This window comes from Neolamprologus multifasciatus, chromosome 14 (assembly GCF_963576455.1).
Source record: "Neolamprologus multifasciatus chromosome 14, fNeoMul1.2, whole genome shotgun sequence".
In the NCBI taxonomy this organism is placed as follows: Eukaryota; Metazoa; Chordata; class Actinopteri; order Cichliformes; family Cichlidae; genus Neolamprologus; species Neolamprologus multifasciatus.
The window spans coordinates 16867064-16933148 of record NC_140452.1 but is presented as its reverse complement, the minus strand read 5'-3'; the positions used below and the strand labels follow the sequence as shown (position 1 = coordinate 16933148).

The 66085-nt window shown below is 41.0% G+C and overlaps 2 protein-coding genes and 2 long non-coding RNA genes across 7 annotated transcripts in view; 3 read left to right on the top strand and 1 right to left on the bottom strand.

Moving 5' to 3' along the window:
- The window catches only part of LOC146503828 (uncharacterized), a 3814-nt gene extending 3225 nt beyond the window's left edge, over nucleotides 1–589 (top strand). The window contains exons 1-2 of the mRNA XM_085184799.1: nucleotides 1–112; nucleotides 522–589. The exon at nucleotides 1–112 is cut by the window's left edge and continues 3225 nt beyond it. The gene's annotated coding sequence lies outside the window, so the exon portion shown is untranslated. The remainder of the gene's footprint in view (nucleotides 113–521) is intronic.
- A 7871-nt stretch (nucleotides 590–8460) lies between these two features.
- pak4 (p21 protein (Cdc42/Rac)-activated kinase 4) lies at nucleotides 8461–55716 on the bottom strand. 4 transcript variants are annotated; one of them, XM_085184803.1, is made up of 12 exons: nucleotides 55507–55716; nucleotides 36623–36690; nucleotides 25434–25661; nucleotides 25049–25254; nucleotides 23549–23753; nucleotides 22750–22983; nucleotides 22066–22524; nucleotides 21037–21170; nucleotides 19417–19543; nucleotides 11949–12074; nucleotides 11728–11862; nucleotides 8461–10512 (listed from the first exon to the last, which is right to left on the bottom strand). In XM_085184803.1, exons 3-12 carry the CDS (start codon nucleotides 25632–25634, stop codon nucleotides 10357–10359), a joined length of 1983 nt encoding a protein of 660 aa, XP_085040929.1. In that variant the 5' UTR covers nucleotides 25635–25661; nucleotides 36623–36690; nucleotides 55507–55716; the 3' UTR covers nucleotides 8461–10356. The 4 variants fall into 4 exon arrangements, with proteins under 4 accessions (XP_085040929.1, XP_085040927.1, XP_085040928.1 ...); XM_085184801.1 differs by lacking the exon at nucleotides 55507–55716 and adding an exon at nucleotides 38109–38666; XM_085184802.1 differs by lacking the exon at nucleotides 36623–36690 and having other exon boundaries at nucleotides 55507–55712.
- On the top strand, nucleotides 38367–40039 carry LOC146503827 (uncharacterized). Its single transcript, XR_014877958.1, has 2 exons — nucleotides 38367–38482; nucleotides 38605–40039. It is a non-coding gene; the product is annotated as an uncharacterized LOC146503827 (long non-coding RNA).
- On the top strand, nucleotides 40418–48925 carry LOC146503826 (uncharacterized). The gene is made up of 3 exons (XR_014877957.1): nucleotides 40418–41805; nucleotides 41945–47532; nucleotides 47709–48925. It is a non-coding gene; the product is annotated as an uncharacterized LOC146503826 (long non-coding RNA).
- Nucleotides 55717–66085: the final 10369 nt, after the last annotated feature.

Below are 66085 nucleotides of genomic sequence, written 5' to 3'. Positions count from 1 at the left end.
CTACTCGGGAAGGGGAGATTGTTTTCCGTGTTAGTTCTGTTTACCTCGTAAGCTGTGTTCCTGGTTGCCATCCTTCACGGTGATGCTCCGAGTGTTAAGTTCATGACTGGAAGTAAGTTTCCTTAAATATGTTTATTTTCCGATTCTGATGTTGGCCGCGGCTTTAGTTACATTCTACCGCGTTGTAGCACCGCATTTTTCATCTCGCGACTAGAGGCATGTGCCGCTGGCCGCCGCCATTATGTAGTAATTTTATTCGGCCACACGATGGCGCCAAAGTCCCTTTGTTTACAGTTAGAGTGGATGTTTCGGCTATGTATGACATTCTCACTGTGTTTATTGTGTCCTTTCTGTGTTTGGAGCAAGAGATGTAAGATTGGCATAGTTCAAATCATATATGTTGTGTTATGTGTATATTCAGATGGACGTGTTGGTTTATTTCATTTAATTCTTTGTGTTTATCTTAGTGAAGCTTTGCTGTATATATTTATATACTCATGGCAACTTGTTTGTTACTACAGACTGCTGGCAACACTGAGCATCTAGGTGGCAATAAAACAGCTGGCGGTGACAATCCAGCAAAGTGGAAGCCTGTTGTCCTCCTTCCTGTATCCTGACCGATACACCATCTTGTTAGCTGCTGAACCTAAAAGAACTAGCCCTCACCACGTACTCCTCAACACACGGACAGTTAAAATAACAGAGGCTCTGACTCATTTTATTGCTCTGGATGACCAGCCAATGCCGGTCGTGGAAAACATAGGATTGCACCGTCTTCTCAGCATACTCGAGCTGCGATATGAAATTCCCAGCCGCCCACACATCAGGGAGATAATGGTGCCAAAACTTTCTAAAGAGGTAAAGACAAGCAGTGTGTGCAATGTCAGTCCTTGGTTTAACGGCACAGTGAACTGATGATCCACGGGCAGATGGGGAGTTCGTTCGTCAATGCCAAATACTTTCGTTATTTTGTTTGTTTGTTTATAATATGGACATTCTGCAATAATTTAAAAGTTTATTTTATTCTCAAACCTAATTTGTATTTATTTTATTCCAAACAGAAGTGTTTATTTATTATTCTGAAAGCTCGAGACAGTGCCAATAGTTCAGTGATATTTTGTTAAATTACAATGTGGAGACTCTGCAATAATTTAAGAGAAGTGCTTATTTTTCACTTGAAATTTTTTTGTGGTCATTTTTATTAAGATATTATTTATTATCGGCAGAGAATAAAATAAAACCTGTCTTCCAATTCATTGCATTTGTGTGTGTGTGTGTGGTAGAAGTATCGGTTTTTGTACTCGGTATCGGCAAGTACTCAGATCCAAGTATCGGTATCGTATCGGTTTGAAAAAATTGGTATCGTTGCATCCCTAGTTAATGCATATCTTCCTTGTGTGGACTTCCCCTTTAGTTGCAAGCTAAAGTCACTTGCAGGCACGTGCTTTGGCACCAGCACCTTTCCCTTTTTTACTTTGTTTTTTTAAATTTGTGTGTGCATGTGGACTCCTGCCTGTGCCCTTCAACAATAACATTCAATTATTAATCACATTTTTGCTAAATCTGGCTTGCATCAGTCACATTAACCAATGCCCCAAATATCTCAAAATGCTGATTTTACAGCAGCAGAATTATTACATCTCTACAGTTTAAACATCTAATAAGCATTCTGCCTGCACAGAGTGGATAGTCAAATCATCATCATAAATACATTATTTTGTCAATAAATACATTTTTATATTTATGATTTTATTTTATTTTTAAATTCTTATTACTTTATTATTATCGCACTACAAATAAATAATAAGGGAAGAATTCTGGATCACGGTTCTAAGCGCTGTCACCAATCTTTTCATTTCATCATTATCTCCTAACACCTGTTTAATCAGCTACCATCTCTCCTGTGGACTTTTTAATGTCTACATCATGTCTAGATCAACACAGGCCTGCCCTCCAGCACGATCAGCAGCAACATTGTACCCATCAGGTAAAACATAGGCTACGTTTGCTTTGCATTGTCCCCCACCTGAAGACAGTGATATAGTATGATGTGATTCTGGGTTGTTGTTCTTCAGCTTGGTTTTAACTTTGAGCACCCGCCCCTTCAAACATCTTTGCACAGCCATGGCCACTTGTAACATATGTTTACAAACTATAAACCTATAGTTAAGCCTGGAGTCTGAGAGCAAAGAGCTGCGTTAGGATAATGAGATCCTATCAGGCCTTTAAGATGCGAGGAGGAGTAGTTCAAACTCAAGTGGAGTGAAGGACGACTCAGAAACAGACGCGTACGTTTGTTATTGTTTAACTGCCACCACAGAGGTTTGGCATGAGAATGAGGAGCCAGCTTGACACACTAATTTAAATGTTCCAATTCAGTTTACAGGTAACATATGTTTAGAAATGAGAATGTAACAAAAATTTTTTACTGTCATGTTTGCTTATTTAGGTCATCCAGACCTCAGACGTGGCCAGAAGAGCCGCAAGCTGCTGTCATAGAGGAAGGGTTAAGCTGCACTGAGCCACATACCAAACAAAGCATGAAGATGCCATCTTTAAAATTTAACCTCTCACCTGAATTCTGGTCCGTGTCTCTGTAATAATAACCTCTGATCTGTAACTGGGCCAAGCTCTTTGAGCCGTGTTTGTTTTCCACCATGTAAACACATTTATGCACGACCAACATTTCAAACACACCAGGCACATGAAGAAAGGAAATAAGAAACACACAGACTCTGGATCTTTTACAAAAACTGTATTTGCAAAAAAGTAAAATTTGCAGAGTAAAATCTATGTTTTTACAACACCAGTGACATTTACAAAAACGGTGCAGGTAGTTGCTCGCATGTCTGACAAAACAACACATCAACAAAATCAGATATTCAACAAGTCAGTGGAAATCTGAACAGGCCGTTTGTTGTATTCCAGTCAGTTACTCGTTCGCTGTGGAAACCAGAGGAAGGTTCTGCAGGAGTTTTCCCAAGAAGCAGGAAAACTTTTAAAAATGATGCCTCAAAGAAAGGCACTGAACCCTGAACCCTGTTAACAAAATGATCCACGGGACGCTTCTGACAGATCTGTAGGAAAATTGAAAGTTAGCAGCCCTGCTTCCCGGAAAAAAATCCTTTTGGACCGGACCTCTTCCCTGGCCCCATCAATCAATCAGATGTCTGTGAGGAATGTCAGTGAGAGCTGTCACTTTAAGCATGTTTAAATGATGAAGACCCCTCAGATATGTGAAATGAGAAAAGGATAAAGCATCATGGAAGTGTCCTTCTCCCCCATCACCAGCGATCATAGCGTCAGAGTCAGTTAGTTGTCTGTCAAGTAGTGGCTGTAAATGTTAAGGCATGAAATCGCGACGTGTCTGCACACACAGCAGTACAATCTGGTCCACGGACACGTAGTTACGGCTACTTAAGCAACGTCTGGCGCACCAGATGAACAAGATTCACATTGATAAAGGACAGCTGATCAAACGGGGGTGATACAAAAAACAGAGTGTCTTTACAACATGACAAAAAACTGTCACCAGACTAAAAGGGACTCGATCTGACCCGGGATCAGGGCCGCTGTTTGGGACAATTAAAAAAACAAAAGAAACTCCACACACAACAGAAAGAAAAACTTAAAAACAGCTATGAACAGACTCCTGCGCACTAACATCCAAAAACATATTTAATTTACTTGCAATATTTCATATTAGACCTTCATCGTGGACATGTTTCTGTTCGACTCACGAACCAGACGTTTCTACTGCAAGAAAAACACGTGAAACATTTGCAAAACAAAGTTAAAAATTCAGAGACTGAAGCCGTTGGTCTCGTGCGTGCCAGTTTCTCTGTGCATCGCAGTTTTGAGGGCAGTGAAGTGACCGATAAAACCGGAAAGCACAAACTAAAGTAAATCTAGGTTAAGGTGTCAGTGAGCCACAAAATTCAAACCTCTCACAGGTGACCTGAACACGTTCTGCTCCCGGCAGCGCTCCCCGACAGCTGCCGTCTCTCACGGCTGGACACAGACTTCTTGTTGAGCTGAAGAATATCTTTTGGTTGTGTTAAACAAACACGTTTCTCAGTGTTGGGAGAATCTTGTTTTTGCATCAATTCATTTAATCAATATTTTTAAATTAATATTTACATTTAATCTTCTTCACTACAGTTTGATGCTGATGTCGCCTCCTGCACTCGCTGGAATGAGTGCACGTGTGGAGCAGCGACTCATCCATCATCTCAAAACAAGAGGAAACGATTCTGACTGCTGCTTTTGTTTTTCAGTTTTTTATCATTGATGAAAGTGTGTGAAAGGCACGATGAAGCGTGGAGGACAGGCAGGTGAGACATTTTACACAGAAAAACAGATTGGAGGAGTTAAGGAGAAGGAGAAATGAGGGCAGAAGCTACGACCGTGTACAGCTTTTGTGGTTCAGCGGATCCACGCTTGGTCACGGGGTTTTGGCTGAACAGGTGAACGAGGCTCTCCTGCTGGGGAAGCCTCCTGGATGTCCTCCCCTGTCTCTATGTGGAAGATGATAGCCTACACTGTTCTTCCAGAGAAACCCTAGGAGGCATTGGAAGAGCAAGCAAACAGCCAGGGTTTAAACCCATGACCTTCTGATGTGGTAAAAGCTGAGCCGGCCCGGTGTCTGATCCACAGAGACCCCAAAGAACTGCTGCCATACGTGCAGTCCTACTCTAATTCGATATAAAAGGTTCTATTTCCACTGGCTATCTGAAAAAAAGCCTCCTGCCCAGACAGAGCTGCCCAGTATGAGGGACGAGGTTTAAGTGGTTTTAATGGTGTGGCTGATGTGGCTTCAAAACAAACAATTAAGAGTTGGACTCTCATTCTGCTTTTCCAGTGCCCCCAGTATGATCCAGTCATTTTAACCAGCAAACACAGCCGATAAAAACCCAACAAGAATCAGCAGCATTAGCAGGAGGCCAGTCTTTGTGTTAATCAGTGTGAAAACGTGCAGTTTAAAGCTGAATTTAGAGGCTGATGTGGGATCGATAATCAAAACCGAGACACAAAACAAAGAACAGCGAAGTTCAGAGTGTTTTAATCACTAAATAAAGATTGTCATCCAGTCCGACATTTCATTCGCCTTTTGCGCTCGGTGACTCACTACCAGCCTGCTCCACTTTTCACCAGAGAACATCCAGATGATAATTTACAGCCTGGGAAGCTGCCAAGAAGACAAAGTACAAAACGCCTGCGAGACGTTTCAACTGAGCGGATGCTTCTGAAGAGGAAGAAAAAAAAAAAAAAAGAGCGGCAGGGACGAGGTTTACAATTAACCTATGTTCATCCTGTGGTGGCACAAAAACATGCAGATTGAAACCCGGGCATGGAAAGTATCGTAACGCACGTTTTCATGGGGTGGAAATTATTCTTTATCCGCCTCCACTTTTATGAAAAACTGCAGGAAGGCATGGGTAGATCAGTGCTGAGCTCCTCAAGCTAAAAATTCAACACGTTATTACATGATCAGAGGTTAAAGCGGCTGAAAGAAAGCTTTTCCCCGAGGTTAAGTTGCCGCCTAACGGAGTCTGCATCTTCAATGTAACCACAGAAGAAAAACCGTGAAACTGTGCGGGGTGATGCTGCTCTCACTGAGAAATCCTTCAGCCTGCATCATGAAAGCAGGGTCTGTTCTGCTTTCCTTATATACTACCACATCTGTGCTGTCAGGGCAGTGGATATTAAACCTGCAGAAATTCCAGGTTTTAGCCTGTGCCAAAGAAAACCAGGGTGTCATTAACACAGGCGTACTGTTTTTGTTTATGAAATGGTCTTAAGTAAGCTGAAATAACACATTTCTACCAGTGAAGGTAACACAGACCCTGCTGACATGTTCTCACGTGCGTAAACGCTCGTTTTAAGACTGGAAAAATCCCTGAAAACAAGGCCAAAGTTTCAAATATCGAGCAGCTGCTTCCAAACATGTTTTGGCCTCCAACCAAAGGAAAATCACCAGGGTTGTGTAAGCTGTTGTGTTTGTTTTTTTTTTTTAAAGCTGGGGTTTGTTAAAGATTGCTCCCTGACCCAAACCACAGAGACCAGTTACACTGGACCTCATTAAGGAGTTGCACACGTCAGCATCAGTGCGGAGGCTCTACTGGTCTGCCGCCTGGACACCAGGAGCAGGTTGTCTTCTTTTATTTTTGTTATTGGCAAACAGAATAAAGGCTCGCTGATGTCACATCTGATAAAAACCACAGAAGCAATCCAGTGTCAAAAACAAAGCTTTACACCTGCGTTCTTCTAAATGTCCAAAAGGGGGCAGCTACTCTGGCTGTATAGAGGTCTTTTTTTGTAAATATTTCATTTTTTAGAGTCAGATGCCGATTATCCAGTTTATGCACAGTCAGACACATCTTTTATATACAGTCTATCGCTAAAAAAAGGGAAGGCGTGTATAATTTAAAACTATTTTTTCACTGAGCAGTCAAATAGTCATCCAAACTGTCACATCTGTTCCCCGTTTCTCACCCTATTAAAGTGGGACAGCCTCGAACACTGAGCTGGATCGTGAATGAAATGAATGGGTCAAAAATTATTCTTAATCAGATGTTAGTTGGGTTAAAGAGGGTGGAGCTAAAACAGCTCTTCTCAGATGGAGGATGAACTGCACCCTGTGTTATTTTGGACTTGCAAAATACTCCAGCAGTCCTGCGCAGCTGGAAAAGAGGGTGTCATTTTAACCATCTTCAAACCGCAGCTAGCTGTGCTTTGCAGAAATGATAAACAATGTTAGGAAACAATGAGCTTGAACTAAAACCTACTTCCTGCTTCGACGTGCTTCTACTCTGTGCTCTTTGTAAAAAGCTTCAAATATGTCAGTTAGACAGCTGCTGTGTCAGCATGGTTAACAATATATTTATGTCAAGTACAGTAAACGTGCTAAAGGCCACCCAATCATACACCTCCAGGAGTGTTTCCAAAAAGCAGAAGGCACCTGTAAGTGTGCTACATGTTTCTCTGTGTCCATCGATTGGAAGTATTCTTGGTTGGCAGTTTATAAAAAGCCACCTGACCGAGTTCTGGTCGGATGTGGAGGCTGAACTGGAAGACAAAGAAGGAATGGAAACAGGCCGAGATAGGAATGTGTCTGCAGGTTGTTTGTCTCCCTGCAGGGCGCTGGATCACAGCAGAAACAGCTTTCCTTCCATTGTTCTAAGAACGACTTCTCACAGTCACACACTGCACAGATCTCAGACGGGTAGTTAAGTCTGAAAATGTCAGCCTGACCCCCTCAGAATCAGCTGACTGCTTTTTTACACCAACTTCAGTTTATGGAATGAAGCTGTGCAACATTTTACCTTCATACTTTCAGAGTTACAGCCTCTAATGGAGGCTTGCTCTTCATTAAAAGTGCAAAGTTTTGTACTCTTGGTCTGCGACGAAAAAGTTTTCACAGCATGAAGGCAAAATTATGCACGGTTTCATGAAATATACTAAAGTTATTGTACATGAAGAAAAATCAGCTGATTCTGAGCAGGTCAGGCGGGAAGAATGGAAGTTTTCATGGAATGACTTCTGTTTTCTGATCTTAGGATTGCCAGGGCAGAAGCCCCCCCCCCCCCCCCCCCCCCCCCCCCCAAACTGAACTATTATAAGTAGTTTTCATTTATTAGTTTATATCTTTATTTATTTAAAAATTCTTCATTTAAAATCAGTTTCCTGAGTGGTCTGCATGTTTCACTTTGCTGTAATGTGGTTGTGCAGACAGCCCAATCGTCGGGTTACTTTGATATTTCACTGAAACTAAAGAGATCTCGATTTTTTTTTTCCTATTTAGGTTTTAGTTTATTTTTACCAAACTGTGATACTGTCAGCCGATTTCAGCCGCCTAAGGAGGAATTTGGGACTTGAGTCGTTATCATTTGGTAACCGTTATGATTTCTATGAGCTGCAAGAAAATTAAAAGAGGAAGGGCAGGCCGAAAAAAAAAAAAATCACATTTCCATATTCTTCTTCTACCCATCAGAGCTCTTTACCCTTTTAGATTGTTTCGGTGCAAGTTGTGCAGGTTTGGACAACATGGATCTAGAAAATTGTGGAACTAAATAGTCCTGAAAGCACGATAAGCTCAACAAAAGTGCCCTTATACAAAAACCAAGAATTTTCATGCAGGAACTATTTTCTCTCAACCAAACCACATCTGAAAGCGTATCATTCTCCAGGAGGAAGCGTAAGCGGCCCGTGTCGAGAGGCTAATAGTCGTGCACCAGCAGAGCTTGCAGGTCCACATTTACATATTGAAACTTGTACTGTTACGAGGGAGTGGTGCCAAAAAATATGGTAAACTCTGTGCTGTTGTTGGTCCAGCAGCTGACTGTTTTTAGGTGACAGAAGTCAAAATACACACCCTCTCTCTTTCTTCTCTGTCGCTAAACCGAGTGTTAAAAAGAATAAAAACTACTCTAATAAAAACTTTCCACTTTAGTTAATTTCTTTTGGTTGCATTTCTTCCTCTTTGCGATGAACTTTATTGCTGTTCTCTTCTTTTGCTGTGCCAGATTATCAACCAATCAGCATCTGACCCAACCCTGTTGGCTTTTTAGAGGGCCGCAAACACTCCAAAGCATGAGTGCTGGTTGAATTTGCACAGTTCCTCTCTCTGTGCAGCCAAAGAGCTGAATAAACAGACGCTGCACCACAACATTAATGTCCTCCCTCTCGGCTGAGCTGTAACGATAGCAGGCCACATGCTTCTATTCACTGGAAAAAAAACAGTTCCCCCATGAAACAAACTGTTCGTTTGAGTAACCGGGTAAAATGATGGCAAGCTCTGCAGCACTTTAATAACCATTTAGTTGAATTATATTAAAGCAAAGGCTGACATCTCCAAAACTGCACAACTCGCACCAAAATGATCCAGATGCATAAGTAGCAAAACAGTCCAGAGGAAAAATGAACAAGCCTGATTTTGGTAACCTGTCCCTTAAAGGGTAAATCTGTGCCTCAGGTCTCGTGCTTCCTTTAGTTTTTAAACATCTCTACATTATTAGCAGCTGGAAGCAGATTTTCACACGAGTGTTAAATCTCCAACAGACACACTCTCTGCTGGAGCGTGAGCAGCACAGCTCATTGACAACGAAGCTGCTTTTCTTAATCATGGCTGAAACTTCTGTTTGTGAGGTGGAGTAGTGTTAACATCGTCCTATAAATAAAAGCCTCTGCGTGACAGAGACCAGGTATTATCTTATTTCAGAGTGGACTCAAAGTGGCAATCAAACACGAAACGAGCAGAGGAACAATGTCAGCAGCTGGAAACTTTGGACAAAGACGTGAAAGGACCACAGAATAAAAACAGCTCAGTGACGGGCCAACGAGCAGCAAGTCAGGCTCGTTTTCTAGTTTGTCGAGTGAGCGTTGAGTGTTTAAACCCTACTGTTCTAAAAACACGAGTGAAAATCAACCAAACCCAGGGGGTGACTCAGACACTCAGACGCAGGTTTAAGGGGCTGTGTGTGCTGTATGTGGTCTTTCTCTACAAAACAAAATAAAACTGGGAGTGCAGCTTCTATCTCTCATCAACAGTGCTTAAGAAAATAAATCATCACATCTCACTCTAAAATAAACCAGGAAACACTTTACAACAACAATAAAACAATCACAAAACAGAGATAGTATAACATCACAAGTGATATAGCTCTCTATGTTCATTGTACTTCAGGAGAAAAGAAGAAGAAAATTCATCTGAAACCACGACTCCAGTGTTTACTTTTTCACTTAGTGTACGTTTGCTTGTTTACGACAGGAAATTAGTGTTTTTAAGGCTACAGAATAAAGTCGGAGCCACAAGATTTCCTCTCTCAGTAGTAAGTTCTGGCTGTGATGAGGACAGTCTCCGAATGCAGGAAAAAAAACGAAAGAAAGAAAATCGGCTTACAGATTGTCCAATAGTGATGTTAAAAATCAGCCAATGGGCTCTCGGCTCCTTCAAAGCATCAGACTGGTGTGCAAAACCTCACCTTCACACCTCAAATCCAGGTAAGGGCCACAGATAGGAGAAAAAAAAGATCCACAGTTCTTAATCTTTCCAATTGAGGCTCTTCAGGAAAAATTGTTTACAGGAGGCTCCTCTGCTGCTCACACACACATGTATGAAACACACACACACACACACACACACACACACACACACACACACACACACACTCCACCTTATTGCCTCTGTTTGCTTTTGGGAATTCACTCTCGCAGTTCAGTGACTCACAGAGGATACTCCTGCACACCCTGTTTTCACGTCTCCTGTCTGTGACCTCTGAGGGTCACTCCTGTGTGTGCAGGAGTATCCTGTAACACCATCTCCAGAGTCCAGGCGTCTTAGTGGCGCGTATTATCTCACTTCATCCTGTTCTGCCGCATCAAAGGCACGATGCAGGACGGCGGCCCCCCCTTCGACAGGAACGGGTGCTTGAGAAGCTCGCTGGCGGTGGCCCTCTGAGCCGGGTCTCGCACTAACATCCGGTCCAGGAAGCTTTTGAGCAGAGGGGAGACCTGGGAGAAAAGAGACATCCAGGTGTTACTGATGCTAGAGTTAAGACTTTAATTGCTTGATGCCAAAACTTCCAGCTGTTAATCTAACTACCAAAAAGATGCTTCATTTAACCACATTGGTTAGTTACTCACAGTTTACTTGTTTTGTTAAAACATGAATAAAAGTTGAAGCTTGTACTTTATGTTTACCGATTGTGTTTAGATGCCGATGAAGTTACAAGCCCCAAACGCAGGAAAAACACTGTTACAAGCCAAAGACTCAAATATTTTAGTTCAAAAACAGTCTCAAACTGTTTTTATGTCCCTGAGAGCAGACATGCCTGACACGGTCATCTCAGGCACATGGAAGCTGCACAGAAGCTTTACCACCCAGCAGGAGCTGAAACAGCTTTTTTCAGACCGTGTGCACCGAGGGGTCCAGAATAAATAAAAGTAGTATTATTTTGAATTGTGAATCATGTAGAGTTACTCTGGGAGAGTCCAGGATTAAAAATATCAAGATGGGATTGAGAGTCTTAGCTCCCTTTGAACACTGCTTTTAATCTGAAAGCGTACTGCCCTGATGGATGTGATACTCTTTAGCTCGTTTTGATGCATTCTCAATCATCCAGGTAGGTAAATCTCCAGATGTTGCTTCTGTTCCTCTGGTGAGTAGTGTTTTCAGTGGGAGAAACGTTTCATCACTCATCCATGTAACTTGGACTGACTGAAGAAGTCACTTGGATGAGTGACGAAACGTTTCTCCCACTGAAAACGCTATGTCCAGACGAACAGAAACAACTTTTGGGGACTCTTTAGTTCAGGTGGCATCAGCACCAGGACCTGAGCCAGGCCACAGATAACTTCTGTCATTGTTGCTTGATGACACAAAGTAGAAATCAAAGTTGCAGATTACTGAACACTCCTTTCGCCTTGCATGTCATTTCGCTCATGCAACATTAAAATAAGGACAAATTATAATCACACCTGTGCTAGCAGTCGCCATAAACACCACCACTCCATTCTTCCTCTTGTGGAAGCAGAAGTTCTGCTTTCATGTAAAACTAAAATACATTTCTGTGCTTTTGATTGTGTTTCTGTCACTGAGGGGAAACTGCAACACTAAATTCTGCCAACTCAACTGTGTTTCATACAAAGGCTGGTTTTATTAAAAGCTGATCTGTCTGGTTTATTTCTGGTGTTTTCAGCTTATTGCCCTTTCTTCTGTTGCTCTACCTTGTGCAGATTCTTCAGTTTGGGTGGCAGGTTGTCTCGAATCATTTTCATGGCTTTGAGTGGCGGCTCATTGAAGTACGGTGGCTCCCCATCCACCATCTCTATGACCATGATACCCAGAGACCAGATATCCACCTGGACACAGAGAGGAGAGACCACCAGTGAGGGGTGGAGACAAAAATACAGGTTTATCCTGACAGACAACACAGCCAGAGTGTTACCTCTGGTCCGTAAGGTAATCTGGATATGAGCTCTGGTGCCATCCAGTATGGAGTTCCAACCAGAGACTTCCTTCTCTGCACTTCCTTAGACACCTGTGCACAGAAACCAAAGTCGGACAGCTTCACCTGCAGATGGAGAGGAAGGAGGAGAAGAAGACAAGAAGAAACAGGAACATTATTGTTAACATCAAACATTTTTCCGCAGCTTTTCTCAAACAGACTTTACTTGAGCGAGCAGCTCGTGCTCATTTTGAGTCTCATTTGTGGACAGTCCCCATAGCTCTTATGGGGACTGTCCACAAATGACTGTTGTTGCTAAACAGTTAGTTCCAGCACTTCCTGTGTCATGTTTCCCCACCTAGTGGCTTGATATCATTCACTCACCCTACAGTCAGAGTGTAAACTGTATATAAAAGATGAATGAAGTCTGATGTTCTCCACACAATCTGACCAGAGAAGGGATGATACTGAGCCAATGATGATACCCTGGTTCATCCCTCATGTTCACTCAGTTCAATAAAAACGAACAAATAAGAGTTTACAGAGACAGAGAGCTGAGGCATGTATTCCCCAAAGCCTCTATAGAGTCAAGATGATCCCAGCTGGGCACCTTTCATACCTGGAAGTTACAAACATCTTTTACGGTTCAGCTATGGGTCAGATAGACGCCAAAGGCTAAGACTGCAGCTACCTTCAGATTAATATGGTGGAGTTAGTGGACTGAATTTGGAAGTGACTTTAAGCTCAGCTGATCTGAAGTTCCCCAAGTGTGTGTGTGCAATTATTCATTCATTTGTTTAGATAAGTGTGGGTGTACTTTCCTGCCTGCATGATGCACTCATATACAATCTGATTCTGTGTAAAACACCATTTGGATACTAGATAATAGACTCCTGGTAGCAGAGCCAGAATGGTTATCGGTTTACTGTTTCAGCCGCATAAAAATAAATATTCACACAGTTTATCTGATGAACCACACATGACCTCATGTCAGTCAGGCATCGCTGCCATCCACACCTCTTTCTGAGAAAGTTTTTGCATGGCTGCATACTCAGACACTGAGCCTTGTGCTGAGTGTCTGCCACAGTGCTGGCTGCTGGGTTCAGATTACTCATAAAGAGAAATGAAATGGCCTGTTAGGAGAAGTGGTTCACACTGCACATGTGTGAACACCACCATACACAGACATGAACACGATGGTCACTGAGCTCCACGTCCAGCAGACGATACAGCACATCCCAGAACAAAAACCCACTGCCTGACCTTACTTTAGGAGGATGAAACCATCACACGCTCAGCACGCAGGTGCATTCAGACACAACAAACACTCTCGCCCCTCTGCCGAGAAACGCTTCTTGCTTGGCTGATTCTGCTTCCCCTGCCAGGCCAAACCACAAGCAGCAAGTAAAACCCAGCCCAGCACCAAAACACCACAGCTGCCAACAGGAAGCGCTCCGTGAGAGAACGAGACCACCCAGAGAACTTCAAACTACGGTTTTTCAAATAAGCAGACCGCTACTTCCCCCAGAGCCTGCATGCTCATCAGTGCTTCATGTTTTATTGTAACTCGTTTAGGTTCATTCAGAGTGCTAACAGATGACACAGATGACTTGATTTTTATTATTTACTGAAACTTTAACTACTAATACAGATACTGGAAATAAAATGACTGCATAGCTAATCACTAGGATGGAGCATGACATCCTCTGCTTACAACGGGGAAACAATTTATTCTGGGAAATGTACTCCTTAGACATGCCACTTTAGACTCATGTTAACCTGAGCCATGTTTTTAACTATGAGGCTAGTTTACAGGCAATAAAACTGTGAGAATTTATTTATTTTTGGTTATACTCTTAAACGTGTTTCCTCTAAGAAGGTTGTGGGGGTTTATACTGTTTATTATTACACTGATAAAGAAAAATATTCTTAAAAAATCATGTAGAAGACCTGCCACCCTTCATACATTTGCAGTCTTTAGACATGTATGGAAGTTATGCTTTCAGTTTTAGTGCTGTATGGGTGAGTATTTTAAATAGTTGAGTTTCAACAGCATTCAGTATTTAGACTAATAAGATTTGTCAGATGGTGATGATGAGTTGTGTGGGTGTTAAAATTTTTGCATTCAAGTGATGTAAATTTCCTCATCAGACACTGAGCACAAGGCTGCATGCAAACATCTGCGTGTCCACCAGTATTTTGGGACCATGAGGACTTCTCCAACAGAACTACAGCGAATCAACATGAACCCTACAGATGGACTCCAAGTCTACTTGGAAAAAAGGAGAATAGGAATGACTCATCTGTGGTGTCCATCTGTGTCAGTAAGCAAATATAATCCCTCCCTTAGAGCCTTTTTCCTCCAAAGATGAAATTTAAATAATATTGATAATAATAATAATAATAATAATAATAAACTAACACTTTGTGTTTGTAGAATCTGCAGTGTTTGAAAAACTAGCCAACACATCATACAATAAATAAATTAAACAATCTGAAGGTAATTAGAGCTACCAAAACACTACTGGAGACATTACAATAGAAACATTTCTGCCATGTTAACTCTCGTTTACTCATTTTATTCTACTGCAGCAAACTGTGGACACAGAGTCTCACAGGAAGATTAAACAGAGCTGGCGGGTGCTTTATCTGTCTCACGACAGAGTAGACAAAGCGCTTTGGTGTCACTGCAGACAAACGCTTGGTCATGCATAGATCGATCTGGAGGCCGAGGGGATGGCGAAACCGCAGCTCATAAAGACATCAACCCACAAGCATTCATCAGATGTGATCAAGCGCAAAGTGGTTTATGCAGAAGCATCAAATGTGTGACTTGCACAGCAAGTGCGCTCTCAGAAGAGGCTCAGCAAAGACCTCCGTCTGTGTATAATATATACGCACTACACTGTATAAGCAGGTTTCCTCTCATTGGAATTGAGTCTAATTATTAAACATGAATTAAGAAGTGGTGGGCCAACTCGGCCCTGCAGGGCTGAAGAGTTACAGTGAAACGTGTGGTCTTGATTGCAGCTTTAACAGCTGTTACAGACAGCCTAGCATCCGTGATCTGAATGTGCACTTTCTGACTAAAGAGGTGTGAATTCAGATCAAAGATGATTATGAGGTCATGAAAAAAAGGAAATGTGGCAAACTGCTGAGCTCCAGTTTAATAATTTAATGTATAATAAGGCAAATGGTTGCTCTGTGCTGATGAGCTATTAACTGAGATGTGAACAGGATTACAAACAAAACCACCAAACGACGATGATCACAATGCCAGGAGAAACTGCAGGTGTAATGACGCCAGAAATACACGGCAGCCGCTTCTCTACAGGAACAGCACAAAAAACTTTTCTAATGAGGAACTGATTTCATCGTACACAATATAGAGCCTCGTCTTCTATGAAGAAATGTGTGTGGATTTCTGCAGAATTTTGTTTTTCATGATGTGATGAGAGAGCTACAACACACACGGTGAACATATTCAGCATCACAGTTACATCAACTTATCCTATGTGAGAAAATTTTGGCAGCAGTGATATTAAAACATTAAGTCAGCAAAACCTGCAGAGTTCTTCAGTTTTAGAGGCACAGTTCGTGTGTGTGTGTGTGCACACTATGACACACCAGAGCATGAGTTCCTTTTTTTATTGGTTTAACTGTGGTTTCATTTTCTGTAGAAAGTAGAAACTTGCTTGTCACCAGGCAGGAAGCGATTGGGCATCTGTCTCAGATGCAGCAGTGGTTAAGAGGCATCTGGTTCCTTTTTCTAGCTGCCATTTTATTTTAACTCATGCAAAAAGTGGGCTTGGTTTTGTCAGTGGCTGCAGTGCATCCTGCAGAGTTTGTGCACCTCGAGAGACAAAATTTAAGTAGAAGAGATAAAGCTGCACCACTACGGGCGCATGCCCTAGTCCTTTCTCACAACGTGATGCGCTACAGCAGAAAAAAACTCTGATAATGTTATTAATATTAGTGGTTAGTGCATTCTGCTTAAGTAATGGTTTACTGGGAAACCCCCACCCTCACATTTAAATAGAAAAGAGTCATACTTCAACTATACTCACTGTATAACTAGCTAATAATTAATAATTTTAAAATTAAAACAAACAATAAAAAGATAGGAGAGACAGCCTTTTTGTTAAAGGGGATGAAATTATTACATAAAAGTGATTTACATGGATATGAAAACAGGCCTGGGTTGAAATTTCTTCTCTTCCCTTGTTTGAAGTGTTTGAAAACTCCTCGTATTTGACATTTCAGGCTCATCTCTACATCTGCCTGTTCTGCCCTTTCTCTATATCTAGTACAGTTTCAACGTGGCAGGTATACTGGTGCAGGCTGGATTAAAGACAAGTTTGACAGTATTTGGATGAATGTTTTCTTATATTTTACCAAAACACTTTTTCTCCGTTTGAGTGACTGCTGCCTGCTCCACTCCGTGTGCAGTACATACGTGGGCATGTTTATTTGGCTAGCTTTGACATCAATGCTTTTTCACATCTCTTAATCATGAAGTTTAACCATCATGAGTAAGTACCAAACGCCTTCACCTCAACGTCAAGCATAAGCCCAAACTCTTAAAAGTCTTAATCCTTAAAGAGACCTATGGAGAGGTGAGCCGGCCACAAAGCTCTACCTCATCAATTGACAGTCTCACGCTTAACGTGTTTTATTTAGTTCAAAATGGTTTCCTGTGACAGATTAATCCGACACGCAACATGCAAATGAGTAAACAAAAAAACTCCCCCCAAAAAACTGCAGCCCACAAGTTGCCCATTATGTACAACCCCATACTGACCAGACACATTTACACAAGCACATTCAGCAGCTGTGAGCTCTTTTCTGAATAGTAAAAAAAACAACAACCCTGGGTTACACTTGCTAAACTGAGAGTGCACCACATTATTAAAAAAAAAACACTGTGCAAACTCCAGTAAGGGAACTGAGGGTGGGGCTGGAGAGCTCAGTGATCATAGGACCAGAGAAACAACTCCCCTGTCATAGAAGGCTCTGTCACTGTGACCCACATAGTTGAGTGGAGGACAAGTTTTAATTCAAGCTGTCCCAGCCCCAACAACGCTCAGGAGGTCAGCGAATTCTGTCTATCGACGAGCTCTCCCGCCCTCTGCAAGCACCGCCGAGGCATACGAGGGTCTGAGGGGAAACGAATCTCCTTTGGTGATACTTCAACGGTCATGTGCAAGTCTATATTTAGACATGCACAACACTGCGATTTATGATATTTGTGCTCTTCTTCGTATGACTAATAGAAGACGCTTGGTGATAAAAGGTCTGTTACAGTCTTTTGCTAAAAAAGTGCTTTCTCAGCAACTATGTTGTGGTCTGACAAAACCGCAAGTGTGAGGCCATTGTTTTAAAAACAGAACTATATGATTCACCTTCCTGTGAAACTTTGACCGATCAGCTGGCTGGGGTTTCTCTTGTGTTGCTCCAACATTTAAAAAAAAAAACTGTTTGGTTCTACGGAAAAAACTTTACTTGTCAGATTATTAACATATAACACGTCAGACATTCATACATAATTTAAAGCAGTTCTTCATTGTTTAGGTTTTAATTCCCTCAAAATTATTTTGAAAGGTGAGTTCCTGGTCCCCATCTTTAAGAAGGGGGACCGGAGGGTGTGTTCCAACTACAGGGGGATCACACTCCTCAGCCTCCCCGGGAAAGTCTATGCCAGGGTGCTGGAAAGGAGAGTTCGTCCGCTAGTCGAACCTCGGATGCAGGAGGAACAATGCGGTTTTCGTCCTGGTCGCGGAACACTGGACCAGCTCTTTATCCTCTCGAGGATACTTGAGGGTGCATGGGAGTTTGCCCAACCAGTCTACATGTGTTTTGTGGACTTGGAGAAGGCATTCGACCGTGTCCCTCGGGGTGTCCTGTGGGAGGTGTTGCGGGAGTATGGGGTGTCTGGCCCATTGCTACGGGCCATTCGATCCCTATACAACCGTTGCAAGAGCTTGGTTCGCATTGCCGGCAATAAGTCGGACTCGTTCCCGGTGGGTGATGGGCTCCGCCAGGGCTGCCCTTTGTCACCGGTTCTGTTCATAATTTTTATGGACAGGATTTCTAGGCGCAGCCAAGTGGCGGAGGGCTTTCGCTTTGGTGGCCTCAGAATCTCATCTCTGATCTTTGCGGATGATGTGGTTCTGTTGGCTTCATCGGGTGAGGGCCTCCAGATCGCACTGGAGCGGTTCGCAGCCGAGTGTGAAGCAGCGGGAATGAGGATCAGCACCTCCAAATCTGAGGCCATGGTTCTCAGCCGGAAAAGGGTGGAGTGCCCACTCCGGGTCGGGGATGAGTTCCTGCCCCAAGTGGAGGAGTTCAAGTATCTCGGGGTCTTGTTCGCGAGTGATGGGAGAAGGGAGCCGGAGATCGACAGACGGATTGGGGCTGCAGCTGCAGTAATGCAGACGCTGCACCGGTCCGTCGTGGTGAAGAGGGAGCTGAGTGTAAAAGCGAAGCTCTCAATTTACTGGTCGATCTACGTCCCTACCCTCACCTATGGCCACGAGCTGTGGGTAGTGACCGAAAGGACGAGATCGCGGATACAAGCGGCGGAAATGAGCTTCCTCCGAAGGGTGGCTGGCCTCTCCCTTAGAGATAGGGTGAGAAGTTCGGCCATCCGGGAGGGGCTCAGAGTAGAGCCGCTGCTGCTCCACATCGAAAGGAGCCAGTTGAGGTGGTTTGGGCATCTGACAAGGATGCCCCCTGGGCGCCTCCTGGGTGAGGTGTTCCAGGCATGTCCCACCGGGAGGAGGCCCCGGGGCAGACCCAGGACACGCTGGAGAGATTATATCTCTCGGCTGGCCTGGGAACGCCTTGGTGTCCCCCCGGACGAGCTGGAGGAGGTGGCTGGGGAGAGGGAGGTCTGGGCCTCTTTGCTTAGGCTGCTGCCCCCGCGACCCGGCCCCAGATAAAGCGGATGAAGATGGATGGATGGATGGAGTTCCTGCAAACCAGCTAACAATTGCCAATTGCGACCCCACCGGCAGGATGACCAAGTGGCATTTAGCTGCTCTCTTATTCAGTGACTCAAACCCCACATTCCTTCAGAAGATAGTTTTTGTTCTGCTCTGGAAATCCACTGTGAGCTGAGGGTCGCTCTAACCAGAAACCAGAGCATTTAGAGAACCAGTTCACACGCTGATGTGCGGAGCTCACTGAGGCTGCAGAGCTGGGCGTAAAGTTCTTTTCATGAGAGAAACTGACATGAAAGTGAGCTGATTATTGCTGATATTTATTGTCACAAAGCGTATACAGTACTATGACTTTGTCTTTTTGCATTTACAGATGCACATGTCAGAGCAATGGCAGAGAAATACAACTTAATTCTGTGGAAAATGCTGACAAAATCTGAACGCTTGTTCCTTCCAGAGAAGTTTTATTGAGTGTTACGCTGCAAAACAGGAACTTAAACTGATTCTTACAGAAGTGTAGTACATACCCGTCCGTCATGAGTGAGGAGGATGGAGTCACTCTTGATGTCTCTATGGATCACACCCTGTGTGTGAAGGACAGACAACGCCTTCAGGACGGACAGACACACTGTGGCGATCTGCTCCTCATTCATCCTGCAGACGAATAGAGACACCAGTTTTTGTGATTCAGTTCACAGTCAGGAGTGAAAAGTTCTTGAGCTACAATAATACGCATCACACAGGGTGTCTACATGTAAACACAAGTGCAATTTAAGACTTCAAGACCTCTTTTAGTACAACCTTAAGAGATATTAAAACCAAAACACAGTCAGTTCCAAATAACATGAAATTAAATTACCTGATTAAATTTAAGAAAACTGTGAAAATTAGCAAACAAATCATTGTTTACTTAAACAACATCACATTTTCTGACCTACAACAATCAGCACAGTTTGTTAGCATTTTCACAAGCGGGGCTTAAACCCTATTCACTATTCTCTGGTCATATGTTAATAAATTTGAATGTTCCTACTTCTGTAAACTAACGAGCAAATTGGCTTCCTCTTCATCGTCATCATTTCTATCAGTGTACTGCAAGTTTCCAGGCCTAAAATAACCACCTGCCTGGGCAAGATTTCAGTGACTTTGGTTTCATTAGCTCATGCAGCTTATCGGTCTTTTACTGTTAAACATTTCCGTATATAAAAACAGCAAGATGGGGGTGGTGAAACTAGCACATCCATCATGATGTATTACCTAACTGTTTTCAGAGGGACAGAAATTATTTACGTGACATGACTAAAATATACCATCACACCAATCCAAATTTACTTTATGACATTTATAGAAAAAAAAGCTCCTATGTGTGTTTTAGACTTAGATGATTCAGTCTGCCAAACACTCTCACTCCTGTTGCGTGGAAAACAATGTAAAATGACACACACATAGATGTAATGCAGTATGTTTCTGTGCTGAATAGATAGGAGACAGCGCCCCCTTATGGCGGAAATCATATCTGGTGAACACACAGCTTAATAAGGGGCAGACCTAAATGGCTTAAAGCATATGAAAAAGGAATATAATGGGTACAATGCCTAAAGTATTTTGGTTTCTTTCAACTAGCAAACATTGCAAAAAAACAAATCTATACAGTAAAAAATTTGGAACTAAATTTCTCCTCCTTAAATTCCAGCATTCAGTCCTCATTAGCTTGAACACTGGAGCTAAGCTAACAGAAACTAGCTGACATCACCTTTTTTCTTGCTTGACTTCACCGGCTTACAGCTTAAGTTTGTATTCATTTTGAGACTTTATTAAATCACTCATAAACCCTTGAACGGCCTCGCTACTGGTCATACAGCAAAAATGGAGATCAACATGTGCACACATGCTTGCATCAGTGCCAGATATTTACATAGGCTCTACGTTTATTCACTGCATATGCATAAATTAAGGTTTAGTGTGTGTATATATTGGTAACTAATATCACTATTGCAGCTGGGAGAACTCAGTAAACCCTGAAATGGCTCAGTGATTAAGAAAATGAATAGACAGGTGGATTTTTACTCTTATTATTGTTATTATTAAAGCCATTTAATACTGCGAGGTGCTGCATAAATGACTGATGTATAAAGTTTCTGTCTCACCTTGTGTGTGTCACGATGTCAGTGAGCGCTCCTCCCTCCATGAACTCCATGACGACCCAGAGCTCATCTCCCACCAGGTAGCTGTTATACATCTCCACCACGTTCTCATGGTGATAGTCCCGCATGATCACCACCTGCAGTTACCACACAGAGAGGAAGGATCATCACATTACTTTGATCGCACTGAAGCCCTGCCTCGTCACTCACGAAGGGAGTCCACTGTTTAAAATCCAAGGCGGAAATCTGCAACTGAGGTGAAGATGAGATTGAGCGTGAACCCCACAACGCTTCAGGCGGCAGCGCAGGCTCGTGAGACGTATCTAAAGGCGACTTCTTACTCACTGTATTGGTTTTATCTTGACTCGAGTGTGGGGAGAGATTTCACGCATTTCCTACCACTCTGATGTATTAACATAAAAATCTATGTTTGGAAAAATGCCCTGGTGTCAGGAAAGCATCAAATATTATTTTTAGATTTGAGACTATTAAAAAAAAAACATCTGTATGAACAGAGAAAGATCTCCTCTCCTCTTTGGTTCAGCCAGCTTTCTGAATGCCTCTGAAATACAAACGCAACATTTGGATTGACAATGTTTTACCGTGCCGATTAAACTGGGTTAAATTTAGATTGTTTATTGTGTTAAAAACGTATCAAACTTCATAAATTTTAAATATACAAAAACATAATTGAATCTGACTGAGGATGCATTTTGGTTTTATTTAGATTTAACACAGTGTCCTAACTTCTCTGGGTTTATACGTTTACCATAGACCCTTTTCAAAATAAAAGCCACCTAAAACCTCATACACTGCCTTGTGTAAATTTTCAAAAGTCTATAAATTACAGATCTCCAGAGATCAGTGACCTCACAGCTGGTTAAGGCAATGGCCATCAGTGCAGTAAAAAGTGCAGAGTAAATGAGCCAACTGGAATAACCAAACGCTCTACATTCCCTACTTCTGTGTACTTTTTGCCATAATCTGGAATGTTAACTCTGACCTTTTTAAGTTACCAAACAGATCTTTTACCTCGTTGAAGAGGAGTTCTCTGCGCTGTTGTTTCCTCAGGTCCATCTTCTTCACAGCAACCAGTTTTCCTGTGGTTTTCATCGTAGCGATACACACAATCCCTGTGGAGCCCTCACCAATCTTAATGTAGTGATCCAAGTAGGTCCGTGGATCGCCCGGATCGACCACCATCTGCAGTGCCGCCCTGAACTGCTCATGGGAAACTCTCTGGGGTTCCCTCTGTGGTGAGCGGCCCTGAGGAGGAGCACCCAATGCAGCGGGCCCAGAGAGTACAGGGGGTCGTGGGGCTGGAACGTTGGGGTGAGGGGTGTGCGGGAGCTGGGAGGACTCGGGGGCCAGGATGGGGTGGGAAGAGTGATGAGGGTGTGGGTGGCTTATAGGGGGTTTGGAGCCAGAGGAACCTCGGACGGAGCCGCTAGAGGGGCCGTTCTGAGGTGAGGACTCATGGTGTCGACCCACCTGGAAAAGAGAGCCAAACTTAAGCACAAACTTAAATCTAAATGAAGCTTTTCTGTCACAACATCTTCCAACATCTCGTGAGGTGCACGAGTGTCAGGATTAGTATGGAGCTATGGTAACCGTCACAAAGAAAGCAGCTAAATCTGATCTGGAGATCTGCCACCAGGCTCAGTTTAGACACGTCTGTGATTTTATCACTGGTTCCCTGAGGGTTCCCACCCCTACCTGTCCTGTGGGACTGCGTCCGCCATCGCTCTCTGTCCGCGGGTATGTGTTAAACGGCCGTGTGGCTTGTTGAGCAGTTTTCATCACTCCCTCAGACATTGGCAGATTTGGGGTGCGTATATTGGGTCCTGAGAGAGGCCTCTTGTCTCTGGGAGACTGAGGACTGCTGTCCCGTGCCACATAGCTAGACTTTGGCCTGTGGTCACCAGGCTGATCCCGCTGAGCCCCATGATCCTGAGGAGAGGGAAAAATCCAGAGAAAGTAAATTAATGGGAAGTACTCACGGAGAGACCGACGGAGAGGAGGTGCTTGTACTGCCTGTTACGCTTTTATTTTCTGTAATATTTAATATAAATGGTGAATGGAATTGCACTTACACAGTGCTTTTCTACTCTGAGCACTTAAAGCACTTTGTGCTACAAGCCTCATTCACCCACTCACACACATTCATACAGCGTTTAATTCTGTGGCTAAGCAACTTCTATAAGAATCACTATTTTGTGAGAGTATGTGGACTAAAGGAGCAAGGGGTCAAACTGAACCACAACCGACCTTTTGTTATAATGTTCATGTCAAACATGCCCAAATTTCCAATCATGATATCAGTGTGAAGCAAAAGGCTTCAGATTACTCTCAGTTTCAACATTTTTTTCCCCCTACTTTTGGATAAATGTGATGACGCCTTCTGTTTGTGGGGGGAGTCAATCAGAAGGAAACTGGGCAAGAACTGAGCATCAAACAGCCTTAAAAATAATAATAATACAGCTGTGAATGTGAATCCAGGTTCTTCTGTGTCTACCTGGTCTCTGTCCCGAGGCTGTCTGTCTCTGTGAGGGGGAGGAGGGGGGCCTTGTCTGTCCCTCTGGGCTCTGTTGGGCTCTTGACCGCGGGGCTGCTGTTGGGGGCGGCCATGGATCACCTCATCTGTCTGAGGAGGACGGACTCCGCGCTGACCTTGGTGGCGGGGGTCACCTCCGCTCTGCTGGTCTTGTCTGAGTCTGTCTCTGAAAATCACATCGACACAAATGTAAATACAGAACAGATTTATAATAACTTTATTTTATTTCATTAATTTGCATTTCTCCTTTATTTTGCATTTTATTTATTTTCAAGTTGTTTCCAGTTGAGTTTTTATTGTTTGAAAATGTTGAGTTTTAGTATTTTTACTTATTACAGTTTATTATAGAGGGTGTTTGTCTGTTCAAAATAGACTTTATGATATAAACATAGCTTGCAGTGAAGACAGATGACTCACAGTCATGTTGACATGCCAAATCTGAATGAACAAAAGGACTGAAGCCTCATTAGGCAGGTTGTGTAAAGAAGAACGAAAGCAAAGACATTTCCTGTACAGTTTTCTTTCTGTTTAATTATTTTTTTGTAAACGGAGGTCATTTCAGTTAAGTGAAAAAACTATAAAGGGGTGTGGTATACATTTTAGTCATCCCACCAAAAAAGATGGAAAAGCAATTATCTGAAAGAAGATCTTGCACTTAAATAAAATGCAAAAATAAAATAACACAAAATAAACAAACACAGACAATATCTTTAGTTTTACTTTGCTGCAGATGTTTATTGAGACTGGGATGTCTACATGACTGCGCTGACAACCTGAAAAAATGCCACGTAATAAAACAAAACAAAAGCTAAACAAACAGAGTAATCAAAAACTGAAACTTAACACAAAACTACTTAAAATATAAAAGAACATTTATGGTAAGTACACAATATCATTTCAGTATAGTTTAGATTTCATGACAATTTACTAAGTTTCTTCACTCCTACTTGTAGACTTAGACTTATAGTTTTCTTAAACTAATCTAATTAAATAATCCAATACTCATGAGTAAGCTTTCTTTAGCTGGTCCTGAAAACATTTGGTGTGTAGGGAGTAATGGTGCCTTCCAGAGGAAGTCAGAATTGGAACACGCCCTTATCTCAGCCTCATCAACCCGAGTTAACATCCAAAATGGTGGCAGTGAACGTAAACAGTATTAAAATATGTAAAACTTGTAATCTGTACTGCCACTGTTGTGCATTTGTGACTCACTAAATAAGCTATGGATAGTCCAGAGATTAGGATGCATTATGAACGCGCTGCAGTGGTGTTTTGTTTTATGCTGTATTGGTAGTAATGGACGAATTGCTCTACCTTGCTAAGAAGCAAAACAAACCCTGCTTTTCCGTTTTTTCGACTTTACGAGAACGCACTCAACAGTTCCGACATCCAACTTCCGGTGAATCTGGAACGAGGCAAATGTGCACGATTATCACTCCACGCTGTAGTTCATCGTCTCACCTGTCTTGTCTGTCTGAGTAGTGTCTGTGTTGAGGATCTCCGTTCTCCTGCCCTCCACCTCCTCCTGAAGAGCTCGAGTCCCTGCGAGGGTGCGTTGGAGGACTCCCTCGCCGCAGGGAGTTGGAGCGAGTCACGGACATGGTGTCGAACTCATCCAGCAGCCATGTTAGAGACTCTGTTCCCATCCTGCTGCCGCGTACGATGGTCTGGAGATTTTAAAAAAAGAAAAAAGGATGCATTACAATCTGTAAAGTTAGCAGGTTACAGGGCTGGCAGCGTGTTTGTTTTGTATAAAAATGACTGAAAACTACAATCACGAGAATATTTTAGATCGTCTATCACTAAAGAATCAGTATGATAAACTCAATCTCTGATTTTCGCTCACCTTTCGCGGTTCTACAGTAGTGATGATGGTCGCGTCGATAAAGGGTTTGGGCCTCTGCGCCGTGTCTTCGATGAGTGACTGCCATTGCCGCGGCAGCCCGACAAACTTCTGCTCCTGCTCGTCAAAGTCCGTGTGCACACGGTGCTCAAAGTTGGACGGAGCTGAGATCTGGATACGAGACTTCTTCTTTTTGGCAAACATGATGGCAGCTGTGGCCGAGCATCAGACCTGTGTGGAGGAAGGTGGAAAGGGATGAAGGCTAACAGAAAGTAACAGTAAGGAGAAAATGAAAATGTAAAACTCCCAAGTAAAATATGTAAAACACATCACACATGCATGCTCACAGGCAGCGACGCTCGAAAACAACTGCTGTCAAGCTTTGAAAGTCACATCTCATTTAAGGGTTTTAGAGGCAGTGGATGAAGTCTTCTCAATGAATCACTTTCTAAAAAGTCTCAATTTTCTTGTCATGGTTTTAAAATGACTCAGGTTTAATTTGCATCATATGTTTGATTAAGCTCCTTTTGTCATCTGTTCTGTTGATTTTACCTGTTCTTTAAACACTCAGTTACACCATTTGTTTATTTTAAGTTGGTTTTTTTTTTTCCATTTATCATATTTAAAGCGCTTCTCTCTCTCCCCCCCATGTGGCTCTCTGTTTTATGATGAACTTGATGAAGTCCACAAACTGAAACTGGTCAGTCAAATAAAGGTGTTCTACACAGTAAGAATTGCTGGAGCTTCAAGGTCGGCAGAAGTAAACTCAAATATCAAACAGTTTCAAGAAATCTGTAGGTGATAACCGGGTGTTTCCTACCAAACATTACTATTAAGACAAAGCAAAAGTACTTTCAGTCAACTCTGAGAGCCCTCGTGCTTTTTTTCTTAGCAGATATTTTTATTGGTAAAAAAGTATTTAAATCTTTGCTTTGCTTGTCAGTGTAAATTTGTGTGTTTTTGGAGAGACAGACTCAATTCGTTTTTAAAAACATGATTAGGCTGAAACAAACATACTAAACGAGTCGTCTTTCGTTGTACTGCTTTGGCCTCTTGCAGACGTTAATCGAGAGTCAAATGATTCAAAATCCAGTTTCTTTTTAACCATTAATCAAATGTGATTTGGGGGTGGCTGTAGCTCAGGTGGCAGAGCAGGTCAGCCACTAATCAGAAGGTTGGTGGTTTGATCCCAGGCTGCATGCCAAATATCCTTGGGCAGATACAATCCCCATGTTTGCCTACTGGTGGTGGTCAGAGGGCCCGGTGGCGCCAGTGTCGCCTCTGTCAGTGTGCCCCAGGGCAGCTGTGGCTACAATGTAGCTTGCCATTGCCAGTGTGTGAATGAATGAGTGAATGACTGAATGTAGTGTAAAGGACTTTGGGGTCCTTAGGGACTGAGTAAAATACAGGCCATTTACCATTTTTGGCCAGTTTTGGCAGCACTCGCGGCGTGTCATGTACATACTCTGCAGTGATTCATTAACAGCTCACATTTTGCCAGATAAAACAGACGAATACATGATTCTGCACTTATCACTTAAAAATAATTGTGATTTCAACTTATCACCGTGTGCAAGTGGGAGGATGTCTCAGAACTTTTCCCATGCCCTTTATCTCATCCTGCAACATTTTCCTTCGAGGACTGATATTAGATGGCTATAAGACGACGGAATAAAGAAGTGGTTTTAATATTTTCGATATTTAACTTGTTGGAAGGACTGTGAGGCCCCACTCAGGATTGACACTCGCTTTTTACTTCAGCTGAGGGTTCTGCCATCCTGCTCCCAGAAAAAGCCTCCACATATCCCTGATACTTGACAACATGAGCACAGGCCCACGTGAGGCTCAACTGATCGTGCAAGTGGAAAAAAAGCCATGTAATAAACTGGCAATCTGTCCCGCCAATGATGTTTTCTCACGTTTGACAGATGTCCACACTTAGCTAGTGACCTTAATAAAATCACCTGCTGTTGTGGTTGACTGAAACAAAAACCAGCATACTGTATGTTAGAAAACAGCAGTCTGGATCCAGTATGAAAAGAGACACTCCCTGTAGTCAAGCAGGGGAATCAGGTAAAGCAGGTGACTGACAGGTGAGGTGGAGCGGCGGGCTCATTACATACCTGTATTTGATGTACTTAATGAAGCGGTGCAAAAAATGTTAAAATCACAGTAAATGTTTTCTGAACTACACAGATGTGCTGAATCAAATCAATTTATACCCACTCCAAATATCACAATCTAAAAGGCTAAATCTTATTTTCTTCTGTGTGATTTTTGTTTCTACGAACAACATTCAGCATCAGTCGTTGTGATTTGCTGCAAACAATCCTCTGCTTGCATATAAAGACAGAAGGTAGAGCCTGATGGGTCCCTCTCAGCACTGGCATTACTCCTCACTGTCTTTTTGCAGTTCTGGTTATTCATTATTAGTCGTGTTAATTATTAGTTTAGTTGAAAAGTTTAAGTGATAGGGAAAAGTCTGAATCCAACAACATCATTGTGTGGCAGGTTTGTGTACCATCACCACTCTGAGAGTCTATGACTAAGAAAAAATTCAGTTGTAGTATATTTATAGTAAGACAGTAAAATCTTTCACGGCTTCATTGCACAAGAGGGATTCTGAGGATGTAATGACTCAGCTGGCTTGTTAAAAACAGCTGCTTTCTACAAAATACTGTGCTCATTCGCTCCATTTGCTCATGAAAAGAACAAAAAACAGGAGAAAGTTGAAACAAAGTAATGAAAAAGATGCTGGGATGTAAGGATGGGGGGGATAGAGGGCGTGATGAGGCAATTCAGAGGACGATCTGGGCGGGTCACAAGTTAACAGGGCATGAGTCATGTTGCTGAGCTCACAGGCTGCTGCGGTAATAAAGTCTTTCACAGCAGGAGCGTTTGAAGTGAAGTGAGACCCGCCTAGAAACACACTGAGAAATGAGAGGTTCAGAGCCAACGACGCAGCACAGACAGAGAACACCAGTACACAAAAATAAATCAGGATCAACGTCGGCAAAGAAAAAACTAACTGTACCTACAAAGTACTCTAAGCATTTTAATGAGCACACAAAATTAAAATATAAATAATCAAGAACTAAAGGAAAACCCAAGGACTAAAAAAAGTATTCCAGTCAAATCTTAAAACCTCACTCGATTTGCCAGATGTGCGAAAGCAGCCGATGAATGGCGCAGGCAAATGTTAAATGATGGATCAAAGTAGAAATGGTCATGATCTTCAAATGTTCAATCATTAGTTGATTGAACATTTATTTCTTGTTGACGGTTCCCTGTGTGCCAGGGATGATCGGGTGCTGTAAACACAGGAGGTTCAAGTATCTCAGCATCATATTCACAACTGATGGGAAGATGGAGTGTGAGAAACCGGTGCAGCTTCCTCTTGGTCCTGTTGTTACTACAATATTTTATTAATAAATACCTTTCATTTTACCTACTTACGAAAATAAATTTTAACCCCAGCTTGATGTTTCCTTACACCCTAGGGAAAGACTCACAGTCAATTCCAAAGTTTATTAATTCAACATTAACACTGGATCAGAAGTCAGTACCATCCTGCAACATAATCAAAACCAAGGTATTGGTATCACATTTCAACTGGAAAAAGTTGGATCAGTGTATCCCGAGTCATGAGCTCCAGTTAGTTACCCAAAAAAAAGTCTGCTGGGTTAATCCTCAGAGATCAGGTGAGGAGCTCACAGTAGAGACACTGCTCCTTTGTGTCAGAAGAAACAAGCTAAGGAGGTCCCGGGGAGGTCTAACTAGGAGAGACCCGGAGGTAAATCCCAAACTTGCTGAAGAGATTATATATCATCTGGACTGGAAGCACAGCTATAAAGGAACTGGAAACTATTGCTATTGTCCCCCCCCCCCCCCCCCCCCCCCCCCCCCCTTCGACACCCGCAGAATAACCTCTAGGATATTTGTCAAGAACAGCATGACACTAGCTACCAGAGGTCAGACAAGTGAAGCAGGAAACAAGAGAAACATGAAAGACAAGAGATGATTACAAAGTATGCAATTCATGACAAATATAAACTTCAATGAATTTGAGTGGGAACTCCGAGCAAGCTTGCCTCCACCAGTGTGTGAATGTGAGAGTGAATGAATAGTGGAATTGTAAAGCGCTTTGAGGGCCCCGAAAAGCGCTATATAAATGCAATATAAATTTATATAAATTCTGGAATGAGTTAGAAGAAGAAATAAAGGTCACTAGTGATATAAACTAGTTTAAAATAAAACTCAAAAAAGAAATTTTAAATAAGTATAAGAATGAAGAAAATGCAATTAACCCAAGACAGCAGTCAAACTGATGTTTATTTTCTTCTGCAAATTAGCAAATCTAAATATAGTTTAGTTGAACATGAGAAAATATTTTTCTTGTTATGTTATGTTCTAAGTTGAAGGCATTGTATACGTTTTTGTTGTTCAAATTTAGATGATGAGGATGTAAACCTGAGGGGGTAGGGCTAAATAAGTATATACTTCTGCCTACTCCTTTTCAAACAACTGCATGGAATGATTTTATGAAACGTTGGTGAACGTATATGTTTGAAATAAAAAAAGAACTGAACTGAACTGAAATGCAATCCATTATTATTATTATTATTATTATTATTATTATTAAGTCACAAGTCTACGACAAGTTCTTAAAGCCGACAGCTCCTGACATGTGGTGCATATGAGAACAGCGTAGATAGCGGTTGAGTAAACGAGCGTCATGTGTTTTGCCTCCCTTGCACTCTATCCAGGAAGCTTCCCCTTTAAACAAACCAAGTATTTCCAGTAATATGAACATGTCTGAAAAAGGCTATTTCCTCTTGATAGGATAAAAAATCGAATGAAATGAATGGTAGACAGATCAGCTGTGATTTATATATGCAAAGCTGTTCTCTCAGTTTTCTCAACAGGATTATCAAAGGCAGATTCCATTGGAAAAGAGATGAACTAAGATGAAAACAGAAAGAGATACAGACTCATTAACAGTTCATACTGTAAATAAGAACAAAGCTTTAGAGAAAAGTAAAAAAAATTATTTAAATTAAACTCTGTTCTGTATTTCTATGAAATCATTTTCAGTGCTCGGTGAAATTTCACAAACAATCAAATAATTTAAGTTTTTCTATATTTAGTCAATATTTCCTTGCTTTAAATTCAAGTATTTTTCCTTCATCATCTCTTATATCAACAACCATTGAAGTTACAGGACAGCTATAAAAATGTAAACTGTAAAGAGAGATCTATTTTCAAAGCTCATTAACCTATTTTTTTATTCTCTTCTACGAATTTTAGTGACATCTGTACAAGAAGCGCTTGTTATGTTCATGTCTCTGTATGAATGACTGGAGAAGGTCAGGAGGAATTAGATTAGAAGTCTGTCGCTATCACCATTTCCAAACGCTGATTCAGTTCCTAAAAGTAAACAAATACAAAATGGTCCAAATTTCTTCAGCTCCAATAAAATGATCTTAAGGAGTTAGTGATGTTTGACTAGCTAACTACAGAGCTGTGGTTAGGCTAATATCAACACATCAGAACAGGAAAGTGGGATGAGGGTTAAACTGTTCTCAATAAAAGTTCCTGTTGAGGGTCCCTGATGGACAAATGCTGTCATTAATATGTTGCTGTGTGGTTTGTTTTACTCGGAAGCTTATTGTCCACACTGAAAATTGTGAGACCTACTACGCATGAATATTAATCACAAAACTTTTGAGGGGCCGAGTAAACAGTTTTTGGGAGCTCGCCTCTGTTCAAATAACACAACATGAAGAACTGCAGAACCTTAAAAAGACGAGAAACGGGGTCAACAAGTCAGTATTTCGCAAGCAGACAGGGAAAGCTAACACTGGTGCTAATGCTAATAATGCTATAAAAAAAAAACCCAAAAAAAACAACAGCATCTGGAAGTCATGTGTGACAACAGCCACTCTTATTGCTTTAGGTTTAGTGAGCAAAGCTGAAGCATGCAGACTTTTTTTGACCAGATCAAAAATTTAGCTTCACACTTGAACACATATTCAGTTTCTTTCCCTGGAATCCCCACATAGCTCCCAACTCTGGATTTAATTCCCATTAGCAGAACAGACTCGCAACTGACTTGTAACAGCACAGTTACAACATGGATGATAAATGCCTCTTTCCAGTTATAATGAGTCTGGTGACAACAGGGAGAGGAGAATAAATCACCACAGAGGCCTATCATTAGTGTTTGGGCTGAGACAACAAAACAGTCAGTCAATGCATCTGAACTGAAAGGAACTGAAAGAAAGCACTGCCTAAAGGAAGGATAAAAAGTTATGACAAAAGACTGAGGAGGATTACTACACTACAGTAACACAAACCTTATACTCCTACATTTAAATACAAACAGTTATCTGACGGATTAAGTTGTAATATACAACAAAGCACAGGGGCCTGTTACATACAGGAAATCAGTACAAAAAAAAACAAACACATGTGAGGGCTGATAATGACATTGAGCATCTCATATTTGTGGCGGTCTGGCCTTGAATCAAAGAGCCCTGCGGCTTCCAAATCCTCTGCTTTTTCTTCCTCTTGCATTTGGAAATATGCGGAGCTCTGAGCCAAATGGCTGTGGGTAAAAAACAAGATTTTACTGCGGCCTTCAAGAGCCAAGAAATGATAAGATTCATAAGTAACAAAGGCCGAGTGGCAAACAGTAAACAGATTATGGAGCTCTGACCTCAGAGATCCCGTTTGATTTGAGAGCAAACCTTCTTCTCTCACAGGTTACTTCACTGTTGCATGAACAAACCTATGTGTACGGGCGCAAAGACAAAGTTTACATGAAAGGACAAGTGAGTCCAGGCATGCAGTTCAATCAGGAGATTATAACTGCACGAGCCTGTCAGGACAAAATAACAACAGAGATGAGTCAGTAACTCATTCATCCCAGCACACAACACAGAATGAGCGTGTTAAAAACGGTCCATTCAAGTGCACTAAACTGAAGAATAACTGGGTACATTTTTGTTTATCAAACAGCCAAAATTGATGGAAAAACACTACTACTGTTATGTAAGGGGATACAGGCTCACTGCCTTAACCCACACTTTCTGTTATATATGATCAGTGAACAGCTGATTTGACTGGATCTGAACTTAAACTAAATTACAAGACAGACAGCTGACAGCCTGCCAACACCTTAGCTATGCGCTGCCAAAATCAGACCAAAGGAGAAAACTCCAAAGACGAAGGTGAAACCATGAAAGATTGTTCCTCATGTTCACCTTTTGAAATCTTTAACCTCCTCTTGACAGATTTTGTTGAAGGAAGGATCTCCTCCTGTCACAGAGACACGATCTGAATTAAACTGCAAGTTTCAGCTTTAAGGAAGGGGTCAAAACAACAACAACAAGAAGTACATAAATACAATTAATGAAAAAAGACTGTTTATCCTTTTTTCATGAATGCTGGAAGACAAAGTCATGTGACAATTAAAATTTTTTGTTATACTATTCATAAAAGGTCTCAAACTATTGGCACAAAAATAAATATGCTTGTTAGTAAAAAAAAAAAACCCATTTTGCTGAAGTTATATTTTTCTTTGCATATTTCTTTAACATCTGGGCCTATAAAAGCCCACTGATCTCAAAACAAACACATACATTAATGTGTTTGGAGACCAACCCCGGCACCACTCTTCTAGCTTTTACTGTTAAAAAAAAGTTGAAATAGAGAATACAGAAAATATATAAAAGATATGAACTTCAACCAGAGGTTAACATAACTAAGTGACTGAATGCTCTGCATAATTTAGCAGCCAAGCATTTTTTTTTTTTTCCAGAATTGAGTAAACGTTTTAACTGAGCTTTGTTTGAAAAGCAATTTCATTGTATGCAAGTAAAATCTGCCAACAAGTTTGTTCATAGGGCTGTTTGATATAACGATATATATCGGATGACGATATAAAAACGTCTATCGTTTCATTTTACGCTATCGTTTGTTTCGTGGTGTCGCAAAATAAACGTTTACGGCAATATTTTTTCGTCGTTTTGATGGTCACTGTAGTGGCTATATTAATTTCTTAAAGTTCTCTCTTTCTGTTATATTTAATATAACCACACTACAGACGGACAAGCGCCTGTTTTTATGCGTTGTCGTTAGCAACAACGACGGCAAAACCATTGCGTGTCCGCTGGTTTAGTTTCCACATAAACCTTTCACAATAAAGTTCAAGATCCTTTTGAGACTTTTCAAAATAAACTGAATCACGTGAAAGAGTATGCAGGGTGTTTACAGATGAGAAGCCAAAAAGAGCAGTCAGGTGCTAAAAAAAATTAACCTTAGACTCAAACGTTAGAACAGGCTTTTCCCCGCAGCATGCCGTGTAATAAATGCTTACAAAGAAAACGGCGGCCGTTACAACTTATGTCTGAAAATGTGTAGTTTCATGCATCGGTTAAAACACTCGACTCCAGGTACACGACCCCCAGCTGGAAACACTTCACGCAAGTGGAGCTGCCCGAGATTCACAGAATTTACAGAACATGTTAAATTTTTGTGATTTATATCGTTATCGATGTCTTATATTGGGATATGAGATTTTGGTCAAATTGCACAGCCCTATTTGATCAGAGATCTGAATCACTCCAAAACAATCTCACATGTGCAAATGGATTAAATAAACTGGACAACTAACATCTAAGCAGCACGTGGTGCAGTCATACATATTTGTCCACCACCACAGTTGACTTTAAAACAAAGTCCAGACTTTCTGCATCAACTGTTTAGGAATTACACAGGCCCAGTATTTCTGGACCTGACTGTGGCTGGCACAGCTGGACTGGATAGGAAGTGTCCTGCTTGGTTGAGCTCTTGATTGTTTAGCTGTCACAAATAGGTAAAATGGGACAGGACTGCACTGCATCACCCCCTCAAACATCTATAATTTGTCCTCTCTGAGCAAAACAAGCACATCCCTCCCTAAACACAACAATCAGTGTAGTTACAGCTCCCCTGTATTTTCCCCTCCCTCCTACTGCAAAAAAAAAATAAAACATCCATCTCTCACCATCCCCTCTCCCCACCACCCGCCATTTAGCTTTCAATCTGCTTAAAAAAATTCCCTTCAATATCTCCATCTCCCTGTTCTCCTTTTCCCTTTAAGCGTTTTCCATCTCCTCCCCCTCCTTAATTTAACCTCCTCTGCTGTATGCCTGGCTGAACCGTGAGAAAGCCTGTCTGGTCAGTGGGGCAGAGCCGGGCTGATGAGCTCTGGACGAAGCTGCTGTCCTCCGGCCTGTTTCACGTATTGTACATCATGGGTGGTCTGCACTCTGAGAGACATCGAGAGGCGGTGTAATGACGGGGACCGCACTATGAAAGGCTGCTTCTGAACTGGCACCAGATCCAAATATACAGTACACAGAGGGATTTGTTAGGAATGATCCCTCTGATTGTACTGCAGACATACGTTTGATGTGGCTCTATTTAACTTACAAATGTCTCTCTTCTTCTCTCTTTCTATAACAGCATCAGTTGGCTAAATGGCAGTCACAGTCCATTTATGATGGAGCAGTATGAAAAGCCTGATTTTTCAGGGGTTATTTAAGATAAAGCAAAATCTTAAATAGCACCTGAAACAGATTTTAGGTTCAAGTCTTCCTGATCAAAGGAAAATCACCAGGACTTTGATTCTTAAGAAGTTACTGAGTATAAAATGCATTTCTTTTCATCATAAATAACACAAAAATGTCTATTTTCCTTTTAATCAGGTAGCAGCGACTCTTTGCTTTGCCTATATGTGAAACATTCGTACCATTTTGAGTTGGAAAGTTAATTTTTATTAGTATTATTCTTTTCCTCTCTAAATTTAACTAAAGCTATCAACAGGGTGTGAAGAAACAGCCACTATGACTTGAGGGGATATCAAGAACAGATATCAAGTACAACCACGCACTAGCACTTTGCTGCACTTTGATGCAATACCAATTTGCACCACAAGATGGTGAAACAAGGTAATACCATCATTATTTAAGCAGTCAAATCATTAACACCTCATTCTATTTAAGAAAATGCAAAGCCTCCCTGGGATGAAAGAAGTATAAAAAAACAAAACAACCCAGCAACACATATCTGGAAACATCACCAGTCCTACAGGTAAAACACTGCCCCCTGCCAGTGAATGTTATATTTTTCCCAGAGGGTAATTACAGAAAGTACCTTTAAAAATGCCACAAAAAGGGTAACCTCTGGGCGAGCCAATGGTTACCAAAAAAATGAACCTCTTAGTTTAAAATTAATGTATTTTGAAGACACACATGACCTCAGGAGATAACCGAGGAGTTAACACCTTTCTTCTTACTATAGCAGGCCCACCTCGTCTTAAAGCTTTAGTGAAAGTCAAAGGCATAATTAGTTAAGGACACCTGCTCTGCATGCATTACAGTTTTTTCCCCTCCAAGCTAATTGTTTTTCTCCATTCAGACATACCTCACATAGCTAACTTTCTAAGGATGCACTTACGGCACTCAGGTGTTGATAAACTTCAGAAAGTCAAACTATATCTTTAAGGCAGCGTTATAAATTAGACTATTATGCCAAGTAGCACAGATGTTCATCACCCCATGTAATAACTTGTTAGGCAGTGACCTTCCTGCATAGAAACTAGTATTGTCATTTTCACCAACTAAAGACTAATATCTATTTTCATTAATAAAACACTTAAAAATAAGCTGATATAATAAGCGATATAATGATGTATAACAATGTCACAATCTCGCTGGCTTTACCAAAGAAGGAAAAAGTGCCGCAGTTAATAAATTCTGATTATATGAAAGTTACATTTGCAAGTAAGACCATTCAGTTTTGCTAATGTGGAGTAAAAAAGTCCCTCAATCTATAAAAAAAAAACCCTTACAAATAATTAGATATCAGATCAGTTCTGTACATTTTTATTTGGTTTTCACAAGTTTGAAGGCCCCTTCAAATATTGCTGACCTATCTTAAAGCTGTTGGACCGTGGGAATATGTTTAATTAAAGCACAGAAACTCTCATGTTTACATGAAGCCACAATGACTGATAAACGCTTTAAATTTAACAGCCATGCACATTTTCTAGGGTTGAGGTATTAAATGATCTATAAATGATACCTGGTAACCTGCCAATGCAAATGGTGGAGTACAGAGTTGCCAGGCAAGAACAAAAAACTCACCCGAATGTTTGTCAGGCGGTAATTTCTCACGCCTTGTATCACCAAAGCTGAATACACAGGTAACAACTCTGGAGTGAGATGGAAAACAGAGGGGGGTTTAAAGAGTGAAGCACCAGAAAGCAAACTGCAGGGTTCAGATTACCTCTGCTGTTTGCTGGTAGTTGTCACTGTTGTTGTGGTGTGCTTTCATTAGCTTTCTTCTGCAGAATCAGGGCTGATAACTAATAGCCTGTTCTCTCACTACTGCACACACACATGCACACAGATAGAGAGAGGACACTACTTCTCTGCCAAAGTTTCTCAGATTTACAAATGCAGTGCAGAGACACAGCACACTCTGTGACCTTGGAGCTCCTGACTGCTCTCACAGCATCAGTCTGTTCATAACACGGAGTTTATATGCAGCAGTCTAAACTTCAGCATCACCACAGGACCAACAGAGGTGTTGAACATGCACCTATTATTGTAGCACTTTTTGCCCTCCATAAAGCAGAATAACTGGCTGAAATGCTCAAAACTCCACACAAACTTGAGACCATGACTGAAACAGGTTAATACAACTATTATTAAGGCTTTTCATGCTTCTCTTTCAGAGAAGTAAGATCAGGCTCTGAGTATTGGACAAACTTTAAAAAGAAAGAATGAAAATAAATTATAATTCCAGTTGAAAAATGCATAGGCAGCTGGGTTACCTTTCTCACCAGAAATTCCGCACTTCCCTGATATTTTTGGCTATGTGATAGAGAAAGAAGCATTTTAAACTTAAATATAAACCCCACTTGAAAAAAAAGCCTTAAAAATCACAGTCCCACTGAGCTTCCTGCAGTGGAAGGCCTAAATGGTTTACATGTGGGAAAAACTGCTTATCCTGAACCTTCAACCTAAATTTTATTACAGTTACAGTTTTATTACTCATTATTTTACCCCTTGTGAAGGAGCCTAATATTTTTTTTAATAAAAAATTATACTTGCATCTCACGTTTTGTGTTCAGGTCCCGCTAAACCAAGCTTCCTCACAACTCTTACCACAAACACAGGTTCACAATGAATCGCCATCCTCCCCCTCTTATCTCCATGTGTCACCAACACTTGTGCAGAGAAAGACACATGAGCGGGACAGCGGGGTCCAGCAGCTGTCCTGACAGCCGCAAACATGAGCGGTGAGCAACAGGTTTGAATGGGAGCAGCGGGTGGTGTGTGTGTGTGTGTGTGTGTGTGGGGGGGGGGGGGGGGGGGGAGAGAAATCATCCCTCGCTGCTTGCTTTCTCACTGCCCCCCTCCCCTCCTCACTAGGCAAACAATAAAGTTATTATGCTTTTTTCCTGACTCACAGTTAATCCACGCGGGGAGATTTCAACAACAGAGTTTCGTTGTTCGGTTAACTTTCCAGCGCAAACAACCCAGCGAGGAGCTGCGCGCTTATTCAGTGGCTTTCCACGCGATAAACGTAAAATTTCACACGCCGTTCAGAGCGGAGGATACTCACTTTAAAGCACAGGTACTCCGTTTATCCAGCAGGACACACTATCCACCTGATCTCATGTCGGAAACGCAGCGGAGGACGAGGGGAAAGCACACGGAGAGGATCCCTGCAGCAGCCGCAAAGTTACTTCCGCGGAGAAATCCAGCTCAGCTCCACGGAGGAAGCGCCTCTGTGTCTTTACTTAAAGACACAGGCGAAGTGGACACGAGTGAAGACACTCAGCGCCAGCGTGAAAACACACACAAACACAGGAACGCTGTAGCTCCCGGCCGTAAAAACTCAAAATGTGTCGCATTCCTATGGTTTCAGCAAACCCGGCCCAGTATCATGACGTCACGGGGAGAGAGACGGAGAGAGGGAGAGTGAGATTAGCTCGGGTAAGCTCGAATCTATTCACAACTTTATGTCCTGCCTGCTTTTAAATAAAAGCCGTTAATGCCCCTTTTTTCTTCCACTCCCACGCTTTCCTTCCTGTCACACACGGAATCTGCTGTCACAGGTGTTGTTACCTGAGGTGTCACGTGATGCAGAAGCCCTGTCACTCAAGGAAGCCTGAACTCAAACATCGAGGGTTTTTTTTTTCAACTTTAAGTATCTTGTTTTTTTTACCCATAAACACTTCAAAGTTTAACAAATATCTTCTTTTGTCCACCTTTATTGTTCATCATTTAAAATACCAACAGTTTCAAATAGTAAACTATGTGGTATTTACTAGTGAAACCATAGTTTAAATGTTGGTAATTGGTTTGCCTTCATTACTGGATTCCTTTAACCGCAGTCATACCGGTTAGAGCTGAAACTGGGCAAGTGCTGTCATAATCAGAGTGACATCATGTGACAGCACAGGTAACGATATGCCTGTGGCTAGGGGTGGGCGATATAAACGATATATGATATAAACGATATAAATTTGGCCAACGATAGAGATTTTGACTATATCGCTCTATCGCGACAGCGCATGTTGATGATGTCATCAAGCTGCGCCTGTTTTGGTCGAAAGCATTGCAGCGGCTAAAACCATTATCATCTGCAAATTATGGAGGGCGACAGTCATAGCAAAGAGATGAAGCACTTTTGAAATATGGGGAACGCCAAAAACTGCGCTTCCTCCACTTCCGTAACATTGATTCATTAATGTTGAATTCTCTCGCAGCTGCTCTATTCCCATGTTGTTGCAGTATATTAATAACTAACCTCGTATTGTGGATGAATAATCTCAGTTGTTCTCCTGACTGAAGTTTGCCGTTGTATAGCATCCTGCTATGCGACTGCATTTGTTCCTAACCACCAGAATCCCTCACGTTAACTTTTATCAAGTGGAAAAAACGTTGCCGTTCATCCTCCAGCTTCACTGTGCTAATGTTATGCTAACATAGCTGTGTCGCTAGCAATCAGGTAACACAACATTATATACCAGGTAGTCCAACTTCAGTAACCCTGCAAACGCCACTGCTGTTTAGTTTTCTGTCTTCATTTATTTTGGAAGTGGTAGCAGAGCTGTACGTTTTAATTAGTTTCAAAAATCTCTCAGTCAGAACATGGTATGAAATGTTTAGGTGTAAACTAGCGAGCTAACTTCCTGTTAACTTCTAACTCCATTAAATTTAATAAATTCTGTTTTCGTGGACGCATGGATGTAAAACTTAATTGTTACACCTGTTAAAGCAGCAATGCTGATGATTTAATTAAAGATGAAAGAATTTAGACAGTTTTTAACTCTTAGTGTTCGTTTGACTTTGGGACCTGAGCAGACGGAGTTTTGGACCCAGATTACTCCGCAAAGCTTCTCACTACGGCAGCCGTAATGCTCTGACAATCCATCAAGCAGTGCAGCTTACCAAAGTTGTACTAAAACATTTTTTAACAGATTTCTGCACGCCCAAATCGGTTCGAGGTCAGTAAGCACAACCAGAATTCATACATAAGGCACACTCTTGATTTTTGAGAAAATTAAAGGATTTTAAGTGTGCCTTATATGGAATCAGAACGATGCCACCTTGAAACGAAACCGAAAAAAATATTGAAACCGAAAAAAAAAATATTGTCGTTGAAATAAATGTACTGAAAAATCTTGTATTGAAACCGGAAAAAAAAATTGATAGTGAAAAACAATTAATTGAAACTGTAATTCTTTTGTTTTCGCTTACAATTTTTTTTTCCGGTTTCAATCCATTTTTTGGTTTTAATCCATTTTTTTTCGGTTTCAAACCATTTTTCAGTTTCAAACCATTTTTCGGTTTCAAACCATTTTTCAGTTTCAATCTGCTGGTACTGTTTTGGCATCTAGGTGCGTGCTGGGAGGGGGGCGGGGATTCCAGCCCGCATATATTTGCATACATCATAGAGGCCACTAGTGCTGACCAAGCTGCCATCTTTCTCTCTTCCCGTCTTTCAATGGCTGCTTCAATTTCAACTTGACCCTCCAAACCGCAAGTAAGTAATCATTTTTTGTCATCTTTCCTTGCTGTCCCACTGGACTGGACATTAGTTTAGTTTTTTTAGCTACATCTGGTGAAGTTGTGGTAAAGTGCTGGTATTAGCCTATTTGTCGTAGCAAGCTAGCCTGAAGCTAATATTTGCTAAATTTAGGTACACCCGTGTCTCTTTAGGAGTTGGAGGCCGGTGTTTTAGGAACGGCACAAGATCTCATCAACAGGCAGTGTTGGGCAGTAACGTAATACATGCGTTACGTATTTAAAATACAAAATATGAGTAAATGTATTCGTTACAGTTACTGTTCAATAGGTGATATTGAGAATACAGTTAGTTTGTTGAAATAAATGGATTACATGGCGGTATTTTCCTGTTTCATATGTTAGGCTATGGTCTCTCTATTTTTGGTAATTCCACGCCGGTGGAAACCCAAACAAAACACGCAATAAGAGCCTCTAAAAATTATTATACAAAAATGATTTAATATGAAGGCAATAGCAGAGTGTTACAGGCATCGCCCTAAACAATGTAGCCTCATGGGCAGTGTAGTCCGTGCTGCAGGGAGAATGGACTGCCATACCCGTTATGTGTCTGTGAGCAAGGGAGGGAGAAAAAGGAAAAGTATGAGCTGTCACTGAGCAGAAACGGGAGCTGGAAGCATGTAAATATAATAATAACCACTGCAGCCAAAAAGAGTGCCTGACGAGCCCAGCTGTAAGTAAGCTGTTAAGACTGGACTGTACACTGTGTTCCTGTTTTCCTCCGAAACAATAAGCAGCCTTTCAACGCCTCTCTCTGTCTCTCGCTAGCAAAGTTGACCCAGACAACAAAGTAAAGCTAGTTTTCAGCTACGAGCCCGACACGACGTATTAGCCAGAGGTCCCTTTACTACGGTTCGGAGCCGCTGACCTGTTTTATATATGCGCTGAATAGTTTTCTACACGAGATCGCTGCAAAAAGTGCAGCCTTACCTAATGTCCACCTACTGTTACTCATTTATATTAAGATTTTAACATCTAGTTGGTATTGGTATGGCGAGTAGCCTTCAGTAATAGTAATACATCACACAGCAATAGTACATTCATGTAGTTGTAAAGTATTCAGAATACATTACTTCTATAATCTTTGGTGGAATACATTTTAAAATTAACCTTCCCAACACTGTCAACAGGTTAGCACCTCATACCACAGTGCACCAAAAGCAGTCTCATGAGCGCTGGGAAGGACAAGCCCAGAGCCCAAAACAGACAGTGCAGGAGATGACAAGGTTAGTAATTGTATGGTGAAAATTATACTTCTAGTTATCTTGATTGGCAAAAGAAAAGTAAATACAAAATCTGCTTCTCACATATAGGGCATTTCCAAGATTTTTTTTTTCAAAACTTCTTCAATTTCTTTCATTACAGCTGTCCTGTGCCAGATGTTCTGTTGCCCCACAGTGAGAGGCATCATTTCAGAAACACCAGGAAGACTGAAACTCATCACCGGGATCAAGCAGGGCTCGTGATCTTCACCAGCAGCTCCCTCACAAGAAGGATAAACCCAGCATTTCATGAACACTGATGGAGACCTTTGCTTTGTGTAATGTTAGAAGTACTCAGATAATCCTCAGAGAGTCTAGACTAGGGATGGGTACCGGTATCCGGTGCCATGATGGCACCGGTTCTGACATAAACGGTAGTAACCAGACCGAAAAGCAGCGCACATTTCGGTGCTTTATTTCTGTGCTTTTTTTTTTCCTGAGCTGCGATACACTTTCTTCTTCCTTACATTTGTATTGGCGGTTGGCAAACAACTGAAAGGTGCATTACCACCACTAACTGGTATGGAATGATACACTTTAGATTCTAGCCAATCATTTTACGTTTCCGAGGATAGTAGGCGGGTCCAGGTACATACGTTCTTTTAGAGCAGAGCTACAGATTAAAAATGCCCAAGGCGAAGCGGTCAAAAGTCTGGCTGTACTTTACAGCAAAAGATGCAAACTCAGCAGCCTGCAACAAGTGCTTTAAGCTGATACTGTGCAAAGGAGGTAACACCTTAAATCCGACGAAACACCTGGCGACGCATAGCGTTTTTTTTAAAGCCGAGAAATGCGCCGTATTTGATAGCTTGCTGCGAGACCTCACACCGAGCACATCTACTGCGGGTGTGGTGCCTGTTATCGGACCCGGAGTTAGCAACATCCCCCAAAAACCTGAAGAGTACAGTCCTGGCCCCTAGTCCTGCCTGTGTAGCAGAAATGATGACGACTGATGATGGCAGCAGCAGCCGTTCTTCTCTGCGTGAGTAGCTTAATGTTGTTCGTGTGTAATTTACGTTGAGTAGGCTATGTTATTACATTAATGCATGTAAGGTGAACTACAACTACCGTTGTAGTTACATGAGGCTGTGTTCTTGTTTGATGGCAGATACTCCCTTCACCCTGGCCAAAAAGGCTAAAATGACCAAAGAAAAAGTGGAAAACAGCTAAACATGAGAGGTTTTTGGACAAAGTTTGTGTTTTTTCCATTGTTTAAGCACTGCTTCCAGCCCATAGTGATACCATATATGCCCTATAGCTGCAGAAAAGGCTAACATTGTTTTCTTTTTACAAAAAAAACAGCTGAACATGAGAGGCTTTTGGACCAATTTTGTGTTTTCCATTCTTTAAGCACCGGTTTGAGCACCGTTTAAGCACCGGCACCGTTTCAAAAGTACCGGTTTGGCACCGGTATCGGATAAAACCTAAACGATACCCATCCCTAGTCTAGACTTTTACATAATATCATAGCTTTAAGTCCTGTAGAAAGTTAAATATATGTTGTGCTCTCTGGTTACTCTGGTATGAATGACTCTGAACTACTTTATGATAAATAACACACTATTGTCAAAAAACAGTGAAAGAATTCCAGATCAAGTTTTTAGTTCAAATACAAGTAACAACCTTTGACTTTAGTCAGGTTTTATTTAATTGTGTCAGAGAAAACATCACGTGCCCTTCATGTAGCTGAGTACATTCAGTGTTTAAAACAGAAGTTGTGCAGGTCTGAGATCAGCAGTTTTCTGAAACACCAAACTGAGGTACTGTTAATGCTGATGTATAGTGACACAGTTACATGGGTGATTAATCCTTTTGACTTTATGTCTTTAAATTTATCAATAAAACAGCTGCAGCTTTCACTGACAGCACATGTGGTACTTTAGCCTTTGTACTGTTTTCTTCAGTTAATTTTGGAGTTACTACAAAGATTGAAGATATAAGATGATCTGTCTGCTGTCACTGGGTGGTGCTGAGGTCTGAATCTGAGGACGGCTCCTGTAATCACAAACAGAACAGAATCATCACAAACTGAAATATAAAGTTTATCTCTCAAATCTGAAATAGAGCTGATCCTTCTGTCCTCACACACTCGGGATCTGAAGTTGTTCAGTCCTACAGTTCTGCCGACAGCTGTTTATTTTTTATTTGTTTTAAAGGCCTTATATACTAACACATTTTCTAATATCATGTTTACCTTTGAGTTGTTGATGCTTTATAAATGGACATCTGCAAAGATGAGATGATGGAGCAGGTTTCAGTCAAGGTTCAGTCTGCTGCTGCATCCTGGTCACAACATACAGAGGTGTTATCAGCTCAGTATTGAACAAGAAATATTAATGTTTCAAATTATTTGTCCTAAAGGATGCAAGCTGTACAGAGTACTACACATGTGACTTTGTGAACATAATTCATTAAAAAAATTAGGACAGTTTTTTAACCTGAATATTTGTAACAAACTGAGTAAAAAAAATGCTAAAAAAATAATCAGAGGAAAAATGTAACCTTTTAACTTAAGCTGACAAGCGGAAGTAGTTGGTTTCAGTACATAAGTATCGGGCTTTGCTATTTAATCCGTAGCTATTGACTAATGAGGGGTTACTGAAGTTTCAGGTTTTTAAAAGTTGGCGTTAATGTCGTTCCACATGTGGAAAGCGACAGAAAACATGCTGCTGTTTGCACATATTTAATAATCAGCTCTGCACAGGAGCAGAAGCAGAGTCCAGCCTGTTGCTCTTACAGTATAATACTCATATAAAAGTACAGTAACCGTGGTTAGTCACTGAGCAGCCTGGTGCGTTTCTCTTGATTTCTTTAGTCAGGGTAAATTCATTCACCTGCACGGGTTAGCTAAACGAATTTTACAAAACAAGTTTCCCCGACAGCCAAGTGCTCATCTTAGCTAGCTAGCTAGGTAGCTAGCTAAGGACCTAAATTACGGATTAGCTTACAAACACATTTAACTTACCAAAAATAGTGCGGTGGGGTCTCAGGTCCTCCTGTCCGGTAGTCCAATTTACTGAAGAACACCTCAGGCTGTCACTTTGAAATAGTCGGTAATGTAAACGCTGGACCTCTCAGCATCTGCCATTCCCGAACAGACATGTGCAAGTTTGTCCGTGACCGCAGCCGCGTCGTCAGTGTTTTCTCCAGTCATTGGTCAGCATTATAATATATGCAAATACATGCGGGTCGGAATCCCCGCCCCCCCCAGCGCGCCCCCGGACGCCAAAACAGTGCCAGCAGAGTGAAACTGAAAAATGGATTGAAACCGAAAAGTGGTTTGAAACCGAAAAATGGATTGAAACCGAAAAAAATGGATTGAAACTGAAAAAAAAAAATTGTAAGCGAAAACAAAAAAATTACAGTTTCAATTAATTGTTTTTCACTATCAATTTTTTTTTCTGTTTCAATACAAGATTTTTCAGTACATTTATTTCAGTTACAATTTTTTTTTTTCGGTTTCAATATTTTTTTCGGTTTCGTTTCAAGGTGGCATCGTTCTGATCCCATAGCCTTATAGTGTGGAAAATACGTTATGCAGAAGAAAAGAATATATCGTGATATATATCGTTACCGCACATGCTTCAAATTATATTGCGATATGAATTTTAGGCCATATTGCCCAGCCCTACCTGTGGCGGGAGATTCCTGAAGTGTGACAGAAAGGATGACAGGAGGATACTTTGTGTACCATATCTTTATGCTAAGGACCTGTAAAATCACAAATCATTGGTCAGTGAGTATTACCTGCTTTTGCCAGCCTTTCTGATTATAATGGATTAAAATGAACTACTGTTTGGCCCGGCTCCATAAAATCAAATCATAAAACCCCCTAACAGCTAATGGGACGAAGAAGAGCTGGAATCAAGTTACAGTAACATAATTTGAAGACCTTATCATGAAGTTCTACAATTTCACTTACTTTTCTCCAGGCCCTCTCCTTTCTCATCCTCTCTATTTAAAAGTGAGGTTGAACTACACAGCTCCATCTGCCCACAAAAGTGGTTCAAAAAGAATCAAAGTGAAGTAAAATATTCAAAGCTGGACTATACTTGTGAAAAAAAAGGAAATGTTTAAATCTCAGATTGGATTTGATGAATGAAATATTCAATTAAAAAAAAAAGTCACCAAGAAACCAAAATCATCAATCCTTTTGGTGTGATTTTGAGTCCAGCCCTCAGTGTTAAAATTGTTCAAGTGTTCCTTTAACTGTTTTTTAGCATTATATTTTTGCACTCAGGCAAACAGATTCGCCCATGTTCACATCACATGAAGCTGAAGTCCACCTCAGTCTGCCTCATTGCAAAGCTACTGTGTGCAGATGTGCTGTGTGAAAATTTGGCTTTGTGTTTGGTGTCAACACAACATACAGTCACATACAGTCACAACTAATCTGTTTATTTACTCAACTAATCAATAAAGTATTAGTTGTGTTTATTGTAAATCTATAGTTTGAATGATGTTTGAGCCCTAAAATGGATTCATTTACTCTGAAATACCAAGTAAAGTTAAAACAAAGGATGAACGATGAGCTATTTCCTGGCTGAAACATTTATGCTCTTTCTGTTGTTGTTTGTTGTCACATGACAATATGAGTCACTCTGGCATGGCAGGACCTGCCAGTACGGTTCAAATTAGTGCTGTCCAGCCTGCTATGAAATACCACGTCTGCCTGCTAATGTCAACAGAACCATCAACACATGGAGGACTCGCGGAGGCTGAGTATGTCAAGACTACATGATGAGACACATTATCTTAGACTCAACAAAAATCTTGTAAATGTATTGTGTTAACATTGCTGCTTAAAAACACGTTTAAAAGCTGCTCATAGAAAAATTGTGATATGGTTGCTTAGTTTCAAAAGACGGAAATAAACAGATTTCAGGGCGAGAACATAAATGGGCAAATCTGAAAATGATTACAGACACATTGTTCTACTTTTTAGTAAGTGCACGGCCTCTCAAATAAAATTGAATTTGGTCTACAGGTTTTTATGGTTGCCTTGTTGCCATACTTAAGAATGACTAATAATATAAGCACAAGTTATTTTAGTCCAAATGAAAGGTAATTAGTAACTGAATGAATATGTTTCTTTATTAATATGTTTTTTAATAACCCGCTTATTTAAAAGATTATTGGGCCAACAAATGGCCATAAGCATAAACAATTTATTCTGCCTACAGAGGACATTGAAAGAGTATATTCTGTATAGAAACATTCTTATTATAGCTAAATCACTACAAACAAAGACTAAATAAAACAAAAGAAAACAATTAACTGAAAAAAAAAAGATAAAGACAAGTTTGTCATGAACACTGAGAGTCAAACCTCAGTTTTATCATTGTTTATCATGTTATTTCTTTTATGTATATGTTTTTGGAGTTTCTAGTCACAACTACTCTACAGGTTTATGCCCTTGACCGTTACACAGTTTACTTTTTTAAACAGTTTTTTCCTCCATGATTTCACAATGTAACTCTAATTTAGATAGTTTGGAAGTAGATTATTTTGTGCATTCTGTAGTATCAGTGCAGAGCTAAGAACAATTAAATCATGAAATTATAAGGTGTGTAGTTTAATAAATACTCGATTGCCAAAAGGTTGATTGTGTTGATCTGGACGTAGCGTGTTCAGTGGGAGAAACGCTTCATCACTCATCCAAGTGACTTCTTCAGTCTCAGCTGACTGCAGGTTTCCCCAACCTTATAAACAGTACATTTGCACAGTAACTGAAACTAGCCCACTGAATGAACAATGGGCTGTGAGATCAGTTCCTTGATCATTAACATGCAAATTAACATGCAAACAACCACTGATCACAGGGAAACCTGCAGTCATCCAAGTGACTTCTTCTCAGCTGACTGCAGGTTTCCCTGTGATCAGTGGTTGTTGATCAATGGTCATGACAATTTGCATGTTAATGATCAAGGAACTGATCTCACAGCCCATTGTTCATTCAGTGGGCTAGTTTCAGTTACTGTGCAAATGTACTGTTTATAAGGTTGGGGAAACCTGCAGTCAGCTGAGACTGAAGAAGTCACTTGGATGAGTGATGAAGCGTTTCTCCCACTGAACACGCTACGTCCAGATCAACACAATCAACCTTTTGGGATTTACTTACCTGGATGATTAAGCTTGCATCAAGACAATAGTCCGTTGGCTGGTTCATAATAACATGAACCATTTATCCATCAGAAGACAAGATCAGTTTATATCAGGAGTTTCTCAGAGTGCTGTGAAGCCAACGCTTTATCAGCTTTCCAACAGACTACAAAGTGTCAGCCTCCATAAGGATAAGGCACATTCCTCAGAGAGTAAAAATACAGCAGGAACTAGTCCACTCAACGTATCAGATCCAGGAACATACAAACCTGCCAATCCCGACGGCAACTTCAAACAAAGCATGCAGTGTTGCAGCCAATGAGGGCTGACTTCCAGAGGCAGGTTGTGGAATGTGGAAAGGTCAATGATAAAGAGATAGAGAGCGCTACATGGCGCACACCAGCTAGCTCCCAGCACACACACACACACGCACACACACACACACACACACACACACTGTGAACACGAGCTAGTTTGGCTGTGAACTCACCTGAAGGACCTTTGCTCATTAAGCACATACTGACAAATGCAGAAGTGCTGAGATTCATGGAAGCTTAGTTTAGGAAAATTTAACCTCGTTCCAACATCATGAAAATTTTTCATTAAGACCACCAGATAAAAAAAGAAAAGAAAAAACGAATCCAGCTATCCTTCTGGATTCAGAAGGATAGCTGGATCGGGATTAGTCTGTGGTATTTTCTTTTTAACATTAAGATGATCTCTATTCACATCTCATCTGCATTTGTGAAGATATGACACAAAATGTCCAATTTAGCCTTATCTCATCGTGGTGAAGAAGACTAAAAAATTCCAGAATCCCGATCAACTATGAAACTTAATCCAGTTCAGCCAAGAACCACCAAGCAAAAAACACTAATCCAAACTTTTTGAGTAAACCTAATAAACAACCAACCACACTTATCATCACCAATCAATATTAGATTATTTTTTCACTAGTTATGTTGACATTTTATTTACTTATGCATTATTACTATTATTTTATTACTATTATTTTTTGTTTATCGAATTATCAGAAATAACAGAAAAATTAAATGAATGATGTAAATTAAGTTAACGACTTATTGCCTTTACTGCACCAATCATACTCATGTTTGTAGTCGTCCCCCAACAGGTCAATCCTGATTATGTACCAGCTGCCTAAAACTTTGTTGCAGAGGGCCTTACACTAACTCTTCTCCCCAATTGCAGCAGAACGTGACAAAGAGCCTGCAAGGTTGAACCACGCTGCAAACTCCCGAGAGCCCAAACTATCGAGCACCTGCAGTACAGACAGCACTGATGTTTGTTGACTTATGCTGCAGAACTAGCCGAGAGATAAGAGATCACCACACACAAAACCACTGCTTACTAACAATTAGTCTGACGACCTGGAGTGGCTTCTTAAGTTTTTTAAGAACGTTGTGTTTTTCTTTGAGACTCAGCAAGCACGATAGTTCTGCTTCAACTACTCTCATCATAACTTGCTACAGTCCCATCAACAAAAGCGTTGTTTCAGTGTTAGAGCTGTGTTAAACATTGAGGTATAGTGTAAAGCATGTGACTCAGAACAGCACCATCATTACATAATGACGACATGTTGTGGAAAACAGAGGCAATGAGATGATGGTGTGCTGAAGAAGCCAAACTTCATGCCAGTCTGCTCTTTCTTTAGCGAGGCCGGCTTTCATCTGATCCAAGAATTACGGTCTACCGGAGAGAGCCGCCCGCCAAACTCAGCAGAGGTAAGAAACTGCAATCAGAAGCTGGCAAATATCCTTCTAACGCTAGCTGTGAAAATACAGGCAGTTACCACTGTGTAGTCCGTAATCAAGCAAAGTCTCACAATAATACGTTTGGACAGCTTGGACATTTCCATGCCAAAAAAGCATTCTAGTTACATTCAGTGGTTTCCTCAGAAATCCCACTGAAGGGATTATGAAAAACTCAAAACTTTGTATTAAAAAAGATCAAATTTTAAATTTCTAATGTAGTTTTCTCATCTTGATGGGATTTAACAGGCTTATCCTTATTTTTCATCACATATATGGCAAAGGTAACATGTTACACACCCAAGTATCTAAAGTTATGCAAGTGAAAAAACAAAACAAAACAAAAAAATCTGCTTTTCCCTTGTGTCTGCCCTCGCACTTCTGCCATACACCAGCACAACTCAGGTAAAAAAACAAAACAAAAAAACAGCCAAATCCACAAATATCGGTATTGTTTGTAAAATCTCTATATGAGCAAGCTTGCCTTATCAGCTTAAAGTAGGACAACTGTGCGAGCAAACATAAGTGCATGCTGAGATTCAATTCAATTTAACCAACAAACTGTCAGAAAATGATGCCAGATGGTGCTGAAACTGACTTGCTTTACTTGACCATGGTTAAAAGACTCGATATAAGAAGCTCTAAAGTCCTGTTTTGTCTTCAACTGTGGCTAAGAATGCAGATTTCAGGCTTCGCTCAGTGTAAAAGATAAAAAATGATGATATCAATTGCAAAACAAACTCACAGTAAAGTATTTCAATTTTTCCAGACACAGACACAGAACGCCAAAAACTGTCAAAAATGAGCCCTTTATTTTTTTTAATACTGATTTTTTTTTTTTTGCGTTATTATGATGACGATGATTATTATTATTCATGTTATTCGTGTGTTCTTGCCTCTGTTTCTGAGCACCTACAGGGCTCTGTTGATCTTGGCTCCTTCAGTCATTCCACAGAGGATTTACCCCCCTCTAATGCAATAAGCCTGGACCTCTTTCCCTGTTACAGCGAGAATTACAATATCTGATGTAAGTGTATTATTTCTGTTTTTCCCCTATCCCTCATCTTCCCTTCCTTTTTTCCACCCCTGAACATGATTTTTCACCTAAATCTTGTCATATGTACTGATACTGTCCACATCTTCCACTTTTAAAGATGATAATTTGCATTTGGTGGTTGGAGTTGGATGTGGAGCACACCACAAACAGCTGATTTGTCCTACACAGAGCAGATTTTTAATAAAAAATTAACTTGTTATGTTTAGGGAGTAAAAACTTGTCTGTAAGGCTTACATACAAGTAGGTTTTTGTTCCAAAGCTTTTTTGGCAGCTTGATGTCACGATTTCAAGCTTGGTTTCAGAAATTTTACATATGGTTGTTAAACACTGATCTATAAAATATACTTGCAAAAAAACAGAGCTTATAAACGAGAAATTAATAAATTAAAACAATCTTGTCTTAAAGTCTTGTTTTTTTTTTCTCAGTATGGGCAGATCTGGTCATTTGGCTGTTAGCCTGCAGCTAAATCTGGTTTACCGTTACCTCTGCAGCTCACCTCTCCACAAACACCCCCCCCCCCCTTTTCTCCCTCTTTTTACTCACTAAACTCTGATTCCTCTCTCACACATAGTTTTATCTGTGCGATCAGGCCCCATGAGAAAAGTCAGATTTTAATGTTTCCACTACAGCATCAACTCAACAAGCAACGACACAAACAGGACAGAAGGAAAATGGAGGTAATTGCAACTTCACATGTGGATACAAACAAAGAACTTCTAAATAGTCAAGACCTCCCACTCTCATAGGCTTCTGGTTTCACAGGGGGCACTTACTCCACTTACTATCTTCTGCAATGGCCTTATAAAGCTCAGCCTATAATGGTACATTTCATCGGGTAAAGATTTTAACCCAATTAAACATTTAGGCAATCATTTCTTCTGCTAATTTGAGCTTGAGCCATAGTATTAGTTATAAGATAAGAGGAGTGTATCCTATTTTTATCTCTATTGACTAAAGGTCAAAACTGTTTTGACCTTTAATTGCTGTTGGTGGTGGTGACTAATGAACTTCACGGTTATTTATAAATGAAGAAAATTAATTTCCTACATTTTAGAAATTTGAATTGATTACAATTCAACTATTCAAAGGCTCAGAAGTTCATTTTTCCACCTCAAGTCATCACACAGGATCGGAACTAAGTGAAAAAGGAAAACCGTGCATCGCAGACTCTAGTCAAATGTAATCAAATGTGTCAGACAGCCGTCATGTCTTCAAAGTTTCATACCTGGAAACATAGTGGCTGCAACTTTCTGATCTCTTTTTTGAAATAGACACCCTGTTGCCCTTTACTCAGACCACACCAGAAAATTGTTTCTTTATTTTTTTTTTCCCCCAACACCATCATTTTCTTACTCAATAACAAATCCCCTACACACCTCATGCTCCTGCCTGTTATTGCCCTTTTGCCTCCAGCCATCACCTTGTACATCGCTGTGAAAGCTGTTTGCACAGAAGAAGCCTGAAAAGCACCTGCATTCGGACCCTTCTGGTCAGTTTGCATCAAAGCAATGACAACATCCCTCCTGCCAGCAGCTCTGTCTCCTGCTGGACACATCTGTCAACAGTCATCTGTGATTTCTGATCATTTCCACCTTTATGGCTCGACTCCTCTGCTGTGATTCACCTAAAAACTGGCCAGGAATCAAAACCTCTTAAATCTGCTTGGAGTGAATCCTTCAAACTCAGTAGATTTTAGGTACTGCAGCTTGCATTATAAATATGAGCAAAGGAAATACAGAAACTGCAGAGGAAGTTGAAAAAAGTAGTATATAGTGAGCGATCAGACATATTTTTGAATGCCTCTTCTTTACTGCTAAATACAGTTAGAAGCAAAAAATCTTTAGCCCCATTGTGTATTAGGTTTGTTGGCATAAATTCAATGTCCAGCAGGTTTATCACCAAAGCCTACATTGCACACTGAAATAGCTGCCAAATGGCCTTTATTATGGAAGAAGTTTGTCTAGCTTTGTCCAGTAAATTTTGCATAAAACAGCACCTCAAAGTGTGTAACTATAAGTACACTTCTTTCTAACTACCTTAGTCAAGTCCCACCACAGCTTCTCCATATTAATGGTTCAGACAGCCACTATCTAGGACTTCTTCTGAAACCCAAAGCCAATATTCTGAGGTATGCTTGGGTCACTGTACTACTAGTGAAAGGTCCATCAATGATTCCTCACTGACAGCATTACATTTTCTTCCATGATTTCTGATATTTTACTTACTACATGTTGCCTGTTATACTTTGTAGGCTTTTGCATTACCTGAGGAATCAAAGAAATCTCTGACATCATTGAGCCATGATCATGCTTTAGTATAGGTCGGTTCATTCTTCCTTCTCCAGACACATTTCTGACCCATAGGCCAAAAGTTCTAGTTTTGTTTTGTCCCCCCCAAAGATCTGTGTCATCATTTCAATCATCATCAGTAATGAATCACAGCACTTCGATAAATCATATGGTCTTGGGAATAAATTCAGGAACAGGTTTCATTTCAGCCAGTGAAACTGCTAGTCAGTGACTGAAACTGGCAGGGCTCTCTTAGGTTTGGCCCTGTTACATAGTGCCAGCAGGCAAATGACAGGAAATGAAGGAGAGATGGATGCAGCAAAGGTTCCCAACAGACTTCTACCCGCAGACATTGTGGTTTATTGTTGTCTTAGCCAAAGGAAATTATTATGAAGTAGTAAAATTAAAGTAAAAAAAAGTGTTGTTAAATGTGTTTATCCTGCCAGGTAGTATTATGAGTTTCCTGCCAGCAAGCAGAATAAACACTAAGCGGCATCTTTTGGGACCAGTTTTGATTATTTATACTGGGATGAAGGCTTTTTGAGCAACCTCCAGGGTACCACAAAACCCCCTCTTTTACCCTGCAGGGAGAGCCAACTGGAGCCTCCTTTCAGGATGAGAATAAAGTATAATACTGATATCCTACCTTAAGGAAAAACAAACAAAAAACAAACAGCAGCATACACTTTATGCTCCTTTCCCAACAGACTCTCTATATGCCCCTTGTCTGCCACACAAAGTCGTTTATTTTTCCACTTGTTGATTGTCTCCTGCTTCTATGACCTGCGTGGATTTGGTTTATCTGGTCCACATATCATGTCAGTGAGGATCACTGTTTAACCTGCCAGCCTGTTTTTCCTGTTTGATTACCTCAGTTGGCTCCTCGTTTTTCACCACAGAGCAGACAATTCCAATGTTTCTACAACTAGCAGCAGACAGAAGAAGATGCTTTTTATTAAAGCTGTTCTGGAAACCCGAAAAAGTAAACAGAACTTAAACATTTTCTGCTAGAAAAGCTAATTACTTCCTTTCACCTGTCCCTTTGGGCTTTGGTTTGTATAATTTTAAAATTATCAGGGACCTAACAAGGTATTTTAAAACCATGTTATCTCAACACTGTTAGATTGATATTCAGCACATATGCTGTGTTTTTTGTTCACAATGAACAATCACTCAAAGAAAACACACACATTTCCAATTTTTTCCAGTAAACTTGCCATTTGTTTCTTTCAGATTCAGTTGAGGCTGTAATTTAGATATTAGTTGTAGTAGTTGTCGTAATTACAGATATTAGTCAGTTAGCTACTATCTAACAAAAATATAACTTTTCAATATGGCTGTACTGATTGTAAAATTCTGAGCTGATACTGTTAAGACTTTGGCCTAAATCCTATCCTCATGTACCCAGTTTACTTAAATGTACTTTTCTTGTTATCTGTTCCCACTTCTGTGCTATAAACACTAACATCTTTTTAAAATACTTTCACCTTTTCATTACACTGCCTTTGAACTCTCCAGCAGATAAACTTAACTGTTTATCTTACTTACTAGTAGATGGATATCAGCTGTCTTGCAGCTGCATCCCATCTCGCAACTTAACACGTGAATATTCCTGATGAATATTTTGCCATATATGATGTAGATGCTCCCGCTGCTGTTTGGGAATGGTGCATATGTGAGAGAGAGGAATGACCCTTTCATACAGCTTCTCTGGCATCCCAGGAATGTATGGTGTGCCCAGCACCAACCGCACGACCTTACAAACACAAACCCCCCTTTCCTCTTACTGCACACTCATGAAGCACAACACAAATGCAATCCATAACATGACATCTGCCAGCAAAGAGGGAAAGAAGCGGGAGGGGGGAAAAGAGACTAAAAAGGAGAATTTATTCATGCACGAGAGAGAGAGCAGCTTAATATCCTCTTTTCCTGCTTTAGCCTGCCCACACAAACAACTCAGTCCTCCTTCACAGGTGAAAACGGAAGTTCACCGTGATCCTGATTATCAGGAACCAGCTGAACTTATCGGAAAGCAGACTAGCAGACTCAGAGTTACCAGAACCCGTTTGTCTCCTGAGTGTGCAAATGAGCCATCCTGTGAGCTTATGAGATCTTAGCAAAGGAAGACAGTTTGAACCTCAAGTTAGCTTCACATTTTAATTGTTTAACAACTTTCACAAGTGGCCCTCAGATTTTTTTTTTTCACAGCTCAGACACGATTCGCTTTAGTCTACGCTTTGAGTGATTCATCAGCTAACACACAAACACAAGGAGAGCAGACTCAAGGAGGCTGCTCCAGTATCCTCACACCCGGACTGGCCGGACCGACCAGAGCGCAGCTAACGCTAGCCTCCCTTAGCGGCTCAGCGGGGAGCGGAGACGCGCCACAAGCTAACCCACAGCACGGTCCGGTAACCGAAGTCAGAGCCACGCGGGGATACTCACCAGAGATGTCCCAGGAAAACTTTTTCTGCCGACCCCGCGACGTACTTGGAAACTCTCCAAAAATCAGAAGGGCGGGAGCGGACTAACTTCAGGGCAAACTGTGTGATATTAGCCGAAGTCTTACTTTCCCGACGCCATGTTGAACAGAGGAAACTGGAACATCCGGGAAACTGAAACCAATCTCCATGGAAACCGAGTTAGCAACGGGCTACCGGGAGACGACTCTTCTTCGGCTTTTTTTTCTTCTTTGTGGTTGGTAAACATTACCGCCCACCGGTAGACTAATACTGTACCTTCCTCCCAGCTGTTTCTTACATTTGTAGTGCACGTATTATTTATTAATGCAAATCACATTACTCTGTTTTACAATCTCAGTCTCACTATTTACTCTACTTTAACTTATTTATTCTCTACTCTAATTTATTTATTCTTATTTTCTTTGTTTTTTAATCACTGTTATATATGTAAACATTTTCCACTATCTCAGAGGCCGTCACTATGCGCCTGTGGCACTTTAACTTTGTTCTTTATTTATTGTAGACTGCACTATTTTTATTCTTTATTCCGCTGCTGTAGCACAATAATATGTTCACATATGGCTTCTTCTTGGCATGACAAAGATTTGCTCTGCACTCTCCATATACCTTACATCCAGCTGCTTTAAAATCACCAGCTAACCTAACATGCATGTCTTTGGACTGTTTGAGGAAGCTGGAGTAACAGAAGAGATCCCACGAGGGCACAGGAAGAACATCTAAATTCCAAACCTCCAGAAAGGGCTCAGCCAACCTGGGGATTTGAACCTTTCAGTAAACCCCTTTGCTAACCACTTCAGGATGCTTTCCATAACAGAATTGTCTAAGTTTATATCTTGAGAGTTAATGTAAGGTTACAACAAGAGAAACAAACAAAAAAAATAAATTTTTTAGAAGAAATGTATTGATCTTATGGCAGTAGAGTGTTTTTTAATGTTACAGTGACTAAACACAGTGGTACAAAACAGTTTGTTTTACAAATGTAGCCAATCGTCATAATAGCGGGACTGATGGAGTCTTATACAGGGGCACCTCCAAAATTTTTTCATAGGGGGCAACTAAAAATACTGGGGTGCCACACCAAAAACAGAAATCCAGTTTTACCATGCTGTTGTCAAATATATTTTTTGGGGGTGGCTAGTTTTGTTTTGTTTTTTTAATCTACCATGTCCAAGCAATGCAGGCAAACATACGTACATGAATTAATATGTAGAATATGCAGTAAATTCCGATAAAACAGAGACAATTCAATCAATAACAGGGACAAACAACCTCACTATGAGCTCATATGGTAGGTTTTATCTTAACTTTAGTAAATAAAACTGCGGCAAATAGGGTTGGTTGATGATTCACCGGGAGAGACGGGAACAAAACTTGCTGATACAGTGCCAGGCTCCTATTGGACCCTGTGTGATGCAGAGGTGGTGATGGATAGGTGGGACTACAGCCTTGAGAACAGATATTTGGATGCAATTTGACTTTCTGTGCCAGGCAAAGTTGGAGCGACATCATTCCTCAGTATGAGTTCAGGGACAAGTCATTGCGTTGCAGCTGTTGCTCCTGTAGGAGATGAGGAAAGCGAGGAAGGTGGGCGGAGAGATAGGAGAGAGCTAGCTGCACAGTGAGGAGTGCAGATATGTGACAGTCTGCAGGTGGAGGTGATCATCCATGAGAAGCTTCAGGGCAACAGAAGGATTGTTCAGGGTAATTTAGAGCAGCTAAAGCAAATGTTTGCTAAACATTCACAAAGAAGAACTGTTTTTCTCTGCTGAGCTTCAGCACCGCATTGCAGTGAGAACAGCCCAGACAAGCTGTGTCTGAAACAGAACATCCTCACCTTATCCCAGAATAACACATCTGCATACTCTGGGGATCTGTGAATTCACCATTTTCATCACAGCTGGTTCAGAGCTGCTCACGAGTTAGTTAAAGGGGACTGCAACAGTATGCTTACCGTCCAGAAAAAAACACCCCAGTGATGCCGAGCAGCACTGCAGTGCAGCGAGAATGACCCAGAGAAGGTGTCTCTGTTTGGCATTAAGATGAATTAGAACTGTATAAACAACCATATTCATTAATCTGCCACTGAAAGCCCTGATTTTGCTATGTTGCCATCTGAAGACAGAGACTTTTAAAAAATAAATTAAGCTTTTATATCACATCTGTGATACAAAAAAAGGTCTTTGTATTAATCAAAGAATAATTAACCCCCCAAAATGTACAATAATAATAATTTTTTTGTTGTATTTAAAAAAATAAAATCATGTAAATTAAAATACAGATGTTTTAAAGTTACATAAAAAATGTCTGTTTTTACAGATTTCTTTTTATATTTAATAAAGATGTTTAAATCTGTATAAACAACAATATTACGCAATAATAAGTTCAAATACTGTCCAAGTAATTAATCCAGTTAAAATAGGAGAAAAGTACTGTTGAATTTTACTTTGTCATTTATGCAATATTTTGTATTTTCAGTCCATTCATAATGTGAAAAAATGATTTACTGCACAAATAAACCAGTTTGTTAAACTAGTAGTTTATATATATATATATATATATATATATAAAATCTAACATTTTTGACTATACAAACATAAAGTTAATGGTTTTACTTCAGGAAAAGTAAATACAACATAATGTCAATTACAGATCTTTTCTAGTATATACTGATTGATCATATTTGATTCCACATAAAATCATGTCTATTTAGTTGATATGATAAGAGTGAAATATTCCATGAACCATGTAAACTCATGGTTCAGCAGCAAGTTATTAGTTCCCATGTATATGATGATCTCATCAGAATTTGTGTTGCTGCTACAGATTAAACTACACAACAGGGTAAATTACATTATGATAGCTTGACCTCAACCAGCAACATCAGTGAAGCAGAACTCAATAAAATGATTAAATAATGTATAATAATCCTGTGATAGACTGGCCAGCTGTCCAGGGTGTACGCCGCCTCTCACCCTGTGACAGGCTCCAGATTCAGGCTGATCTGGATGAGAATGAATGAATGAATGAATGAATGGATGGATGGATGGATGGATTTTTCTGCAGTATCACTTTTCAACTTTAGCTACTAAAAAAAATGTAAATCTATAATGTATGTCAATTTTTACTTAACATTAAGAATTAATTGCAACTTTTAAAACCATTTGTAATCTTGTTTAAAAAACAAGTAAACGGCACCATTACGTCATTAACCACATTCCCCTCATCACTGTAAAAGCCAGGATATTACCTCAGTCTCTTTGCAGTTTCATCTGCACAACACTGACCCCTAGTGATCAAATGCACACACTGCTCTGTCAAGCAGTCAAGCTTTGCTAATAGAATCATGTCATTATTAGTTTCAAAAATGATAAAAATAATAATGAAATTTGTGAACTAAACTGTGAAGTTTTATTTTACTCTCCAAGACGTACGTTTCTGTGAATGTTTTATTATTGAACAGCAAATTTTCATATGATGCATTTACCAGATTTCTTCTGCCAATACTAAGTACATACACCTCTCCTGTTCCCGGTTTCATTGTCTGGAGATGAAACTATCACGTCACCCTTGTTTTCTGTCATATATTTACTGTTACAGTAGTTGGTGATCATATTAAATGTCCCTGAAACCTAAACACACGGAGCTGGAAATGAGCAGGAAAGGTCACCTTTGAGAATTTCTCTCAGTGGAAACAGAGATAGTCTAGATAGTCTTGCTTACTGTATTAATATGTTGAGGAAAAACCTACATTAATCTCTTAACCTGCTAACCTCTAATGACAATCAGCTGAATATAACTTCACTTGCAGCCTTAGGAGAAATTTATATAACTAGAGGTTTCTTTCAGCGAGAGTTTGATCATTTATTTCTGCAGTGGAAGCAAATTTGTTACATTTTAAGCAGCGGCTTTTTTTTTGTGTCCCATTGCAGATTTGGATCAATACTTTGCACATTTTCTGGTGTCTCTCCAGATTATTTACAGGCTTTGTTTGTCCTGGGAGATGTGTGTGTTTGCTGAGCATGTTCCTCTTTTCCAGCTTTGCTTCTGCATGTATAGATAAATCTATATTTACTAATTTCTTTTATACAGCGAAATCACATTTGTTCTTTAAAATTCCTGCTTTCCTCTCATTGTGGTTTCTAACTCTTAGGGAAAAGATATAGTTAACCAGATCTCAGCTGTGTTTTATAAACTGAGAACAGATGGTTTTCTCATGCTTCACTGCATTAAAGTGTGGAGGAAAGTAAAGGCATCAACATCTGAGGGACTACAGGTTGGACTCTGTGATTAAAATGTGAAGCTGCTCAAACAGCTTTCTTAAATGAATCCACAGCTCAGCAGTTTGTCGAGCCGCCTCGCTGGTTTACATCCTCTTATGAGGCAATGGAAGCCCTGAATGGATGGTACAAAGCAGGACTTCATCATCAATCCTTCCAGTGTTCACTGGGCATTTAATTACTTTAACAGGGGGTCAAATGTATATTGGACAAAGGTGAAATGTAAAATGTAGTCTGGCCTGTTTCATAACACGTCACAAATTTCAGGTTTAGCTGCCTGTAGACTGTAAATGCAAAACCATAAAATCAGACATTTATTGTTGTCATTTGTACTCGGAAAATTCCTGTGCAGTAAAACAGAAATAGTCATGGTGTAAAAGTTCAAAAGATTTTTCAAGGTAAGAAAAGAAACAATCAAAAGTAAAAATATAGCATGAAACACGCACTAAAAGCAAACAAGGAACAAAAACTCAGCAAAAAAATGATAATCCACATACATCCAAAATAAATACTGCAAAAGATAAAACATTCAGAATGCTCCTGAAATATTTCTTTAAACTCCAAACCTTTTATTGAGTTCAAAAAGCATATTGAGACCTTTTCAAATATTTTTGTTGTTGTTGTTGTTGAAAGCCTGGAGATCTGTTCCTCAAGAAAGTCTGGCTACTCATTCATCATATAAAGAAATGATGAATGAACACAATACTGTACCCACAGCATATATATCAAAACAAAGAACATTTTATTTCTGACACTAATGAAATATTTTGAGGTGATATTGCTAAATATTTAAATAAATAGAAAGTATGCCCCAATGAAGCACAATTAAAAACACAACTGAAACTGTGAAGGATGTATTTGTTAAATGTTTTGCCTACACACGCGTATGAGCTTCAGTGACATCCCATTACTAATCCACAGGGTTTCATATGATATCAGCATACCATTTACAGCTATAACAACTTTAACACTTCTGGGAAGTCTTTCCACAAGGTTGAGAAGTGTTTATGGGAATTCTGACCATTCTTCCAGAAGCGTATTTATGACACTGATGCTGGAGGAGAAGTCCTGGCTGTCAGTATTCACCCTAATTCATCCAAAAGCCTTCTATCAGATTGAGATCAGGACTCTGTGCAGGCAAGTTCTTCCACACCAAACTCACTTGTCTATGTCTTTATGGACCTTGCTTGGTGCACTGGTGCACAGTCTGCTGCCACAAAGCTGGGAGCATGAAGTTGTTTGGAACCAACTCCTGAGAAACGACTCCACACCATAATCCGTCTCTACTGCTCTAGAGTCCAGTGGCAGTCAACATATGATGTAAGGCTTGGATGCAGCTGCTCAGCCATGGAAACCCATCACATGACTATGCACTGTTCTGGAGCTGATCTGAAGCCACATGAAGTTTGGAGTTCTGTAGCGACTGACTCTGTAGAAAGTCGGCGACCTCTGCGGACCGTGCGCTCCCAGCATCCACTGACCCCACTCTGTCATTTTCTGTGGCCTCCCACTTCATGGCTGAGCTGCTGTCATTCCCAGTTGCTTCCAATGTGTTATAATAACTCACATTTTATTTGTCACACACACAATCATATACCATATGACATGAGGTGAAACACTTGTAGCTGTGCAGTGTCCGACCATTAAATGACAGTAGGTTTACAGTAAGATTTACAGAAAAAATTTACAGCTTCAACTTAGAAATTTACAATAAAAATGTGCAAATAACAGTTTACGTAAGATATTATTAGTCAAAAGAAATTATATATTATAGGAAGTGTGCATGAAGAAAAAACAGAGTGCGTGTGGTGATGTGATGTGTGTGGGAGAGTCCAGTCCTACACCTGGTTCAGGGCCTGAATAGCCTGGGGGAAGAAGCTCCTCCTCATTCTCTCTGTTTTGGCCTTAAGGGAGTGGAAGCGCTTCCCAGACCTCAACAGTCAGAAGAGTCCATTGTTGGGATGGGAGAGGTCCATCATAATCTTCCTAGCTTTGGTCTTGCACCGCTTAGTGTAGATGGACAGCAGGTCAGGGAGCTCTGATCGAATGATGCGTTCGGCTGAGCGCACCACTCTTTTCAGATCTCGTCTGTCCTGCTTGGTGCTGTTCCCAAACCAGGTGCAGATGTTTCCCATCAGGATGCTCTCGATGGTGCAGGAGTAAAAGTTCTTGAGCACCTTCAGTGGCAGATGGAAGTCTCTGAGTCTTTTGAGGAAGAAGAGACGCTGACGGGCTTTCTTAACCAGGGTGTTGATGTGACAGGACCATGACAGGTCCTGAGTGATGTGGACACCCAGGTATCGGAAACTGTCCACTCTCTCCGCTGGCGTGCCACTGATGATGAGGAGCTTGTAATTCCTCGCCCGCTTTGTAGTGAAGTCCACGATCAGCTCCTTAGTCTTGCTGATGTTTAGGAGGAGGTTATTTTCCTGGCACCAGGTCTTCAGGTTCCTAATCTCCTCCAGGTAGGCCACCTCAATGTTGTTGGAGATCAGGCGCACAACAACAGTGTCGTCAGCAAACTTGTTTTCCCACCCTCACTGATTGGGGTCTGTCTGTGAGGAAGTTGAGGATCCACTGACACGGTGATGAGCTGAGTCCTAGATCCGTCAACTTAGTGAAAAGCTTAGATTGAATTATTGTGCTGAACGCTGAACGTCCACGAACATAATCCTAACATAATTCCCTCTGCCAGTGTCCAGGTGACTCAGGGATGTGTGGAGCAGGTGAGATATGGCATCATCTGTGGAACGATTAGTCCGGTAAGCAAACTGAAGTGGGTCAATGGTGGCAGGAAGTGAAGAAGTAATGTGATCTCTCATCAGTCTTTCAAAACACTTCATCACAATTGAAAACAGTGCTACTGGGCGGTAGTCATTGTGGCAAGCGGGCTGTTGTTTCTTTGGGACAGGGACAATGATGGACTCTTTGAAGCACATAGGAACCACTGCTTGGGCCAGGGAGAGGTTGAAGATCTCTGTGAACACCAGTGCTAGCTGGTCAGCACAGGTTCTCAGGACCCGGCCAGGGATTGCATCTGGTCCTGCTGCTCTCCTGGTGTTCACCCTCCTGAAGGTGTTCCTCACGGCATGCTCTGTGATGATGATGGCATTGTCTTCACTGGTGCACTCCGTGCACACATCGAGCATAAAACGTGTTCAGCTCATCAGCCAGTGAAGCGTCGGTATTCATACCACTAACAGCTGACTGTGAAATATTTAGTAGCGAGGAAAGTTCACGACTGAACTTGTTCCACAAGTGGGATCCTCTCACAGTAACACGGTGGAATTCACCAAGCTCCTGAGAGCAACTCATTCAAATGTTTGTATTTGGCCCTGGGAGTGGTTGGAACACCTGAAGTCAGTGGTTTGGACGGATGAGTGAATACTTTTGGTAATAAAGTGTAGTTAGAAGCTCCGGATTTAGAAATAACACGAAAAGAGTGTGATGTTTGCTGTATCCTGTGAAATACTCTTGAAGTGAAATAGCTGACCTATGTGTTTATCAGTGTAATGATGAAAACTATTCTGCTATCTCATGTTTCGCTTCCTAAAACACGGCCTTTTCTGCACTTAGAAAGTTTAAGAACGATGACAGAAACTGATTAGCCAATTGCTTTGAGTCTATTTTGGAGAATATTATGAAGTGCACAGTTCCTGCGGATTAAAACTGCCATAAATGAATGATGAATGTCGACTCTTACATTTTTTTCATGTGGGCTGCTGTTTCGGGAGCATGGAGAGCAAAGATGACAGGAGAAAGGGAGGAATCACTGAACCCAGAGGCTGATGCAGATGTGCGAACAGCTGGCTCAGGCTGCATGCAGCACGGCCTTTGCTGCTTGTTGCTGCTGCGGTTCGGACAGGACGGCGAGCTCTGCTGAGTCATGCGAGGCTCGTCTGCAGCTTGTGGGAAGGAACAAGCGCTGACAACCTCAGCTGTTAATTTAATTATTGATCGAGGGAGGCACGGCGACCCGCGCACTGTCACACGCTCTGCCCTGAGCCGCTACAAAACATAGATAGAGGAAACTCCCTGGAGCCCACTCTGATGAGATTTAGTGTGTGCGTAAACGGTGATGAGAGCGAGCTGGCTCGAGCACAGCTGCTTATTGGCCTCATGTGTTTCTCTTTTATTCCCAATCCAGGGAAAAACGCGGGTTAACGAGAGCTGTATGGGTGGGATGAAGCGCACGCTGACATTTTTTAGTTTTGAGGGCCCATCCTGTGTTTCAGCTGATTATAATTCAGCGTGAGAGCGTAAATATAAAAGGATGCTTTGCAGCATCAGAAAAATGTCACACTTTAGCTTTTATTGACACACAGTTGCAGGAAAAAAGAAAAAAAAAAACGTTTGAATGTGTTCACCGTGACAGCTGTGCAGGTTTCACGATTAATTGATTTTTATTTCCTGCTTTGACTTTGTTATTTTCGGTTCGTCCTGCAGTCCCCAGTTTGCCCACTGTGTCCCAGTCTGTCAGCGTTTCAGTGCCTCTCCTGTCTCTGTTGTCATGCTGTCAGTTATTTGTCTTGAGGTTATTTTAGGTTGGTTTTCTGCTGTGTTGTGTTTTTGTTTTTAATTCCTGTCTTTGTGCTTCTTCCGTTCCCCGATTGCCTTCAACTGGCCTTTATCCCCGATCAATCCCCCGTGTCCACACACCGTTCTGTTTTAAATCCCTGTCTGAATTATATGCGTTTCCATCGGATTCTACTTTGTGCTACCGTGTGATTTTGTTTATTTGGACTATTGATCAGCCAATAAAGGCTTTTGTTAGAAAGAGGTTTGCTGATGCTCATCACACTGGAAAAAGACTCCAGAACTAACGGTCTGCACCACACAGCAGAGCTTATTATTTTCCCGAAAGAAAAAAAGTCTAGCTCTGCGACTAATTGCAGTTTTACTTCTATTTAGGGGGTTGATGGTTTCAGAGAATGGCTCTGCTAGGTGCTCAGTAAAGTTTTAGTGTTTAAGCGCAGCCCATTGTGCAGTCACACTGCAGCAGCAGCCTGCAGTTCAGTCCCTTTTCTCAGGGGCACGTGACAGGAGGAGAGAAAGGAGCTGCGACCTTGACTGATCCTGCTGCCTCAGCATTAAAAACTTTGCCACCGTTTCTCTACAGCTTTGCAGTAAAATGTGATTTACAACTGTCATAACTAACATTTTACGGTAATAGCTGCAGAAAGATGCTAATGTTTTAGAATGGCAACCATCTCTCTTTAATGTGTGTGCATAATGGTGCATCGTAGCTGGAAGTCACTGTGATCTCAAACAGCACAGCATAATAGCTCAGTAGTTCTTCTTGTCCTTCTGGCTGCTCGCTCTAGAGGTCACCACATCTATTCTTAGCATCTGTCACTCCGATCCTCTGCTTCCACGAATCTCCTCTGTGCTCTTCCTGCTTTCCTCCATATTGATTTTAACCCTTTTTATTTGAAAAGCTGTGATAAATAATATTATTTTGGCATTATTAGGCAGAAAAATCTGTCCACTTACTGTACATTAACTCCTGGACAGCTCATTTTCCATAGAAAATCCAATCTGTGATCTTTTTTGGCTGTTACTACTCTACTAGCTGTTTTAGTGGGAGAACGCTGAGGGAAATTTTCCAGCATTAATAAGAGCTACCTGTGCTGAAAGGGATCCGACTGAAAGGTACGCAGTCATTTCAACTCTGCAAACTCTGGTAATATAATAAAAATAATAAAAAAGCAAAACACGGAGGTGCAAAAAAAATGCAAGTGGTAAAAATTATACATATAGTCTGGTTCAAAGAGTTTTGGCCTCTCATAACATCTGTACAGTGGGTGAATTACTCTATAACTCCTCTATCTGGACACTGTTAAGGGTTAAAATTAGGGGTGTGGCCACTTTGATTAACAGGGCGCTGTAGCTGCTCTGTCCTGTTGGGCCTCACTTTACTAAATCACTCAGTCACTGAACTGGACTTCTTCACCGTGTTTGTGCTGCTGATGCCTAACGGAGCATTTTAAATGCAAATATATGACTAAGTATATGGTCGACTGTGTGAATCAGCCCAGGCAAGAAGTTTGGGCTGCACTTTAAGTGAGTGAAAGACAATAGTTTATTTTAGTCTGTTGCTTAGAAATAATCAGCAGGTATCTCTGTTTCTGCACATGGTTAGGAAAAAATAACATTTTTAGGCTTCCAAACATGGAATCCTAAATCGGTGGATGACCTCACGGTGGTTTATATCCAACTTTTACATACAGTCTATAAGTCTGACAGGTTAAAGCACAGGTTGAT

Coding starts and splice junctions, on each gene's coding strand:
- pak4 (XM_085184803.1), bottom strand. CDS start 25,634: ATGTTTGCCAAAAAGAAGAAGTCTCGTATCCAGATCTCAGCTCCGTCC. Junction 23,754..25,048: donor TACTCAGACAGACAAGACAG/GTGAGACGATGA, acceptor TGTGATTTTCAG/AGACAGACTCAGACAAGACC. Junction 22,525..22,749: donor GACGCAGTCCCACAGGACAG/GTAGGGGTGGGA, acceptor TCTCTTTTCCAG/GTGGGTCGACACCATGAGTC.